This window comes from Coenobita brevimanus, chromosome 84 (genome assembly GCF_032717465.1).
Source record: "Coenobita brevimanus isolate Jiangsu-jjx chromosome 84, ASM3271746v2, whole genome shotgun sequence".
NCBI lineage: Eukaryota > Metazoa > Arthropoda > Malacostraca > Decapoda > Coenobitidae > Coenobita > Coenobita brevimanus.
In genome coordinates, this window is record NC_137037.1 from 42,677,190 (window position 1) to 42,743,447 (window position 66,258).

General features: G+C 40.7%; 1 protein-coding gene across 1 annotated transcript; it reads left to right on the plus strand.

Moving 5' to 3' along the window:
* Window positions 1-4,736: 4,736 nt before the first annotated feature.
* On the plus strand, window positions 4,737-46,170 carry LOC145410147 (trypsin V-A-like). The gene is made up of 7 exons (XM_080280345.1): window positions 4,737-4,764; window positions 16,164-16,241; window positions 17,473-17,612; window positions 28,641-28,732; window positions 33,093-33,208; window positions 37,774-37,955; window positions 45,833-46,170. Exons 1-7 carry the CDS (start codon window positions 4,737-4,739, stop codon window positions 46,052-46,054), a joined length of 858 nt encoding a protein of 285 aa, XP_080136471.1. The 3' UTR covers window positions 46,055-46,170.
* Window positions 46,171-66,258: the final 20,088 nt, after the last annotated feature.

Consider the following 66,258-nt stretch of genomic DNA (forward strand, 5'->3'; position numbering starts at 1 on the left):
ACAAGGTAGTTAAAGGAGGGGAGAACAGAAGACCAGATAATGAGATCAGATGGGATGGCTGAAAATAAATCTAGTGTTTAGTAGGAATGAACTATTGGTGGGGAAAGGGGTAGAGATCCTGTGTGCCGTACCTATAACTTCCAGTGCAGTAATGTCCTAGTCAGTTTAGTGGCTACAATACTATATAGTATTTTTCATAACAAGGCATTAAGAGAAAGGTGGGGAAAACACTTAGATGTAAACAAGTGCTGTATTATGTTTCTCTATTGGCAGTTTCATTTACAGAATGGATTAGTTAAATAATGAGTTTAAGTGAGAGCATTTTTATAAATCCTTAAAACAAAGTGAGAAGAAGAGTATCATTTTGAAATATTCATATCTCCAGTACTGTGCATGGCAGTTGGGCATGTGTGCCTCTGTGCATTATCAGACTCCTCTTTAAAAGCTGAATAGATATTTTTTATGAATCTTTGCATGCAAATCAAGTTGAAGAATCCACTTTAAGCTAAGATTTGTATCTTTCCCAGTACTCTCCTTTTCTTCCCCTTCCCCCCATCTTGTATACCCACATTTTCAATTTATGAACCACCAAAGATGCTGGAGAGGGACACCTTCACATGGTGGCACTCATATAACTGGGCAGCATTCCCCAGTTATCCAATCACCCCTCATCTTTCTCCCTATCCTCTGAAACAAGAATATTCACTGTAGTAGAAGAGCAGCTTCAGCCTGCAGTCCGATGGGTTCATGTACTAAAAGCATGAGTTTCAGACCACAACAACAACATGAGCCACTAAAGCTGCCATGAAACTTAATTAGTCTTTACCCCCAGTCAGTGGAGAGGTACTATAATTTTAATGGCCTGGCAACATAACAGCACACCTAGTGGAAACTGTATCTCATACATTTTTCTTTTCATCCCTTCTCACTGACTTCCCTCAGCCTTTCTCTTTGCATTGCAATGTTGCATCTCTTTTTCTCTCTTCTACCACTGCTATTCTGGTCACAGGTCTTTTAAACCATGCTTGCTTGGTTTCAATGAACTGTGACTGGTATATGCAGGTATTAGAACAGTATTTCCATGTAGTTTATGGCATTCGTATTTACAATATTTGATGGCAGGAGAACAGCCAAGACTTGATTCTAGCAGAAAATGCTTAATCATACATGAAACAGAACCTCAATTCTCAGGATACCTCATCTGCGCCCCAGCTAAGAAAAGACATGAAGATGAGGATACTAAAGAGTCAACTACTTTCAGAGTCTGTCTGATTCCATGCCAAATGATCATGCACAATGAAGTCTGGACCAGGACCACCAGACATTAACTGAATGGTTAGCAATACCTTATCATGTTTTTTCACCATAAAGTAATTGTGTGTCAAAAAATAGGAAAAGTAATTGCAATACTTTTTTTGCTGGGTATATACAGCTCTCTCTCTCTCTCTCTCTCTCTCTCTACACATACAGTATATATTTATATATTTATATTTATATTACAGTATTTGAATAGTAGGTCTTTTAAAATGTTAGTAATAATTATGGTGCTGTGTTTGAACTGTTTTCATAATCTATGAAATTAATGCATAGCACTGCTTTTATGTTGACATATTAAGGGCTGTACTCTTGGTACTGTGATTTGTGGTGGGTAAGCTTATGATGTAGCACCTGGGAATCTCCTCTTCGAGCATAAGCCAAGGGTTGGGTGACTGGAGTGGCTGATGTACTTTCATGAAGAGTTGTACCTTTCATCCCAGGTGCTCTTGAGGATCCTGTACGTGGTGGCACTGAGTACCCTGGGTGAAGTGAAGCAGCTTCAGCATCCACCCAAAAGCTAAATCTCATATTTTCCTGAACCTTGCTGTAGGGAAGGATCTTGGTCTGACCTGGTGAGGCACTGTTACCCACAAGATGGTGTCGATTCCCAACATGGTGTTGTGTATAGTACTGTACTGTATCTGTAGGATGGCTCCACAGAAGTAGCTGCTTACCTGTTGACAAGGACTAAACATTTAACTTTGCCTTGTGACTGTGGCCTATGTCCAGTTGCTCTCAAAGTCATAATTACCTTATTCTCACTTGACCGTTAGCCCTGCCGCCAACTCTGTAACTTTGACCATTCACCTAGTGTTCTCAAACTCAGATATGTTTCTCAGCTGACCCTTAATCACACATCTCCTTAGCCAGACAGACCAAGGTTAAGCAACAACTTTTTTCCTCTTTCTCTCAAGCTCCCCTACTCTCCTCATTGGCTTTTTTCCTTGCTGCAGCATTCTTCCTAATCTTGATCTAGTCTACTTTCCTTGATGTCCAAGAGCATGCCTCCTGTACTGTAAGCAGCAGTGAAAATGTGCGTGGGGGGAGGGAGGACGAGTCACTTAGCAACTCGGGAGAGATGGGGGTAGTGTGAGGGAATTAATCTAGATGGCACACCACTTCTTCAGCTGTTCAGGTAAACTGTGATGAGCTAACAGTACCTCACTGAGTGACTGCATTCACTCAGCTGCATTGGTATGAGATGCAGCACAGTCTGCCTTGGAGGCAATCCATGTACTGTACTAGGACTGCAGTGGTCTTTCTGTCTGCCCCCCTCCTCATTAAGGCCAAGCTGAGCAAAGTATTGCTTTACTTTGCAATGAGGTGTTTAGGGATGCCAAAGAACACTGTCATGCATCACCATAATCATCTACCTCACCTCTCCTACACTACTTCAGTTCTATAACACTGTTTGCACTCTTCTCACCTCCACATGATAATACACATCATAGAATAGACCTCTTGTACTAGAGGTGTCATATATAACCTTTGTTTACCCCTTCACTACTAGATGGTAGGTGGTGGCAATCATCATCCACTCGCTTGATATTGAGCTGCCTGCTTCTTCCTTCCCCTCTCTCTCTGCATCTCAGTATCTACCCTCCTCTCTTCCTACTCTTCCCTTTCCTTCCTGTCACTTTTAATTACTTTTCTTTCTACTTCAGGTAGTTCTACAGAGCAACAAATCTATTAGTTACCTGTATCCCAGGAAACCATTTACAGTGCTGGGTAGTAACCATGTAACCAGATTATGGGGTGAGGCAGAGCCTGTTATGATGCCCCTGTTAAATGGGTGGAGAGATGCAAAACTTCCATCCAGGAACTAAACTTCCACACTACTCCCGGTGTCTCACTGTGGTGAGGCACTGTTAGTCACAGAGAATATTGGTTCACTGCATGGGATGGCCTTGCAGGGTCAGTTGCTTGCTTGTGATTGATGGGTCTGCTCAGCTAGGTATACTGGGGTTGATCATCAATAACAACAACACCTTCACTACTAGACTTCTCCTCCCAAGTTGTGTAAAATTGTCAGCAGCAGGAACAAACTAAAAACTGCATTACTGTATCAGATTACAGATACTGAATTAAGACACGTGGTATGAGGACACAACCAAGCAATTCCACCATCACATCTAGTTTAACTCTTTCTCTCTACTCATTTATCAGATGGCAGGAGAGAGCTCCATATCATACACAGGTAAATGCATAGCCTGTCCTCCTGCTCCATCACCATAGAACATCACCTCTCAAAGAACTATAAATCATGAGCCTTACAGGGCAGCTAGTGGCAAAAAAAGCTCCCAAGATCTGCCAATAAAGAATGTTTTTTTTTATACTACTTGGCCACATGGGCCCTGTCTGCTTCAGACATGGAGCCTGATTCTTGGCAGATGACTTTCTTTGTTCCATACAGTATGATATATATATTTTTTATAGTTATTAGGATTTGGTTCAGCATCCATGTAGAGGTGTATGGTATGTAGGAGGACTGCTGGGCCTTGATAGCAGGCTTTGAAGCCTATGCCCAGAGTCAGACACATTTAAAAAAAAAAAAAAAAAAAAAAAAAATATCCATACTGATGGGATTAGAAAGTCACCACTATTCCATTTGTGTGCAGTGACAACATTTGTTTTATTCATGCTACAACCAAACAACTTTATTCATACTGTATTAGGAATGGGCAAGAAGTAAGGTGCCTCCAAAACTTCTAGTCAAAAGTGAGGAAAAGTATGTTTTTGTTTTCACAAAAGCCTGTTTCATTACTCCAAGCTAGAATCTCATGTCTGACTTATCCATGCTGCCATTGTAGTACCAGTTACAAATTTGTAGTGGTAATCATTCGCTTAATATTTTTTCTTTTTTTTGTGTATGTTCAGAGAGCGTAGCTTGTCTGTAATCTACAGTCATTTATCTGCAAAGTACAGTATGTTCTATCATTGCACAACAAAATTCCCCTAATATAGCAAACATATCTACCTGCTGTTCTTATTGCTGCAATATTCCTCTAAATTCAAGTGCTATACTGGTAAACATTTTACCATACACCATTCCTAATTATATAAGATATGAGATTATAATAATAATGGCTGAATTAGGCAGTGTCATTCAGGTACATTTTTTCTTTTTTTATAACTCTTTATCTCTATAACAGGTACCAAGATTATCTGTAATTCCATAAAATCCTTGATGTGGTAAGAGATTGGTCCCAGGCTTATCGGATTTGAGAAATCTCAGTCCACTAATGTGTCAACATGAGTGAGTCACATTCCAGTATGTCCTTGCTTCATCACTGTTGTAGGGAAGTAGGTGTGGGAGAGAACAGATGTGGCTGAAACTGCTGTCCACATTCTCATGGATTTCGTCTACTTATATTCCTTGCACTGTGTATTTCCATGCCAGTGATTGAGTGTTACACAAAATGACGACCAAGATATGTGTCTGCTTATGTAAGTATTTCACCGTACAAATGTAATTTGGGTAATCCTGAGTCAGAGCATAAAAATGGGTGCCTGAAAATGGTTGACCTCATTTCATGGTAGTATAACAAAACAACTGACTGAAGATGCTGGAAAACCTGAATAACAGGTAGGTTGAACTCTTCAGCTTTTTATTGGTATTTACGTTATGTGTTTCTGTGCACAAACTTAAGTATAGTATTTGAATTGTCAAAACAGTTGCCACCTGAGAAGTAAAGTGCATGGTAAGTCAATGATAAACATTTCTTGAGAGTATCTTGCCATACCCAAACATTTTACTGGACTGAATACAACTAGAAATAGGAGGTAATTTTAAATTCTAATGATATATTTCTACTTGAGCTCCACATGTGCTGTGGCAGACATCCAGCTGATAACCAATATCAGCCAAAACATGGCACTTTGTCTCTTGGTGTCTTGGTATTTTTGACCATGGTTCTTTGTTATTTCAGTTGGTTCATGTACAGCCATTTGCATTAAAAAAAAAAAAAATGTAAATAAGCACTACTGTGTAATTTTATTAAATCAAGGAATTTTTATGTACATGGTTAACAAGCAGTTAGCTATAATTTACAAAAGTCACGTGTGCTTTCAGTTGGAATATTGCTCACCCTTGTGGAATGGATGTAGAGAGGTTGTAATAAAACAGCTGGACAAAATTCAGAACAAAACTGTTAGAATAAATAATAACTCTGCTATTACAAATGAATTACCTCTCCTACGGGTAAGAAGGAATGTTGCCTCTCTTGCATCATTTTACAGATACTTTTATGACAAATGCTCAGACAAAGTTGCATCCATTGTGCCACCTCTCCACGCCTTCCCCCGTGCTACCATACATGGGCATCTGGTAGTGCTCCTGATTGGACTGTCACACTGCCATATTGCAGAACTTAAGTCTATCATCAGGAAGCATGGTACTGTTGTTGTTGTTGAAAGATTCCCTGCACATATAGTGCAGGCCGGGCCATACCTTAGCCCGGTCGGTGGTGCATGGGCTGATTAAAAAGCAGTAAGTGGGGAGTACAGGACCTGGGGATTGCCCAGCACACACGTCCTGTCTCCTGGCTGGCTTTGTGATGTGTGTGAGCATGGTACTATCATCACTATCCCCAAACCCAACAAAGACCCCACATTGCCTTCCTCACACTGCCCCATCACACTTTTCTGCACCCCCTTTAAAGTCACTGAATGACTAGTATTACAATTAGTAACACCTCACATCCCCTTAGCCCCATCACAACATGGTTTTAGGCTGCTACACTCCACAAACACTCCTCTTACAAACCTTACACAAAGAGTTTTTGATGATCATCAATTCAGCTAGGCCACCACACAGAAACACTCCTAGTTACACTAGACATTAGCAAAGCTTTTCGTGCCATACCCCGCCATAACCTCACAAACAAAATACAGGCATTCAACACAAACATGCACAATAACACAAAAAGATGGCTGGCAGACTACTTAGCAGGCAGATGTGCATGTGTAACAATTGCCAGTCAGTCATTGAATATCAGAAACTTCATAAATTGCATCCCTCAAGGATCTGTTTTGTCCCCTACACTCTTTAACATATACATGCATGACATACCCACACCCCAAACACCACAGATCCATATAGTTTCCTATGCAGATGACATAATCCTTACATGTACACACCAAAGCTCGCTGGTGCAGTGGTACACATCCTCGAACCTTACCATCTGGTAGACAGTTCGCGCCTCGCTCAGGTTGCGAAAGTTTCACTGACGAAGTGGGTGGTTAATGTAGCCCCAGCCAAATCTACAGTGGGTGTGTGAAGGTCACAAACTAGACAGATCGGACTATATGAGTCTCAGCTCCACTTCTGGGAGGGTAAAATGCTGACGATCTCTACCACACAGTGATCCAACACACACACACACACACACACACACACACACACACACACACACACACACACACACACACACACACACACACACACACACACACACACACACACACACACACACACACACACACACACACACACACACACACACACACACACACACACACACACACACACACACACACACACACACACACACACACACACACACACACACACACACACACACACACACACACACACACACACACACACACACACACACACACACACACACACACACACACACACACACACACACACACACACACACACACACACACACACACACACACACACACACACACACACACACACACACACACACACACACACACACACACACACACACACACACACACACACACACACACACACACACACACACACACACACACACACACACACACACACACACACACACACACACACACACACACACACACACACACACACACACACACACACACACACACACACACACACACACACACACACACACACACACACACACACACACACACACACACACACACACACACACACACACACACACACACACACACACACACACACACACACACACACACACACACACTCCTCTTACAAACCTTACACAAAGAGTTTTTGATGATCATCAATTCAGCTAGGCCACCACACAGAAACACTCCTAGTTACACTAGACATTAGCAAAGCTTTTCGTGCCATACCCCGCCATAACCTCACAAACAAAATACAGGCATTCAACACAAACATGCACAATAACACAAAAAGATGGCTGGCAGACTACTTAGCAGGCAGATGTGCATGTGTAACAATTGCCAGTCAGTCATTGAATATCAGAAACTTCATAAATTGCATCCCTCAAGGATCTGTTTTGTCCCCTACACTCTTTAACATATACATGCATGACATACCCACACCCCAAACACCACAGATCCATATAGTTTCCTATGCAGATGACATAATCCTTACATGTACACACCGCTCGCTGGTGCAGTGGTAACGTTCTCGATTGCCATCTGGTAGACGGGAGTTCGCGCCTCGCTCAGGTTGCGAAAAGTTTCACTGACGAAGTGGGTGGTTACTGTCTCCCTGGAGCAAGGGGACGGGTGTGTGGGTGTGTGAAGGTCACAGCCTTGCCCTTAGATCGGACTATATGAGCTCTCAGCTCCCTTCTGGGAGGGTAAAATGCTGACGATCACGACCATAAAGTGATCCTGACCGACCAGGTGAATTACACACACACACACACACACACACACCGCTCGCTGGTGCAGTGGTAACGTTCCCGCTTGCCAACTGGTGGACGGGAGTTCGCGCCTCGCTCAGGTTGCGAAAAGTTTCACTGACGAAGTGGGTGATTACTGTCCCCCTTGAGCAAGGGGACGGGTGTGTGTGTGTGTGTGAAGGTCATAGCCTTGCCCTTAGATCGGACTATATGAGCTCTCAGCTCCCTTCCGGGGGGGTAAAAGCTGACCATCACGACCATCAAGTGATCCTGACCGACCCGGTGAATTACACACACACACACACACACACACACACACACACACACACACACACACACATACACACACATTAACAAGACAGTTAGAGAGATGTATAAACTCTTGATTAACATAAGAGTGGCATTTCATTACATGGATGAGGAGATGATGAAAAAATTAATAGTGGCCATGATCTGCCCCAGATTGGAATATGCGGCAGTAGTGTGGTTCCCACACAAAAAGAAGGATATAAACAAGATTGAGAGAATACAAAGAACAGCAACCAAGTTGTTCCCTAGCCTGGCAAATCTGTCATACAGAGAGAGGCTGGAAAAACTGGATCTGCCTTCCTTGGAGGAAGAGAGAGAGAGAGGGACGACATGATTGCAGTGTTCAGGGCCATGATGGGAGTAGATAAAATTGACAGAGAAGATCTGTTTGTATGGGATAGGAAAGTAACAGGAGGACACAGAATGAAACTGAAAAAGCCAAGCTGGTTGATGGATATCAAGAAGTATAGTTTTCCTCATAGATGCATAGACGTGCAGAATAGCCTGGACAAAAAGATCGTCCAGTCTAAAAACTTAAACAAATTTAAAGCAGAATTTGACTTATTTAGAAACAGAGATGGGACCCCACGAGCGTAGCTTATTTCCTGTATATCACAACTAGGTAAATACAACTACCTGTAGGTAAATACACACACACACATTCACACACACACACACACACACACACCAGTGTAAAGCAACTTACTGTGCATTAACCCATTACTACATTAAGTAACTGTGTATGGGATTATATAAGAAAAGTACATAATGTCCTGCCCTTTGCTTACCCAACAATAGTCCTGAAGCTAATGGATGTAGATTTAGAGTTAAGGGCTCCCCCTTCAATTAAATTTGATCAATACTCAACACTGTCATCTGTGGAGAGTGGTGGACATTACAGGTTTTTAAAAAACTTATGGCTCTGCCTCTGTTTAGCCTATTACAGTACTATACAAAGTTGCTGCCAGGGGGATTATCCAGAGAAAATACTTAGCATAGCTACTGCCCCTTGTTCATCAGTTCATTCATAAATGTCAGGACTCCAAGGTTTTAGGTTCTCTCTCTAAGTAACTTTTATTTCCCAACAGCTTTCTCTCTGCAGTATATTACATTCATAAGAATTTAAAAATGCAGGTAAAACAGATGCCTTGGCATCTTGTGGTGTAAAGCACCAGTCAAGGCTAAGACCATGTTTTTGTGCATCAGTGCATATCACCTGGAGGTGGCTGGGGGGTTCCCAGTCATGTTATTTCATGAGAGATGAAAACTGGCAACTCACCCTTATAATGTTACAGACAGTGGTAACCTGATCTCAGGCTCCTGCAGTTTACATGGATAAAATGAGGGTGTGGATTTTTTTTCCCCTTGACAACAAGATGTACTCAGTACTTCCCAGTCATGGATCCAGAAGGGGAGGTTGTGGAAGATTTTTTTCAACTATCATAAATTTGTTTCAGACTATTTACATTTACACTTTTGAAGACCCTGACCATGCATAAATGTGTGCCAGAGTGAGAGACCAACAAGGAGAGTGTATGTGAGTGAGGTGGAGGGAGGGGGAGGCCAAGGATGAGATGGAGAGATAGAGTGGAGAAGTATATGAGAGAGGGGGATGTGAGCTGAGAGCAGGGCAGTGAAATGGTGGGGGACAGGGCAACATGGGGGCGATTTGTTTGTGGCCACTCCTTACGGGATTAAGGTGTCTGGGAATGGACAAATAGATAGATAAATAGACGGCAATTAATAGTGGTGCTGAGTGACATGTACAGCTAGCATCACTGGTGTGCTACCATACATTAATCAGGGCAAGCTTTTTTTTAATGGTCATGTACCTTTGCTGTCACCAGCACTTACATCGCATCTTGGGTTTTAATTCAAACCTTGGGAAGCACTACCATGGGAGGCCAAAAGCCTGACAGTTGACCTTTCACAAAATTCCTTGGTGGGGACTCAGTTACAAAGTCACAGTCTGGGCAGAGACTGCTACATAAATATATCTCTTCTACACATTTACAATCTGTTCCTTGAGGTAGGTTAAACATATTAGTCTTGGTTGGCAGCTGGCCGAGGAGAAAGAAAACTTTGACTTCAAACTTAAGGTTCACACACACACACACACACACACACACACACACACACACACACACACACACACACACACACACACACACACACACACACACACACACACACACACAGAGGGAGTCAATCGAGGCAGACTTGCGACATCAGCGCTCCGTACCGAACCAACACGGCTAGTGGCATTACCTAAATTAGTATCTTTGTATGAGTCAAGCTCTGTACCAGGTTAGACTAAATGATTTTTCATTATTAAAAGGAAAAAAATAATAAGTTTAAACAAGACTTGTTCAAAAAGAAAAGAGAACCAAGAAGAAAGAATGCGCTGAGTCAGCTGAGGTTTGTTTAGACTACAGCAACACAGGAGATGTAAGTACATACTCTGTACTTTTAGTATTGCAAAATGGATACATACTTTAGTAAAGCAAATTTGGAAAAGTAAAGGGATAAAGGTAAAAAGCAAAATGATGATTTCTACCAAGAACTGGTTGAAGTGGAGACTCACAGTAGACTGGTTGAATGTGTACACAAACTAGAAATGACTTTCAAAAATTTAATTGATGAAATAAAGAAGCAGATGCACTTGCAAAAGGAAGAAATAGAAAAACTAGGAAGGGAGGCCAACAAGAAAGACACAACCATCAGTGAACTAACAGTGGAACTGAGTACACTTAGGAAGAAAATGAGTGAAATGGCAAGTACAGTAGTCAATCATGAGAGTGTTATGGAAGAGTTCAAAAATGACACAGAGACAATTAGGCAAGTAAGCAGTCTTATAGACCAGAGCAGTGATACTGAGGAGAAGATAACTCTGGTGAATGAAGCTGTGCAAAGCTACAAAAATGATGTGGAAACCACGTATGCTGAAATGGTGAAAATAAAGAAAGACTTAGAAACAAGGGTGGAGGAAAAAAGCATTAAAAAGGAAGTGAAAAGAATAATCCAAAACAATTCAAAGTTAGTCAGAGATTCAGTAGATATAAACAAATCTATAGTAATCACTGGTATAGAAGAGGAAGAAGTAAAAAACAAGATCACAAGAGACAAAAAGGAGATGGCAAATGTAATGAGCTTACTGAAAGAAGTATCAGAGGAAATCTGTAGTAAAGACTTAGAGGAACACAAAAGGTTAGGGAAATACGAGAAAAGAAGGACAAAACCTCTAAAGGTGACTTTCCAGGTGTAAACACTGTGGAAGAGATACTAAAAAATGCAAAGAATCTTATGGAAAAAGAGGAGTTCAAAAATGTATGGATAAAAAGATGCCTAACACAAGAGGAACTGGAATTACTGAAAGAGAAAAGGGAGGAAGCAAAAACAAAAAATGAGGGAAGAATAGAAGAGGAGAAGAAGAAATTTTTTTACAAAGTAATAGGATTGCAGGTACGAAAGTGGTACACAAACAGGATGGAATAAAAAGGAGGAAGGTAGTAGAACCATGTCATGACAAGTATATAAACAAGATGATAAAGTTGATGTACTCAAATGTGAATGGAATGGTATCTAAATTACTAGAGATGAATGATTATGTCAGAGAAAATGAACCACAAATAATATGCCTAACTGAAACAAAATTAACACCAAGGATATCCAATGATATACTAAACTTAGAGGAATACAATATATGGAGAAGAGACAGAAATTTAAAAAAAGGAGGAGGAATTATAATATTAACTAAGAAAAATCTAAAAGTCAATGAAATAAAATTAGATATACCATCACAAGTAGAACTGATTGCAGTAGAGATCAACACATCTGAAGGTAAAGTAATTGTAGCCAATTTGTGCATGCCACCCAGATCAAACACATGGGAAAGAGATGAATATGAGGACCTGGCAGAGAGTACAATTTAGAGTTTAAGATCATTACTACATAAAATGGAAGAGAAATCGGAAAGAATTATACTAACTGGGGATTTTAATACAAATATAAATTGGAATACTCTAGATATAATTAGCCAAGAAAGCTGTTGGGACCAAAAGCTCCTGGATCTCGTGCAAGAGTTTTTCCTAGCGCAACATGTGAGGGAAACCACCAGAAAAAGAGGACTTGATGTGCCTTCAGTGCTAGATCTAATATTTACTAGGCAAGAAAATGATATTGACAATTTAATATATCACCCTCCACTCGGCAAAAGCGATCATGCAGTACTAAATTATAACTTCAGGATAGCATATGACATAGTAAACAGCAATGACAGTTACAAAAAGAGCCTAAACTATAAAAAGGGAAATTATCAAGGCCTAAAGAAGTATTTCTTAGAAGTTGATTAGGAAAATGAGCTTAGAGGACAAGATTTAAATGCTGTATATAAAAAATTCTGTGAATTTTAAAAAATAGGAGTCCAGAAGTACATCTCACAGTACAAAGAAGCAGATAAGAAAATACAGAAATGGTTCAATACAGAATGTAAAAAATCAAAAGAAAGAAGAGATTTGTTGTGGAATAGATACAGAAGACACAATAGTGGAAGGGCGTATAATAATTACAAACAGGCAAGAAACAATTATACAAGAATAAGGAGGGAAGCCCAAAAACAGTTTGAGGAGGATATAATAAATAAAAGTAGTGATCAACCAAAGCTGTTTTACAGCTATATCAGAAGCAAAACCAGAGTAAAAGATACAGGTATAATACAATCCATTACGGATGAGGGAATCACTTTTACACAAGAGAAAGATATTTGTGAAGCACTAAATAAGAATTTCCAATTAGTTTTTACAGAAGAAAAAAATTTTGAGAGGGACTATGTGGAACATGCATGTCCACACATACTACCAGATATACAAATAGCAGAAAAAGTAATACAGGAGGAGTTAAGTAGATTAGACAGAGGAAAAGCAAGTGGTCCTGATGAAATTTCATGTTGGGTACTACGAGAATGTGCAAAGGAGTTAAGTAAACCATTATTTTTAATTTTCAAGAAATCCTTGAGTCAAGGTAAACTACCTGATATTTGGAAAAAAGCAAATATTGTCCCCTTATTCAAGAAAGGAAATAGACAAAATCCACTCAACAACCGACCAGTATCACTGACCAGTGTTGTAAGCAAGGTATTAGAAAAGCTTTTAAGAAAAGCTTGGGTAAATCATCTAGAAGAACACAGTATGACAACAGAAAGACAGTTTGGTTTCAGAAAAGGAAAATCATGTGTTACTAATCTGTTGAGCTACTATGACAGAGTAACAAACACAATACAGGAAAGGGAAGGATGGGTGGACAGTATCTATTTAGATTTCAAGAAAGCTTTTGACACAGTACCACACCAAAGACTTTTATGGAAACTGTACCATCAAGGAGGAATTCGAGGCAAACTGTTTTGTTGGATGCAAGACTTTCTCATAAAAAGAGAAATGAGAAGAGTACTAAAAGGAAACTACTCATCATGGAAAGAAGTGACTAGTGGAGTACCACAGGGTTCAGTGCTGGCACCAATCATGTTTTTAGTGTATATAAATGATATAAACAGTAACACTGGAAATGAGAGCTATCTGAATATGTTTGCAGATGATGCAAAAATACAAAGGAGAATTACTAACACAGACTCTTGTAAAGAGCTACAAGAAGAATTAAATAAACTTCATGAATGGAGTAGTACATGGCAAATGGAATTCAATGTGGACAAGTGTCATGTAATCAAGTTTGGTAAAAGTGGAAAAAGACCTGATTGAGATTATAAGTTAGGAAATAAAACCCTATACACATCAGAAAGAGAGAAAGACCTAGGTGTGATTATCAATAACAGACTATCTCCGGCTGACCTCATCAGCGAGAAGGTACGGAACATGTATACACTGCTTGCAAATATGAGAATAGCATTCGCATACATAAATGAAGACATGCTAAGAAGGATAATAACATCATTCATTAGACCAACCCTGGAATATGCATCAGTAGTCTGGAGTCCTCATCTCAAAAAGCACATAGACAAGATTGAAAAAGTTCAAAGGGCCGCCACAAGATGGATACCAAGCTTAAGGGACCTAAGCTACAAAGAAAGACTAAATAAACTGAATCTACCAACACTACAGGAGAGAAGGAAAAGAGGTGACATGATAATGCTATATAAGTGCATATCAGGGAAGGAGAAAATAGACATAAATGATTACTTAACATATGGAGAAGCATCAGCAAGAGGACACTGCAAAAAACTGCATAAGAAGAGAGGTGATAAAGACGTAAGGAAATTCAGTTTCCCAAACAGAGCAATTGATCAATGGAATGCACTACCGAATGAAATAGTGTGTGCCAAAACAATTCACAAATTTAAGGATATGTACGATAAATATGGTTTAAGACACAGGACAGTACGAGCTTGACTCATTCCTGTAAAGAATTAGGTAAGAACACACACACACTTGTTGATGACACAGCAGTGGTAATGGAGCTGCATGGCATCTCGTATCACAGTTGATTGCCATCAATTGGTGAAAAGGGGATACATAGGCATTCATAGCAAAGGTCTTCAAAAATGCAAACATCCAAAGCTAATGAGCCCAACTGACCCCAGGAAACACTGTAGTTATGTAGAATTTGTGTGTGTGTGTGTGTGTGTGTGTGTGTGTGTGTGTGTGTGTGTGTGCGTTTCTTTCCTTCCCATCTTGAACTCTGACTAAGTAAATGTGACAAAGTAAATGTAACTGTGACAAAAATACTTTCAGTTCCCTGTCTGGGAGCACTGTGCAAGCACATCTACCAATCTTGTAGTTCCACACCACTCTGTCACTATCAGGTACCCAAATGAATGAGACAGGTCTGGAATGGTTACCAGCATGCATCTTCCCTACTTGACTGCTGTGACATAACAAAGGTTTGGAAATTCTGCATTTCTAAATTAGAGTAGCTAAAGACAAACAGGTAACTTGCTTCATGGAACACAAAGCCAAGAATGATAATGTAGATTTTGTCATATTTCACAGAGAAAATATGAATTTGGCAAATATTTATAACCATAATCAGAGGTATCTGTCAGGTGATGTCCAAAGTGGTTTGAAATAATCATGTCTGTCTCATCACTGTACATTTGAGAATTAAAGTTTTTATGATACCCAAGAGATTTACATTTCATAATGATTATTTTGAGGTAACATTTACTCTAACTATAGTATTGGAATAGGTGGAGGTGCCCATCATCTATTCACTTGATGTAGTGTTACCTACTTCTTTCTTCATGTCTATCATTCTTTTTCTGTGTCTGTGTTCCTCCTCTCCCATTTCTTCCATTCTTCCTGTCACCATTTATTACTGTTCTTTCCCCCTCAGGTAGCTATACACTAAGTGACAACCCAGATGATTTCCTGTAACTCAGGAAACCATTTAGAATGTGGGTACTATATTGCCAATAACTGGATGACATGGAGCCTCCTATTGTGCCCCTGTTAACTGAGTGGAGATGTAAATGGGGCATCCACCAAGGAAGCAAACCTCCACACTAATCCCTGTGCCTCGCTGTGACGAAGCTTGTCAGCCATATGGTGCATCAGTTCACTGCATGGGGTGGCCCTGCAGGGGCAGTTGCTCGCATGCAGGAGTTGGGTCTGCTTGAACTGGGGTAACACAACAACAGCAACTATAGTACGGTATTATACTAAACATTTTTTTTTAGTTTCGATCTTTGCTTATTGCAGACTTTGTTTATCCAGCAGAATCTATGAACAATATATATATAGTACAGTGAAAATAATGAAGTAATTATAATGAGAATTGAGTGTTCAGTTTTACTAGAAGATACGATCAAAGCTTAAAACTACAGTGCAGGTCAGGGTACCATTACAAAATTAAATCAAAATTCCACTACCTGTTAACTCAAAAAGATTAATCTTCAATTAATTCCAGATACAGTGGTAACTGTGGTGGCAGGTGCAGTGCACTCCAAGCAGCCTCGGATAGCAGGTGGACAGGATGCTACTAAAGGTGTGTCATGTTGTAACATGCCATGAAAAGCTTTGACCCACATCTTGAAACAAGATGCAGAGATAGGAATTTGGATAAGACAGGTTATTTTAAGTGTAGTGCACTTTACAACATAATTTTGCACTAGGCTGCCAGAGAAAGTCAGTACTGTAGGAATTCCTGAATACTTCGCCAACAAAAGCAACCTTAACTTTCTTTGACTCAGAAAGACATGATTTTTAAACACACCTGCATATCACTTTCTTGGTTGATTACTCCCCTTAAAAGCAAATCCCAGAATTCTTGGATGTTCAGTAGATAAACACATGACTCTTTCTTAACTCACAAGCAGTGCCAGTGAAACAACATCATGTAAACTTGATACTGTACTTTGAAATGCCTTGAAAACTCTCACAGTCACTGTCTTTGGATAACAGATGGAATCACTGAGAACAGTTTGTAGACAGTTTGTCCAGTAGCAACAAATTAAACAAGCCCAGTGGATCCCCAAATCAGCAGCTTTAAACATGGAGGAGCCTAAAAAGCACAGAATAAATCCTTAAGAAAACTAACAGGATGTAGAAAGAACAGAATTCATTGTACCACAGGCTTCTTTCTTTCCCTGTCTTTTTAAAATATATTGTCCTTCACCACAGAGAAACAAGAAGTTAATAACTTCCCACTCGATGCAGAATGCCTCAAAAACATCCCTCCTCCTCCACCCAACACTACTTTTCACTGACAGAGGTAGCCACCATAGCTATCCACAACTTTTAGCCAAGGAGCATTCTCAGTGAATCCTGACAAGACATTAATCCCACAGAAGCTGATTTTCCGAGAGAAAAACTAGTTCACCTAGCTAGACAGCCACATGGTCACCACCCTTCTCTACCTCATTATCAATAAAACATATTACTTACAAACTGTGCACTATGCCCTCATTATAATGCAGCTCTTAACATTACAACCACTTCAACTCATGCACCTCTCTCATAGAGCACACACTTATGGTAATTAAAACCACAACAAAAGACCTCTAGGAGCACTAAGCTTAAATGGCATTTTCTACAATCCACTTGATTCACAGTCAGATGAACCTGTGGCCACATGAACAAAAACTATTACAGTACATAGAAATTTTCTATACTGTGTCTGCACTTCTAGGATTTTTTTATGTTTAAAACTATGTTTTCTCCCATTGATACTTTAAATGAAATATTCAAGAATAATATAATACAGTATATGTACACAGGCCAGTTCCCATGGTTAGTCAGTATCCAGGCTACCAACTTTGTTGATGGATGGCATTTGTGTGGAGGGATCCTACTCACACCAGAATGGGTTCTTACTGCAGCCCATTGCCTTGATTCTGAAAAACCAGAGTGGCTTTGGGTAAGTACTGTTTGTGTATTTACCTGTTTGTATTTACCTATTTGTAGTATACAGGAATTGAGCAATGCTCGTGTTGTCCTGTCTCCATATCCACATTTATCAAGTCCACCTTTACACACATGAATGTTTTTCTTTCTCATGCACCACCTCTTTGTCTAAGTTGTTCCAAATATTTAAGTATTTACCTATCTATCTATCTATAGCCCGACGCCCTAATCCCGCAAAGGGTGGCCGCAGACAAAACGCCTCCAAGTCACTCTGTCACCCACCATTTGACTCCCCTCCCCCCAACTCACCCCCCCCTCCCTCATATACCTCTCAACTCCATCCCTCCACCTCATCCTCGGTCTACCCCTCCCTCTCCCTCCCTCCACCTCACCTACATACACCCTCTTAGTCAGTCTTTCATTCTCCATCCTCTCCACATGTCCAAACCACCTCAGTGTATTTCTCCTAATCTTTTCAACCACATCCACATCTACCCCACAACGTTCCTTCACTTCTTCATTCGTCAACCTGTCCCTCCATGTCACTCCACATGCTCCTCTCAAGTAACTCATTTCCACTGCTCTCACTCTTGACTTGTTCCCCTCTTGCAAGGTCCACGCCTCGCTTCCATACGTCAGGGTAGGGATCACAATACCATCATGCAGTGACTTCTTAACTTCCATACTCACCTCCCTATTTCTCATCACTGCTTTCAGTGTGCCAACAACCTTCCTTCCCTGCTGTACCCTTTCACGTACTTCATCCCCCAAAGTTCCATCCTTACTCATCACACTACCCAAGTACTTGAATGCACTCACATTCTCCATATCCTCACCATCCAACCTCACTGCACACTCTGTGACTTCATTCCTCTCAAACACCATAACTTTACTTTTGTTTACATTAACTTTCAGCTTCCTCCTCCTACACACTGTCCCAAATTCATTCACCAAACCTTGCAACTCCCATTCATCTTCACTCAACAATACTGTATCATCAGCAAACAGCAACACCGGAAGCTTCCAAATCTCACCCTCATTCATTAGGGCCACCCCCACATCCACTGCCCTACCTTGTACCTCCTTTACGACCCCATCCATATATATATTAAACAGCCATGGAGACATTACACACCCCTGTTTCAGTCCCACATTGAGATCAAAGAACTCACTCAACTCACCATCCACTCGCACCGTAGCCCTAGCTCCCTCGTACATACTCTTCACAGCACTCAACAATTTCCCCTCCACTCCATATATTCTTAGTACCTTCCACATACCTTTCCTATCTATTCTGTCATAAGCTTTCTCCAAGTCCATGAAGGCAGCGTACACTTTCCTTCCCTTCTCTAGATACTTCTCCACTAAACATCTTAGAACAAATATCTGATCTACACACCCTTTTCCCTTCCTAAATCCCCCTTGTTCTTCTCCAACTAGCTCCTCTGTCATATGCCTAACCCTATCAATGAGTATTCTACCATATATTTTACCAGTCACACTAAGAAGGCAAATACCCCTATGGTTACCACATACTTCTCTCTCCCCTTTTCCTTTGTACAGAGGAACAATTATACCTGATTTCCAGTCCTCTGGAACCCTTCCCTCTTCCCAAGCCAATCTACACAACTTCCATATCCACTCCACAACAATCTCACCCCCATACCTAAGCATTTCACCACACACTCCATCAATTCCTGGGGCCTTTCCCAGCTTAATCTTCTTCATCGCTTCCACTACTTCCGACCTACTGATCTCTTCCTCCCTCCTCTCATCTCTTCTTCTCCCAGCCATTCCCCAACCACTTATACTCACACTGCTCTCACTCTCTACATTCAACAAATCCTCAAAGTGCTCCTTCCATCTCCTCAATTTCTCTCTCTTCTCCACCAACAATCTGTTATTCCTATCTTTCACTCCCCTACTATTTCCCCTTTCACACTGCCTTACTTTCTTTACCTCCTTCCAAAACAATTTCTTACTCTCCCTCCATTTCACACTCAGATTCCTCCCAAACTCTTCATCCACTTTCTTCTTACTCTCCTTCACCAGTCTCTTAACGTCCCTTCTCCTGCTCACATATACCTCTCTCTTCTCTCTCTCATCTTCTCCCCTACCTCTACTCGCCAACCATTCACCATATGCCTTCTTCTTTTGTTCCACAGCTCGTTTCACCTCATCATTCCACCATGCTGTCCCTTGCACACCCTTGCATCTCCTCCTCACTCCACAAACCGCCTCACACGCTGCGCTTATCTCTTCCGTGATTATCTTACATACGTCTTCCACCCCTTCCATCTGCTCTAGCTCATACCTTCCCAATCTTTCTTCCACTATGCTCTTATACTCTGTCCTCTTCTCACTATCTTGCAATTTCTCCACTCTTCTCACAGGAGCTGCTTCCTCCTGTCTTCCCCTTCGCCTCCTCAACCACTTTCTTTGCAGCTCTACCTTGGCCATCACTAAGTGATGGTCCGAGACTCCATTCCCCCACCCTCTCCACACCCTTGCATCCAACACTTGTCTTCTCATTCGCTCATCCACACACACGTAGTCTATCATTGCCTTTCGTTCAACAAGTTCACCATCCATCCTCCTCATTACTCTCCATGTATACCGGTGGATCATCTTATGACGAAAGTAGGTGTTGGCTATTGCCAACCCCTTACCAGCACAGATGTCCACCAAAGCACTACCATTCCCATCTACTTCCGCTGGCACACCCCACTGACCAACCACTCCATCCACTCGTACATTCCCGACTTTGCCATTCATGTCTCCAATCAACAGCACTCTCTCGCTCCTCTCAAACTTGTCCATACATGCTTCTACTCTCGCCCAAAACTCATCTTTCACTCTTGCCACTCGATCCTCTGTTGGAGCATACACACATACAATCGCCCATGCTTGTATACCTACTTTCATCCTCACCCATACAATCCTTGCACCCACTGTTCCATACTCTCTTATATTCTCCTTCCTAATATACCTAATTGTGATATACATGGAATGTACTATGTTCGTGGGTTTCCATCGCTGTTTCTCAGTAAGTTGAATTTAGCTTTAAACTCGTTTAAGTTTTTAGACTGGACGATCTCTTTGTCCAGGCTATTCCATAAGTCTGTACTTCTGTAAGGAAAGCTATATTTCTTGATATCCTTCAAGCAGCTTGACTTTTTCAATTTCATTCTGTGTCCTCTTGTTGCTCTCTTATCCCATACAAACAGATTTTCTTTGTCAATTTTATCTACTCCCACCATGGTCCTGAACACTGCAATCATGTCTCCCCTCTTTCTCCTTTCCTCTAAGGAAGGCAAATCCAGTTTTTCCAGCCTCTCTCTGTATGACAGGTCTTTCAGACTGTGGACCATCTTGGTTGCTGTTCTTTGTATTCTCTCAATCTTGTTTATATCTTTCTTTTTGTGTGGGGACCACACTACTGCTGCATATTCTAACCTGGGGCGGATCATGGCCACTATCAGTTTTTTCATCATCTCCTCATCCATATAATGAAATGCTACTCTTATGTTAGTCAAGAGTTTATAAGTCTCTCCAACTATCTTGTTAATGTGCTTTTCTGGTGACAAACTATCTTGGACCAGCACTCCCAAATCTTTCTCTTCTCTCCTTTTTGTGATTAATTCATTACCCAACAAATAATTCAGTGATGGCCTCCTGGTACTTTTACCCATTTCCAATATTTTACATTTCTTTACGTTAAATTTCATTTCCCACGTCCGGCTCCAATTGTGTATCCTATCCAAATCCTCCTGCAGTATTTTACAATCCTCCTCAACCTCTACCCTCCTCAAGATCTTTACATCATCAGCAAACAGACTTGCAAAACTGTTCACTCCATCTACCATATCATTTACGTAAATCAGGAACATTACTGGCGCCAACACTGAGCCTTGAGGGACTCCACTTGTTACTTCCATCCATCCAGACATCCTATCCTTTATTACTGTCCTCATTTGTCTGTCTCTCAAAAAGTCTCTCATCCATTCCAGAAGTTTCCCCTTTAGTCCTCCTATATATTCTAGTTTCCACATTAGTCTCTTATGAGGTACCTTGTCAAAGGCCTTCTCTAAGTCTAAGTACACACAATCCACCCAACCATCTCTCTCCTGTACCACGTCAATTGCTCTTGAGTAAAAGCTCAACAAGTTAGAAACACATGACCTTCCACTTCTGAATCCAAACTGACATTCAGCCAAAATATTCATCTCTTCCAGATATTTTATCCATCTGTCTTTCAGGATTCTCTCACACAATTTTGCGACCATGCTGGTTAGAGACACTGGTCTATAATTCAGGGGTTCTTCCCTGTTTCCTCCCTTGTAAATTGGTACCACATTTGCCCTCTTCCATTCTTGTGGCACTTTCCCCTCTTCCAGTGAGCATACGATTAAACTGTGAATTTTATCCGCCAGTTGTTCTCTGCATTCCTTCAGTACCCAATTAGAAATTCCATCAGGTCCTGAGGCTTTCCTTACATCTTGAGTTTCCAGTAATTTATACACTTCCTGTACCTCCACTTTTATATCTTTCATCACCGGAACATTTCTAATCACTCCTTCCCCTTCCACAAGCTCCTTTTCTTTAGTGAAAACTGACTGGAAACGTTTGTTCATTATTTCTGCTTGCATTGCCGCATCCTTAAAGACCTCTCCTTCTACTTTCAGTTTGGTGATTCCTTCCTTTTGTTTCAGTTTGCCATTAACATATCTATAAAACAGTTTGGGTTCATCCTTGCATTTGTCTATTATACCTTTTTCAAAATTCCTTTCTTCTTCTCTACGTATTCTTGTGTATTCATTTCTTGTTCTTTTCTGTTCTTCCTTTGTTCTGTTGTTACCTCTCTTTCTCCAATTGTTCCACGCCTTATCTCTCTCTTTTTTTGCTATCATACACCTTCTATTAAACCACTCCTTTTTCCTGTTTCCTTTCCCTCTTACTCTTGGTACAAATTTTTCCACTCCCAAATTACAGAGGTCTAGAAAGATATCCCACTTCCTCTGTATCTCTCTTGTTTCTCTGAATTTTCTCCAATCCGCATTTTCAAAAAAGTTTCTCAATCCTGTAAAATTTGCTTTCCCAAAGTTGTATCTTCCCTGTCTATGAAGCTTGTCTCTTGGCTCGACGTTCCCTATTAACGTCTGGAACTCATTGACCACATGATCACTTTTTCCTAAAGGACAGAGATATTTCAATGATTCTATTACATCAGGTTCTTTGGTGAACAGTAAATCTAACCTTGCTGGTGTGTCCTCACCTCGAAACCGTGTCTCTTCTTTGACCCATTGCGTCATCACATTATTCATTATTATATTTAATAACATAGTGCCCCACGAATCCTTGCCGCCTCCCGTTTACCATTCCTCCCAGTTCACCTCTTTACAGTTAAAGTCACCCACCAAAATTATATTATTGCTTTTCTCAATTATTTTTTGCAAATAGCTAGCCATATCTGACAACATCTCATGGTATTCGTCATCCTTCCATGCTCTCGTCTTTGGGGGAACATACACTACCGCAATATCTCTCTTAACATTCTCTCCAGTTTCTAATTTCATATATATCACTTCAGCCCTGCCTTCTCCCATTTCCACAGTATCTACATTTATGTTGTTCTTCACTGCTATCATCACTCCTCCTCCCTTTTTTTCTTTTCTGTCTTTTCTCCACAGTTTGTATTTACCATCTCCCAAATGAACATCAGTATCTTCTCTTAATTTTGTCTCTACAAAGCACATGACATCAGGTTCATGTTCTCTCAAGAAATCGTTAATTTCGATCCTTGTCAATATGAAACCATCAACAATAGTATATATCACCTTCAAATTATTTTTGACGTTTTTAATACCCTCTTCTCTCCTACTCTCTGTCCGTACCACTTCCTCAACTTCTGATCTTTCACAACCATCCCCCTTAGTTTCCTTCACTTCTATTTCCTTTAATACCATTTCCTTACTTTCATATCCAATACTCTCCAAAAAAAAGTATTACATTCTTCCTCTGTCCTCTTGTCATTTTTTTCCTTTACTTCTTCCTTTAATGATTTTAAAACTTCTCTTTCTTCTTCATTCAGATCTTTTCTTATTATAATATTTTCCATCCCCACCTCTTTGCTTAATTTCCAGGTCACTTTAAGTATCTCATTTATTACACTTTCTGATGTAAACTTGACTCTCATTGGTCTTGATTCCCCTTTCTTATAAGGCCCTATCCTCCTTACTTCCTCAATTTCTTTTACCCACTTGTCTCCTTCGGGGTCAATCTTGCCTAATATTCATCTCACCAGGTTCGTGTCTCTCTCGAGTCTTACGAACCTAACCTTTTCTTACTCTTCCCCGTTTCCAAATACTACCACACATCTCTTCCTTTCTACAGTTTCTCTCACTATTTTCTCTTTTTTCTTCAGTATTTTCACTACATTTTCTTCCATTTTTTTCTTGTTCATTTCCGTTTCTTCCTGGATGATCTCTCTTAAGCTGACCACTTCTTTCTGTTCTTCTTCTATGTGTGCCCACTTTGCCTTATGCTCTTCTAATACGCTACTCACCTTCTCCGTTTTATTAGTACTCTCTTCTAGTTTCCTCCTCAATTCAACATTTTCACGCTTCAAATTTCTAATCTCTTCATTTGCTGTTTCATTGGATTGGATCAGACTCTGTATGGTAGTATCCGTATTTTCAGACACATCCTTTATCACTAGATTCTCTACTTTCTTTTCAAGTTCACTAATCCTCATAATTAATGTTTTAACCAGGTCCATGACATTGGTATTTGTATGAAATCCTTGAAATTCGAGTCCCTCATTGTTTACATTTTCGGCCATGTTTGATGTTGGTTAAGTACCAAAACAGCTGTGTGTGTGTGTGTGTGTGTGTGTGTGTGTGTGTGTGTGTGTGTGTGTGTGTGTGTGTGTGTGTGTGTGTGTGTTCCTACCTAATTGTTCTTACCTAATTGTATCTTTACAGGAATGAGTCAAGCTCGTACTGTCCTGTGTATTAAACATTTTTTATCATACCTGTCCTTAAATTTATTAATAGTTTTGGCACACACTATTTCATTCAGCAGTGCATTCCACTGATCAGTTGCCATATTTGGGAAGCTGAATTTCCTTACGTCTTTATCGCCTCTTTTTTTTTGTGTAGTTTTTCGCAGTGTCCTCTCGCTGATGCGTTCCCATAGGTTATATATTCATTTATGTCTATTTTCTCTTTCCCTGAGATGCATATATATAGTTTAATCATGTCTCTTCTTTCCCTTCTCTCCTGTAGTGTTAGTAGATTCAGTTTTTGTAGTCTTTCTTCATAGTACAGATCCCTTAAGCTTGGTACCCATCTTGTAGCTGCTCTTTGTACTTTTTCAGTCTTATCTATGTGTTTTTTGAGATGAGGATTCCAGGCTACTGATGCATACTCCAGGGTTGGTCTGATGAATGATGTTATTATTTTTCTCAGCATGTCTTCATTTATATATGTGAATGCTATTCTCGTACTAGCAAGCAGTGTACACTTGTTGCGTACCTTCTCACTGATGTGGTCAGCTGGAGATAGTCTGTTATTGATAATCACTCCTAGGTCCTTCTCCCTTTCTGATATGTGTAGGGTTGATCTTCCTAACTTATAATTATAATCTGGTCTTTTCTCACTGTTACCAAACGTAATTATGTGACACTTGTCCACATTAAATTCCACTTGCCATTTATTGCTCCATTTATGAAGTTTATTAATTCTTCTTGTAGCTCTTTGCAAGGATCTTTGTTAGTAAGTTTCCTTTGTATTTTTGCATCATCTGCAAACATATTCAGATAGCGTTGATTTCCAGTATTACTGTCTATGTCATTTATATACTGTACAGTACAGTACATCCCCACAGTACGTGAGTTCCAAGTACGCGATCCCCCTTGTACACGAGGACTTTTTTTTTTTGTAAGCGAGATGGGGGGCAAAGAGTGGCTCAAATCCGGGGTTACCCCGAGTACACGACATTGCCCCCCCCAAGAAGCGATAACGGTTACTTACACTCTGCCCACCTTGTGACATAGATGCTGCTCACTCATCACGTGATGCCCATATGCGCCGCATGGAGGGTGGTGAGGTGAGAGTTTCAGCAGAGGAAACACACATGCACAGAGGGTACACTAGCTGTTCCAGGTACCTCCCTGTGTACTCAGAGGCTATTTTTTCTGTGAGCCAAGATGTCTGCCCCCTCCTCCAAGAAGAAGTGCATCACCCATGCCATGAAGATGCAAGTCATTAGGAAGAAGGAGAGTGGGATGGGTAACACGGCCATTGACAAGGCTTGGGAGAATCTTCCGTGTGAACTATATGGACTAACAGGGAGGCCATAAAGAGGACTGTGAAAACATATGAGATGGCGGCATTGGACGGAAGAAGCAGGCTGACCAACCAGGCTATAATTTGTATGGAGCAGTACCTGGCTACATTTATCCTGAGGAAGGAGAAGGAAGGAATTCCTCTGAACGGGTGCTACATCAGGGACCAGGCCAAGATTTTCTACAAAGCTGCAGCTCTGAAGCTTGTTGTTAGCTTTCTGAAGAGGAAGGAGCTACGTCACATTTGGCTCACGGGGGAGCGTGCATCAGTGGATGAAATGGTGGCCAGGGATTATCCAGCCATCCTAAAGGGGATATTTGAAGAGGGCAGCTACACCAGGGACCAAATTTATAACACCGATGAAACAGCCGTATACTACAAGGCTATGCTGAAGTGTACTTATATTAGTAAGCACCAGCGCCAGGCCAGAGGCAGAAAAATCGACAAGAGCAGGATAACAGTCATGTTTGCCATGAACTTTTCAGGCTCACACAAGATGCGGCCTGTTGTGGTGCATACTGCAGCACATCCCATATGTTACAAGAATCTGCGCTGCATGGATGACAGAGGGGTATACTGGTACAGCAACTCCAATGGTTGGATGACAAGCAGCATCATTTCCGAGTGACTGTTGCGGCATTTCATCCCTGATGCAAAGGCAAAATCCTAGGAACTTGGCATCCCCTTCAAGGTGCTGCTCATCCTTGATAATGCCCCAAGTCATCCAACCTGGCTAGCAAACCTTAGCAAGGAATGCAAGATAGTTTTTCTACCCCCAAGAATAACCTCTCTCGTCTAACCACTAGACCAGGAGTTGATTGCAACGGTCAAGCAACTATACCACCAACGCCTCTACGATCACTTCCGCAACAAGACCGACAGCTGTGAGGGACTGCAGGTGAGTCTTGACTTGAACACGGTTGGGAGTGATGTCATGGACACCAAGGATGGTTTGGACTCGCCACTCACTTCACCCGCTTCATTTTCACCACTCACAGCACCCACACAACCAACTTCAGCTCCTGAGAAGACTATTATGGCTTTTTGGTGGTCATTCAACCTCAAGAATGCCATCACTCTCTTGTTGTCCTCTTGGGCAGATATAACCACTGCAACAATTAACCATGCTTGGCGCCTCCTTGTACCGCACCTGTGTGAAATCGCACCAGGAACTGGCTTTCAGTCCCTGGCCGCTGCCGAGGCAGCCATTCTCACAAGCGCACAAGCTGTGCCCGGGTTTCAGGCCGTCTCGCTGGAGGAGATAAGGGGTTTACATTCGGCAGTAGCAGAGCAGGATCCCCAGGAAATTGTGCAGCAAGTGGACAAGGCCGACACAGAGCAGGAGATTGCAGCAAAGCCAGCAACACCAGTGATGGAGAGTAAAGATTCGTCCATGATAGAGATCAGCAGGGTACTGTGTGCCCTTGATAAATTCAAGGAAGAATTCAAGGACATCAAACGCTCTCAGTTTCGAGTGGAGGAAGTGATGTCTTCACTGGACAAAACCTTTCACTTCAACACCGACAAGTACAACCAGGAAGTAAACAGACGCAAGCAAATACTCATCACCCGTTACCTTCGGCTTGAACAAAGTGAGGAACCGCTCCCTTCAACATAAGAAGAGCCATATCCTGAGGAGGATCAAGAGACTGATTCGATGTCTGAGGTGTCAGAAATAGACTTTGAAGGGTTTATGAATGAAGTGAGTGCATTAGCTGGTGCAAGTGTCAAAAGTGCTGGTGACGAAAGTGGTGAGGAAGGTGGTGTGTCGGATGGTGTGGTGGGAGATGCAGGAGATGCACGCTTGGTGCCTCATCCTGCCTTGGATCCTCTCCTTACCTCCATCATGCCTGTTGTCCTCTTGGGTAAATGTGAGCAGCCATATTCTTGTTGGTTTAGTTAGGCCATATCCTTGTTGATTTACCTAGTAAAGCCGTAATCTTGTTGGTTAACTTTATCTTTGGTAATATGTCTTAGATAGTTTCCCTGTATAGTACAATACTTAGGTCTGAAAGGGGTCTCGAGGGTTGCCCATGAAGGGGGGTGCCGCCCATATGTGATTTTTCCCATAGGTTTATGTATTCACAGTACGTGAATTCCTAGTACGCGACGTCCTCTGCCGCCCATATACTCGCGTACTGTGGGGATGCACTGTATACTAAAAACATAATTGGTGCCAGCACTGAACCCTGTGGAACTCTGCTAGTCACTTCCCTCCATGATGAGTAATAATGAGTGTGTGTGTGTGTGTGTGTGTATATGCAGTATTATTGGTCGAATTTAGAATAAACTTTTCTTTATGCTGGCAAAGAGAAATGGTAGTGCTTGCATTCTTGGCTAATAGGTCCATGCCTGGTCCTTGAAGGTAGTTTTAGGGTAACAGTTGATGAAATGGAGGAAACTTTCATTGGAAAATAAATCCAGCTAAGCATTGAGAATAGGGAATTCCTCCAGGGGATAACCTCTTACCAATAGTTGAAGGTCAGCTCTTGATGATGCCATGATTAGTTTTCTAAATTAAAGTTATACTGTACGTTACTGAGAAATGTTATGAGTAGGAAGTCAAATTAATATAAAAAAATGGTGAAATACACAAATTGCTTGGAATGTGACCCTGACACTAATGCATTAGAATAATCAGTAAGGGCCCTGATAATATATGATGATGGACTTGGTGTTATTGTGTTTTGCAGGTGGTTTCAGGAGAGCATGATTTAAATGTGGCTGAGGGCACTGAACAGCACCTGTTGGTTGATGATTTTATCCAACACCCAGAATACACATAGTAAGTGTTAATCAGTGCCAAATAATTTGTAAGGAAACTGGTGAGATTTTATTTTATGGCCAGATACCTGACCATAACTGAAACAAAATGGAGAGGAGAAAGTGTGAGAGAATGGGAGTATGGATGGGGTATATGTGCAGGAGTAGGTGAGAATGAGAGGGCAAAGGAAGGAGTATGTATAGTTGTGAGTAAAAGATGGAAGAGGAGCATAAGACAGTATGGATCAGTTGGATCAAGGATTGTGTGGGTAAAGTTGAAAGTTGGAATACAAATGTGGGCGATTGTGTGTGTGTATGTGCCAACGCAAGATCGTGCTAGAAGAGTGAGAGAAGAGTTCTGGACAAATGTACAAGTGTGCATGGAAAAGTTTGGAAGGAATGATAGAGTGTTTTTGATTGGTGATATGAATGGTAAAGTTGGGAATGTGAAGGTGGATGGAATAGTTGGTGAGTGGGGTGTGCCTGCTGAGATAGATGAGAATGGGAGTGCGTTAGTGGACATTTGTGCTGGGAGGGGGTTGGTGATAGCCAATACCCTCTTCAGGCATAAAATGATCCACAGGTATACATGGCGAGTGATGAGAAGGGTGGGTGGTGAATTGAGTGAAAGGAAGGCAGTGATTGATTATGTGTGTGTGGATGAAAGGATGCGAAGATGTATATTGGATGCAAGAGTTTATAGAGGTTGGGGGAGTGGACTTTCTGACCACTACTTGGTGGTGGCCAGAGTTAAAGTTCAAGTAAGATGGAGGAATAGAAGAAGGGAAAGACGAGAGGAAGGAGTAGTTGCAAGGAGAGTGGAAAGGTTACAAGAGGATGAGAAAAAGGCAGAGTATAAGAGAGAAGTGGAGGAACGATTGGGCAAATATGAGTTGGAGCAGATGGGGGACGTGGAAGGTGTGTGTAGAATATTTACAGAAGAAATATGTGCAGCATGTGATGTGGTGTGTGGAAGGAAGAGAAGACGGAGGGGGTGCAAGGAACAGCGTGGTGGACTGAAGAGGTGAAACGGGCTGTGGCACAAAAGAAGAAAGCATACAATGAATGGATGAGAAATAGGGGCGTGGAAGAAGTTGAGAGGCGGAAGAGAGAGTTATATGTAGAAAGAAAGAGAGAGGTGAAAAGATTAGTAAGAGAGAGTAAGAAGAGAGTGGATGAGGAATTTGGAAGGAATTTGAGTGTAAAGTGGAGGGACTGTAAGAAAATGTTCTGGAAAGAGGTGAAAAGAGTAAGACAGGGTGGAAGTGGAGTTAGAAGGGGAGTGAAAGATAAAAATGGTAGATTACTAGTGGAGAAGGGAGAAAAAGTGAGCAGATGGAGAGAACACTTTAAGGAATTGTTGAACGTGGAGGATGGAAGTAATGCGAGTATAAGTGGCTGGGGAATGGCTGGAAGAAGGAGGGAGGAGAGAAGACAGGAAGAAATCAGTAGGATAGAAGTTGTGGAAGCAATGAAGAAAGTTAAATCAGGGAAAGCCCCAGGAATTGATGGAGTGTGTGGTGAAATGCTGAAGCATGGGGGAGAGATAGTAGTAGAATGGATGTGGAAGATGTGCAGGTTGGCCTGGGAGGAAGGTAGTGTCCCGGAGGATTGAAAGTCAGGTATAATTATTCCCTTGTACAAAGGAAAAGGGGAAAAAGAAGTGTGTGGTAATCATAGGGGCATTTGTCTTCTTAGTATAATAGGAAAAGTATATGGTAGGATACTTATTGACAGAGTTAGAGAAAGAACAGAGAATTTAGTTGGAGAAGAACAGGGAGGCTTTAGGAAGGGAAGAGGTTGTGTAGATCAGATATTCATTCTCAGATCTTTAGTGGAAAAGTTTCTAGAGAAGGGAAAGAAGTTGTATGCGGCTTTCATGGATTTGGAGAAAGCATATGACAGGGTGGATAGACTAGGATTGTGGAAAGTGTTAAGAATATATGGAATAGATGGGAAGTTGTTGAATGCTGTGAAGAGTATGTACGATGGTGCGAAGGCTGCAGTGCGTGTGGATGGTGAATTAAGTGAATTTTTCTCTTTGAAAGTTGGGTTGAAACAGGGATGTGTCATGTCTCCATGGTTGTTCAATCTGTACATGGATGGGGTAATAAAGGAGGTACAAGGTAGGGTGGTGGATGTTGGAGTGGCCCTGGTGAGAGAGGATAGTGTTTGGAAACTCCCTGTACTGTTGTTTGCAGATGATACCGTGTTGTTGAGTGAAGACGAAGGGGAGCTGCAAGGCTTGGTGGATGAGTTTGAGAGAGTGTGTAAGAAACGGAATCTAAAGGTGAATGTAGGGAAGAGTAAAGTGATGGTCTTTGAGAGAGGTGAAGTCAGTGAATGTACTGCGAGGTTGGATGGTGAGGAATTGGAAAATGTGAGTACGTTTAAGTACTTGGGTAGTGTGATGAGTAAGGATGGAGGTTTGGAGGGTGAAGTGCTTGAAAGGGTACAGCAGGGAAGAAAGGTTGCTGGTTCTTTGAAAGCAGTGATAAGGAACAGGGAAGTGAGCATGGAAGTGAAAAAGTTACTACATGACAGTATTGTGATACCAACTCTAACGTACGGAAGTGAAGCTTGGACGTTGTTGGAAGGACACATGTCAAGAGTGAGAGCCGTGGAAATGAGTTATTTAAGAGGAGCCTGTGGAGTCACATGGAGAGACAGGCTGGCGAATGAGGATATAAAGGAGCGGTGTGGTGTTGATGTGGATGTGATAGGAAGCGTTATGAGGAACACACTGAGGTGGTTTGGCCATGTGGAGAGGATGGAGGGTGAAAGACTGACGAAGAGAGTGTATGTGAGTGAGGTGGAGGGGGAAAGAGGGAGGGGGAGGCCGAGGATGAGATGGAGAGATGGGGTGGAGAGGTATATGAGAGAGGGGGGTGTGAGTTGGGAGCAGGGGAGTGAAATGGCGGGGGACAGGGCGACTTGGAGGCAATTTGTTTGTGGCCACCCCAAACGGGATTGAGGCGTCTGGCAATAGATAGATAGATAGATACCTGACCACATAGATCACCCAGGTAACTGTGACAAAAATACTTTCAGGGCTTTACAGCATACCACAACTCATCTTCATGCCATCCTGCTACACCACTGATGTTGGAAATTGTGTATTCATACTGTAGTCAAAGTATATATGCAAACAATATTGCATTTACTGTTGCCATTCAGATTAATCGCTTTTCAGAACATCACGTTGAAGACAGTACAGAACAATGCTGTATGTATCATCACTGGCTGCACCAGTACCACTCCCACAGATCACTTAAACCCTCCCTGTTAGAAGAAATATTGACATGAAAGGCACAAAATTCCATGCAGCAGCCCATATAAACACAATACAGTACCTTTGTTGTTACAGTATATGTCAGAACTGTACAGTGCAGCCAGACATGCAAAACAACCACCACACAAGCATTACCAGACCTTCTTCAGCAACATTCCACCTCGAGACACTCCAGCACTAGCACTGAAGAGACACCTACATACTGTACTCATTTCATGCGCAGGGCAATACTACATCTATATCAAAACACCGTACTACAAACCCCTCCTTCTGACATCCACCTATCAGAAGTATCCTTAAACAGCACTGATTGAATTCATTTAGCTAGGCTTAGATCATGGCTGCATCCATCTCTCCTCAACTACCAGCTTAGATTTGGTTTGGGTGGAATCACAGATAACATGTGCTCCACTTGTGGAATAGGTCCATACAACATAACCCACATAGCGGAGCACAGCACAGTACATACCACACTAAGATGCAGACACAGTATCAGTGATGCAGAAAACCTATGGGATGACCCCATAGGGACAGTTGCATATCTGCAATCAGTAGGTGTACTGGGCCAGGCATGATGGGTTAAGCAACAACTTGTCAGAACATGACTTTATTTACCTTCCTCATTTCCAAAATGAGTGTGTGAAAAAGAGAGGTATAGAGGTCAGTGAGGGTAAGGAATTGAAAAGGAGTCAAGCTAGTTGGGTGAATTTTGTATGGAGGAGTACATGTCAAGGGTTTGGAATCCCTTTCTAAATCTGACAGTTGTTGGATTGACTGTGTCTGATAGGTAATTATAGAGCTACATATAAAAAGGTGTACCTATAAGGTGGAGCAGGATTCTGAGGGCTTGAATGGTGAATGAATGGATGTGTGGTTTGTTTCAATAGACGTGATGTCAAAAGTTCTGCCAATATCATATTCTTTCCTTCACATACTGTTATCTCACTGCACCTGCATGTGGGAAAAGAGGTGGGATGATGATGATGATGATGATGATATCCAGTAGACCATTCCTCTTACCACTGTATTACTAAAATCAAGAATCTGTCAGTACTGCAGCCAGGTTTATTGCCAGTAATGTATCCAACAGCTGGGAAAGGCCATACCATAATGATGTGGGTCTGGTGCACCTCTCTACCCCAGCCACCCTTGATGAGTACACCAGTATGGCTCCAATGCTTGCAGACTCTTCACAGCTTACAGAAGGTCAGTAGCACATACATCACAGTTATTTTCTTATTTGTACTGTACTTTAAGAACACTACTCTGATAAGTGCAAATCTCCTTCAGTTCCCTCTCTATTCCCTGAAAAGAGGATGGTGGACTGCACATGAAGAGCAGATTCAGCTTGCAGTCCACTGGGGTCATCTTCAACTGAGCCTGGGGTCACAGCAACAATAACAACATCAGATTATTTTAAAGGTGCAAGATACTGCATTTGGATTTTTAAACATATTTTCTGCTGGACGTGGTAGGTGGTGGTGACCATCATCCACTCACTTGATGTAGTGCTGCCTGCTTCTTCCTTCACCTTTATCATTGTTTTTCTGTGTCTGCCCTCCCCTTTTTCCTGTTTCTTCCAGCTTTCCTGTCACTTTTTATTACTCTTCTTTCCTTGTCAGGTGGCTTTACATAGGTGTCAAGTCAAATGGTTTTCTGTAAGCCAGGAAACCATTTACAACACTGGGTGGTAACCATATAATAAATCCACACTTGTTCCCTACATGCCAACAAGTAGGTTGGCGGAGGGTTGGTGCCCCTCCCTGTAAAACCATTAATTCAAAGATAGATGGCCATCCCTTATGAGATTGTGGTGTTTTGTTACAGACAGATAGTTAGATAGATAGATTTTCTGTAAGCAGTGAGCACCAGCTAGACATGCAACAAGATTCAAGCAGTGAGCACTGGCTAGATATGCAACAAGATTCAAGCAGTGAGCACCAGCTAGATATGCAGCAAGATTCAAGCAGTGAGCACCAGCTAGATATGCAACAGGATTCAAGCAGTGAGCACCAGCTAGATATGCAACAAGATTCAAGCAGTGAGCACCAGCTAGATATGCAACAGGATTCAAGCAGTGAGCACCAGAAAGATATGCAACAGGATTCAAGCAGTGAGCACCAGCTAGATATGCAACAGGATTCAAGCAGTGAGCACCAGCTAGATATGCAACAAGATTCAAGCAGTGAGCACCAGTTAGATATGCAACAAGATTCACATGCTTGAACTTCCAGACCACAGGGCATGACCTGCATGCTTGCTTCAGGCTGTTGAACATCACACAACTCTCCCTTACCTTGAGCTTAACCATTAATTAAATCTCCCATCATGTAACAATAAAACAACTACAGTATTAGTAAGACAAACAAATATAACAGAAGATAGAAGAGACTAAGTTGAATTAAAAATAGAGAAGGATATAAATGAATTGTAAGCAGATGTGCAGTCTGTCTATCTGTCTGTTTATATATACAGTATATCTATTTAAATCTGTCAATCTGTCCAGCTGTCAGTCTATCTGTTTATCTCTATCTATCTGTTGCGATATGCCTTAAACCCAGAAGGGGTGGCCACGAATAAATTGCCTCCATATCACCCTGCCCTCTGCCATCAGGCTGCCCTCCCTCCAATTCACACCACCCTCACCCAAATACTTCTTCACTCCATCCCTCCTCATCTTTGGCCTCCCTTCACCTTCCTGCTCTCCCCCTCCACCTTACTTACATGCACTCTCTTAGTCACTCTTTCATTCTTCATTCTCTCCACATGGCTGAACCATCTGAGTGCTTCTCCTAACAACTTTCAGCATATCTACATCAACACCACGATGTTCCTAACACACACACGCACGCACTCTCTCTCTCTCTCTCTCTCTCTTTCCCCACATGCTTTTCTCAAATAGCTCATTAGCACTGCTCTCACTCTTGACTTCTTTCCTCCCAACAGAGTCCAAGTCCAAGCGTTAATTGTGTGTGTCAAGGTGGGGATCGTAGTACTGCCATACAGTGAATTTTTATTTTTATGCTCACCTCCCTGGTCCGTATCACTTCTTTAAGTATACTTGTCACCTTCCTTCCTTACTGTGCTCTTCCTTGTACCAATACTTTATCCTAAACATGAAAACCTGTGGATCTTTTGGTATGTGATATGGAAATACTAAAGTAAAAAAAAAAAAAAAGTAAGAAGAGAGATACTGCATGGCTTAACAGTGACATATGAAAAAATTGAAGAAATATTTTAGTAATTTGGCAGTAGCAGGTAAGAAAAGTGCAATACTAATATGAGGATGAAAAAGTGAAATAATAGACGTACGTACTGGAACCAATAAACAAAGGAGAAATTAGAGAAGCATTTAACCCTCTTGTGATTTGGACACCTCAAGTATTCTCTTCCAGCAAACATCAGGTGATTTTTATTCAGTTTAACAAGTCATAGGGGCCTGAGAATCAATACTGTCATTAATCCTGTCATGGTTAGTATAGGCTAAGTTGCAGTTCTCTGGTTTATAATTACGGTATCACTTAAACTGAAAAGTGTAATGAGAGAGCTTGGTAGAATTCTGAGGCATAGAATAGCTCATTTGGAGATGAAGAGGCTGCTGTGTGAAAGGTGTTGCTTCTAGGTCTCATATAGGAATGATACATGGGTAGTGAATGATCGCAGCTCCGTGTTACAAGCTCTGAAACTGTGTATTCCAGAACAACAAAGAGCATACACAGAACATCAGAGCTGTTTTGGCATAGAGGTGGAAAAAAACTGACTTTGCTAGAGAGTCTCAGGAGTGCAAGGTATTTTGTTATTTGGGTGACATGATATATGCTGGAGGTGGGTCTGGAGCTAGCTCATTGGGTAACTAAAGAAGTTCAGGGAACTGTTGCCTTTCCTGGCAGTGAGAGGGCTTTACCTCCATCCTAAGGGGTCCTTCTGTGCAGCATGTGTTACGAGTGTAATGCTGAATGGTAGTGAGACTTGTGTAGTAAAGGAAGAGGATATTCATAAGCTCAAATGTACAGAGATGATAATGAGGAGATGCATGTGTAGTGCATCCCTGAATGACAGGATTGGGGAAGTGGGGTCAGAATTGTGCATGAAGTGTGGAGAGGAAGGATGGGACTTGAATCCATTAGTGTAGTGAAGAGAAGGTGTAGATTGAAATGGTTTGGGTATATGGAGAGGATGGAGGATGATTGTCTGGGTGCAGAGGGTGAGAAGTATGAACATTAAGGGTAGGACTGTGGGAGGCAGACTGAAAAATGCATGGAATGAAGTTATAGTATGACCTCGGGGATAAAGAACTGAATAGAGAGGCTGTTAGAGACTGAGTAATGTGGAGAGCTGCCATTAAGTGACCAAGGCCAATGCATGCAAGCATGTTGGAGCCTTTATAAATGAAATGAAAAAACAGTGCTGTAGGAGCAAGAAGTGACATTGTTTAATGGTTAAAGAGAACTACTTTGAGATGGTATGGGCTTATTTAGTGAAAGCACATTGAGAGGAGACTAGAGACTTTAAAAATGAGACTTGGATAACAGAGAATGAGGAAGACTGTATGTGATTTGGATGAATATAATGCACCAGTACAATAATGAAGGAGAAAGAGGTGTAATGGAGATTACTGAAAAGAGTGAGAGCAGCATGTAATAAAAAAAAGTAACTGGAAGCTGTTCATTCATGACCACAACTTGTAATTTTTCCAGAAAGAAGCAAAACATCAACCATCAAGGTACTATCTGTACCATGAGCATGATGTGTAACTCAAAGAGGAACTTGGTTACACCTAAGCAGAGTCCAGACTGACTCCAGTAAGTCTTGGTACACATCACTGATTAAAATTCCCAATGATTTCCAGCAATTCTTCAGAAGTAGTTAAGTGGTATGGTGTTGTGTTTTAAGCTTCCACCCCACTAGAAAACATCCAGTTGTACCATAGCCAGCCCAAGTACAGGGATTCCACAGGAAGAAGCATGACATTATTTTGATTTAATGAAGCAAAGCACTGGAGGTACAGAGGATGAGCATGAGGATAGTGTAGCCGTTACAGCATTTAGGTGTAGTAAGTTGTGTTTGATGCTGGAAAGGGACACCCCTTGTTTTCTGCCTGGTTATACAAACATCCCTCAGCTCACTGTCCTTTGAAAGGAGGATGGTGGATGGCAGGACAAGGACAGTATCAACCTTCAGTCCATTGGGTTTATGGCCATAAAAATCTGGGTCCACAACAACAACAACAAGAAGTTGTGCTTAGCACAATATACCGCACTGTATTTAAAGTGTTACAGTGAGAAAGTACAACAGCATAGATATCTTTCATCTTTTGGTGATAGAATAATGTAGCACATTTTCCAAAATGTTATTAGTTGTTCTCCAGTATAGCAGCAATCCCTTCACAATGAGAGGTTTACTTTAAGCTGAAAAACACTGGCAGTAGTAAGATTGGTAGCAGTAGTAATAGTTGTTACCCCAGATTAAACTGAAATATGAACTTGGTGGACTGCAGGAGGAAGTTGACCTTCTCTAGCAGGTTATCATCCTCCTTTCAAGGCATAGGTAGGAAATTGAGGGATGTTCATATAGTTAGGCAAAGGAGATGCTCAGTTATATTTGTGCCACTGCATGAGGACATCCCTCTCCAGCAACAGTAGTAAGATTAAATTACTGTTAAGGAAAAAAAAATCAGCAAACTGAAAGGGTCATACTTGGCTTAAACTGTCAGAGTTTATCAGTCATGGTGGGTCGTACATATCTGAGTGTTGTTTTGTGTGCTGATCCAGGTTATTGTGTGGAAGCTGGGTGGGGTGCATCACAGGATGGAGTTACAGCACCTAGCATCCTCCAGTGGGCACCTGTCCCTGTCCTCTTCCCAGACTATTGTGAGGCAGCGTACCCAAACTTCACCCCAGACTCCAACATACTCTGTGTAGGGGACCTAAATGGGGGCATAGGTTCCTGTGTCGTAAGTAGATGGCTCCAAGGTCTGATATAGTTTTGGCATTACATGCCTATGTTGTTAAGTAAATGGCTCCAAAGTTTTGTTTCTGGCATTCAATCAGCAGGAGGGAATATGACTGAATTTAGCACAGTAGAACTCTCATTATGCATAAGATATACAGTACTGAGTTACACATTATATCATCCCAACATGGCCTGATAGGCCAGAGAAGTAAATACACAGATTACCTTGAGTAACCAGTCAGGCATACTGTAAGTACAGGATGGCCACTCACTGAGTGTTGTGAGGTTTAGGGGGAAAAGTCTGGAAGATTAATGAAAAGTAGTGTCCACAGGGGGAGGGAGATTTCTGAGGCCTCTGCAAGCCCAGGAGGTTGGCAGATACATCACCAAGATGATGGCTTGTGTAGAAGCATACAAGTTGACTTTAAGGTGTAGGTAACTGTAGGAACAGAAGGGCTATAAGAGGTTCTCAGTGCAATAGTGAAAAGATTGGGGTGTGACATCCTCAGGCTCAGTGGGGATTAAAGAACACTGAGACTGAATCTGATACATCTGTCCAAACCAGGAGCTTGATTGTAAGAAACCAAAGAGAGAAGGATTTCCAGAAAGTGGAGAAACTTGCCACCAAATATGGCCTGAAGATGATCAGAATGAAGGACTGTCGTGTCCTAGACAGTAAGAGTACCGTCATCTCTCTGAAGAGCAGAAATCAGAGAGGAAGGCTGTTTACTGTGAATTGAGGACCTTGAAGGACACTTGGATGGATGCCATAAGACAGTCCAAATTGTAGGGATGTGAGAGGTGAATGATAGGGAGGTGGAGACATGTCTGAGAGAAAGCAAAGGAACCCACAGAGTGTTCCCTTGATTATGATGATTCTGATGCAGTATAGTCTGGTCTCGTTATGCAATAGGATTGCGTCAGGTGAAAGCCTATCACATAATGATTTATCGCATAGTGAGGTCGATATAACATGGGTTCAGTGGGGATAGGGAGAGTGACCTTGACAGCAAAGCCTAAAATGCCCTCAAAAGCCTCTGCCACCCAGCTGAAGTTTGTTCTATGCTGGCACAAACTGTCACAAAGGGTCCCCCCCCCCCCAACAAGGCTGGGGGATAGTTAGAGGGCCTGGACAATCACTGCACATAAAAAAGTACATATCACTTCACTTAATATCACACACTGCACTAGTTGTTAAGCACTTGCACTGTTATTTGGTGATAGCAGTGGTGTTTCAGTGGCCTTTCATGCACAGTTGTAATGAAAGGCAGATGATCACAATGAATATAAACACTGAGTGGCCATCTTGCCCTACTTAGCTGACTAGATGTTTGTCAGGGGAAAGATGGGTATGTACTGTAAAGTTGACATGATTTCCAAGGCACAAGATTCATCATTTCACACACAAAAAGATATCAGTTCACTCAATATCACACACTGCTATTAGGCAATGGGAATGGTATTTCAGTGGCCTTTCATGCACAAAATGTAAAAAAGGCAAACTATCCGTCTATTGCCAGATGCCTCAATCCCGTAAGGGGTGGCCATAAACAAATTGCCTCCATGTTTCCCTGTACCCCGCCATTTACTGCCTTCCTCCCAGCTCACACACTCCTCTCTCATATACCTCTCCACTCCATCCCTCCATCTCATCCTCAGCCTCCCCCTCCCTCTCCTCCTCCTCTCCACGTTACTCGCATACACTCTCCTCGTTAGTCTGTTGCCCTCTCCACATGGCCAAACCACCTCGGTGTATTCCTTCTAATGCTTTCTATCACATACACATCACAATGCTCCTTCTTTTCCTCATTTGTCAGTCTGTCTCTCCATGTAACTCCACATGCTCCTTTCAGATAACTCATATCCACAGCTCTCACTCTTGACTTGTGTCCTTCCAATAAGGCCCAAGCTTCACATCCATATGGTAGCGTTGGTATCACAATACTATCATGCAGTGACATTTCTTCCATACTTACTTCCCTATTTCTTATCATTCCTTTCAATGATCCAATCACCTTTCTTCCTTGTTGTACCTTTTCAAATACTTCATCCTCCAAATTTCCTTCCTTACTCATCACATTACCCAAGTACTTAAATGCACTCACATTTTCCAGTTCCTCACCATCCAACCTCACTCTGCATTCAGTGACTTCATTTATATCAAAGACCATAACTTTACTCTTCTCTACATTCACGTTTAGATCCGTTTCTTACACACTATCCCAAACTCATTCACCATGCCTTGTGGTTCCCCTTTGTCATCACCTAACAACACAGTATCATGTGCAAACAACAATACAGGAAGTTTTCAAATCCTGCCCTTTCTCATTAGGGCCACTCCAGCATCCACTGCTCTACCTTGTATCTCTTTTCTAACCTCATCCATATACAGATTGAACAACCATGGAGACATGACACATCCCTGTTTCAGTCCAACATTCAGATAGAAAAAATTCACACAGTTCACTATCCACACACAGTAGCACCCTCATACATGCTCTTCACAGCATTCAACAACTTCCCATTTACTCCTTATATTCTTAGTATTTTCCACATTCCTTGGCCATCCACTCTGTCATATGCTTTCTCCAAATCCATGAAGGCCACATATAATTTCTTTCCCTTCTACAGAAACTTTTCCCCCAAGGACCGAAGAATGAATATCTGATCTACACAATCTCCTCCCTTCCTAAAACCTCCCTGTTCTTCTCCAACTACTTCCTCTGTTATTTCCCTAACTCTGTCAGTAAGTATCCTACTATATACTGTGCCTATTACACTAAGAAGACAAATGCCCCTGTGATTACCACACACTTCTTTTTCCCTTTTTCCTTTGTACAGAGGAATAATTATACCTGACTGCCAATCCTCTTGGACTCTACCTTCCCTCCAGGCCAGTCTGCACATCTTTCATATCCATTCTATTACTATCTCTCCCCCAATCTTCATCATTTCACCACACACTTTATCAGTGCCTGGGGCTTTCCCCATTTTGACTTTCTTCATTGCTTCCACTACTTCCATCCTGCTGATCTCTTCCTCCCTTCTCACCACCCAGCCACTTATACTCACATTACTTTCATTCTCTACATAAGCCCCTTAAATTGTTCTCTCCATCTGCTCACTTTTTCTCCCTTCTCCACTTGCAATATACCATTTTTGTCTTTCACTTCCCTACTAAATTTTTTACCACCCTATCTAATACTCTATACCTCCTTCCAGTACATTTTCTTACATTCCCTCCTCTTTACACTCATATTCCTTCCAAATTCCTCATCCTCTGTTTTCTTACTCTTTCTTACTAATCTTTTCACCTCTCTTTTCCCCACTACATATAGCTCTCTCTTCTTTCTCTCAGCTTCATACCTCTGCTTCCCATCCACTGACTATATGCTTTCTTCTGTTTTATCACAGCTTGCCTCATTTCTTCATTCCACCATGCTGCTCCTTGCACCCTCTTTTGTCTTCTCTTCACCCCACACACCACCTCATATGCTGCACAGGTTTCTTCAGTGAAAATCTTGCACACACCTACCTCCTCTCCCATCTGCTCTAAATCATTTTTGCTGAATTGCTCTTCCACTTCTCTCTAATATTCTACCTTTTTTCTATCCTCTTGCAACCTTTCTACCCTCCTTGTATGGACTACTTTCTCCTGTCTTTCCCTCCTTCAATTCCTCCACTGCACTTGAACCTTGACACTCACCACCACCAAGTGGGGGTCATAAAGTCTGCTTTTCCAATCTTTGTATGCTTTTGCATCCATAACATACCTTCTCATTCTGTCATCCACTCACACATAATCAGTCTTTGCCTTCTGTTAATTCAGTTGACCACCCACCCTTCTCATCACTCACCACATATACCTGTGGATCATTTTGTGCCTAAAGAGAGTATTGGCTATCTCCAACCCCTTCTGTGCACAATGTCCACTAGAGCACTGCCTTTCTCATCCACTTCTGCAGGCACATCCCACTCACCAACTACTCCATCCACCTTCACATTCTCCACTTTTCCATTCATATCTCCAGTCAAAAATGCTTTCTTATTCCCCTCAAACTTTTCTGTGCATCCTTCCACATTTGTTCAGAACTCTTCTTTCACTCTGCTTGCATGATCATGCATTGGCACATACACACACACAGTCGCCCATGTTTGTATTCCCACTTTCAGCCAAACCCACACAATCCTTGAACCAACTGATCCATACTCTCTTATATTCTCCTTCCATCACTTTCACATAACAATAAATACACCCTCTTTTGCCCTCTCATTCTCTCCTACTCATGTGCATATATCCCATCCATACTCCCACTTTGTCACACTCTCACCTCTCTGTAGTCTCAGCTAAACCATATATGTCCACTTTTGCACCCTCAAGCACATTCCATGTCACAATCCATATCATGTCTTTTGTCTGATCCTTGGTCATCACCTGTTGGTCCATCCTGATCCGAGGCTTCTTGTTTGTATTTTTAGTTGTTTTCCAGGGAGGAGGACTAACCCTCTGCCAACCCACCTGTTGGCACGTAGGGAACACATGTTGGTTGGTTATAAGGTTACCACCCAGTGTATTAAATGATTTCCTGGTTTAATATTTGGTTTGTTGCTCAGTGTAGAATTCCTTGAAACCAAGGTTGCCAAGGTCATGGTTTTCCTGCCAAATTGGGCTGGTTTTGAAGCTCTTTCACAGGCAAATTTTACCGGTCATGGGTTGCATTTTTTTGGGCTGGTTTGAAAACTGTCACAGTTTTTTGGGCTAGTTTGGAGTTAAACCACATCACGACAAAATACTGAGAGAGAGAGAGAGAGAGATTGTTTAAACATACAGCGGAGAGAGAGAGAGACCCTTTAATACTCTCAGAGGGACCAGTGGGTGCAACCCACGAGAGATCCAGAGCAGTTCTGGATAACTATATAACCATACAAAATCGTGCGGAGAGATGGACTTCCAAAAATTAGGCAGTTTTGTTTTATCCCTGCTATCATTGCCAGTTAGCAATGCCGCAGTAGAGAGGGTTTTAGAAACAGACTGCAGCATGAAACAGTTGAAAACACTCTTCATGTCAGAGCATAATTATATGCAAAGACAAAATGTGTTGTAATGATTTCACATTAAACAAAATTATGTTAGCAAATTTCACATATGACGTAGTGTACACAACAGAGAACACAGTGATGATGATCATGAATTATTTATATATAACGCTAATTTCACATAAGACGATTTTAAAAATAATTATTGGTGTTGGGCTACTTTTGGGCTGGTTTTCATTTGGGTTTCCACGGGTAGAGCTGGGTGCGACTTGGCAACCCTGCTTGAAATAGAGTACAATTACACTGTGTGAGTGAATGATGGGCACCCCCATTGACCACAATTACAGCAAGTGTAAACACTGGGGGTCATCTTGTCTCACTCAGCTGACTGGAGGCCCGTCAAGGGGAAGGTGTTTATATAAGGATGACACTATTTCCAAGTCATAAGTTTTGGTATTTCACACACAAAAAGGCATCACTTTACATAACATTGCACACTGTGCTGTTTGTTAAACACTTACATGTTATTTGGAAATGGCAGTGGTATTTCAGTGGCCTTTCATGCACAAAAATAGAACGAAAGGCAGATGATCACGGTGAATCTAAACACTGGGTGGCCATCTTGGCTTGCATGCATCACCGCCTCCACATGAAATTATTGGAGTTGACCATCAAAAATATCAGTCTAGCAAAATTGCCACCAATTTTTTTACAGTATACCAAAAAAGGATGTAACTTTTTAATTATCATTTTAGCAGTTTATCACATAGCGAAATCATATAATGAGACTGGACTGCTTCAGGCAAAGCCTCTGTTTGCATATCCATAGCCAGATGCCATGATCCTGTAAAGGGTGGGAGTTTGTCTTTGATTTAGTTATATAACAGGGAGGGGCACTAACCCTCTGCCAACCCAGTTATTGACACACCATGAACATGTATGGGTTGGGTTGGCTAATTCGTTACCGTTCAGTGTTATATATGATTTAGGGGGAGTTATTGTTCTTTAGAGACTAGAGATGGAGTTTATGCTGGAGGTCTTGGTGGCGGCAGCAGTGTTGGTGATGGGACTCAGGGAATGTCCTCTTACTGAGCAGTGATAAGTGAGTGAAAAATACAAAACTTGGAGACCAAGTCAAAGTGGTTTAGTTTAATCTTTTGCTTTTTTTAGTGGTATTTCCTACTAGTTGAGATATTGTTTAAATTTTTTTTTTTTTTTTTTCTGCATCATGGAGCTGAGAGAACTGTATTTTTTGAGGACTGTCATATGTGCTTCCTTGTGCATTTCATTGACCTGTGGAATGTGTGTTTTTATCCACCTTGGCAACCATCTCAGTGGTCAAAAAATGACCCAAAATGAATTTTTTAAATTCTATTTTTGTGTCTGTATATACACCCTCGCGTCCAGGATGGGTTTGTCCAAAACGTTTTGTGTCCAAGATGGAGACCATAAATAATAATCCAAAATATTGCTGTAATACAGTTGCATACATCTAATATGGAACCAACGTTTCATAACGGCCCAAATCCGAGGAGAATACAGCTATGACTGTCTCACCCAGTCCAACATGGTTCCCATGCTCGAGAGAGCGGCGTGGTTGAGATGTTGTCCAATAAAATATTGGCATCTGGTCACATGATGAGCAAGCGGGGCTTGTTTTTGTCTCTCGCAAGAGCATTGTGGACACACTTACTGCATGTTACACTCAGTGTTTGCTCCTAGGCTATTGTCTCTCTCTTACTTAACCATGCCTAGGAATCCGTCTGCTAACCCCTTGAAGCGCCACCATCTACCACAGGATACCAAGCTGGAGATAATTGAGCTACTAAGCTGGAGATAAGCTCAGAAACACACACTCTCAAGGTGAGGAAATTTGTTTTAGTGCCAAAATAGGCCTAGGTTGATGTTTTTAGGGGCATATTTCAAAGGTTTTGAGACAATATTAATTTTTTCCATAAGGTCTTGTGTTGATCCAAAACGTTTTTCGTCCTAGACAGGATCCTCAGGTGACAATATTACCGTCTTGGATGCAGGGGTACTGTGTATATACAGTATATATATATATATATATATATATATATATATATGCCGGGCATGTGATAGTTAAGAATAAATACTAATGTCAGTTTTCATTTGGACTCCTGTACAAGTCATACTTTTCTTGGCTGTAGCAAGAAAATGTGAAGTGCAGTTGCCAAAGGCATAGCCTAAGCTATCACTCACACTCCCCCATTGACACAGCTGGAACAGAGACTTTCACACCATGGTTAACTTTTTGCTGTTATATAATTAATGATTGCACTATAATGCAGGTGCAGTAAACCCTTGATATACCAAACCTTCTTTTAACAAGCTTTGGTTTTTGCAACCACCTTGAGCTGGCCAAAAGTTATGTTCATTTAACGAAGTTTGTTCAGTAAAAGAATGGATGCACGGGAAACACTGACCAGCGTGGCATCCCTACACACACACACACACACAATCATGCAGAATGCTGCACTAGTCTCTGGGTGACCAGCATTGTGAGAGGAGTCATAAATAGAGCATTTACTGAGAAAACGAGCCCTTTAAACCTAGCTGAATGTTATTGTGTATGACTGTATGGCCAAACATGGCTCTGTATTTAATGATCTTTGTTCAGTAACAGCCATGACGCCTGGGAAATTACCAAACAGCATGGTGTTTGGCTTTAATGTCAAGGGTCAGGTACCAAATGGTTCTTTATGACGAGGGTGTACTGCACTGATATTTATGTGTATGTTCCAAAAGTTGTTTAGGTCATCTATCCCACAACTTTATCTCAGCACCCACCTAACTTAACCCTCATCTACTTGTGGCTAGGGTGACAATGGTGGTGGTTTGGCTTGCTGGGACTCTCTGAGCAGTTTGTACCTAGTAAGCGGTGTGATGTCATGGCGGGAGGGGTGTGCTCAGCCTGGCCTCCCTGCTGTTTACATGGATACAACCAAGTACAAAGACTGGATCATCTCGATCATCTCAAAGTCAGTCCACAAGAAAACCCAGAAGACTGAGGGAAATTCCCGTCCATTCATCTCACAATAAATTCAACAAGTGATCGAAATGAATTTCTGATGCAGCAGGACCAGACCAAATTACATATTTTCAATTAAAACATCAAGACATCATTCAGTCCTCTACAGTCCTAGCTCCGTCTTACAAATGTCACCATTTTCAGTTTTTTTCCTTTACAGATGCAGTTAACATACTGTAATTCAGCCAGACAGAGCCACTTTGATGACTGTAAAGTTAATAAAGGGGTGTCAAGCCCTTGTCATGTGTTTCTCTGTACATGCCTCATCTAACCAACTCAGTCCTCTGCCAATTCCCTAGTCCTCTTAAGTTCCATACCTCATTGCTTGTACCCATTTACATCTCTGCATGCTTTCTTCATAGTCTACCACATCTCATACCACTTCAGACTCACTCATATATTCCCTGTTCACCATCCTATCTACGTGTATTCTCTCCATGTCCATACCTTCTAAGCCTACTCTCTTTAGCCCCATTATGAACAGACCTCTTCCATGAATCACTGCATTTCTTATCCTCTCCACTCTAGAGAAAAATAAGATAATAATCTCCAGGCAATTTTGTTTCAGAGAATGTATTACAAACTTGCTGAGTTTTCATAACAGAATTATTAATGTGCTACAGGAGAGAGAGGGATGGATGAATTGTATTTGAATTTCAGGAAAGTGTTAGATAGAGTACGACATGAGAGGTTGATTTGGAAAGCTTAAAATAATGGTGGCATAGATGGTGTTTTATTGAAATGGATAAGAAGTTACCTCACTGGCAGACAGATAAGAACTATGATTAGAGACTTTTCAGCATGGAAGGAAATGATAAGTGGAGTGCCCCAAGGAGCAGTTGTAGCCCCCATTATGTTCCTGGTATATGTAAATGATATACCCAATGATGTTCGTTCATATATGAATATTTTTGCTGATGATGCAAAAATCATGAAGAAAAGTATAAATGAAAATAGTTGTAGTGTTGCAGAAAGATCTAGATCAGCTACATAAATGGAGTCAGTTATGGAAGATTGGTGTTAACACTAGTAAGTGTAATGTAACTGAGATGGACAAAAGTAAGAGAAGACCAAATTGGGATTACAAAATGAAAAGCAGAGATATCAACAAAGCTACTCAGGAGAAAGATTTTGGTGTAATAATACAGTAGGGATTATCAACAAAGAAACATATAAATAAGAAAACTAGGGGAGAATATAATCTGATGAACATGAGAACAACATGTAATTATATGAGCGAGGAGATGCTTGGTAAATTGATAATGACAGTGGTAAGACCTAGACTGGAATATGCTGCCATGGTGTGGTCTTCCCACTTAAAGAAACACACAAATAAATTAGGAATGGTGCAAAGAGTGGCTACAAAAATGATACCAAGGATTTGCAGAATGAAGAGAGACTGGAAAGGTTGAAATTGACTACATTACAGGAATGAAGAGAAAGAGGAGCTATAGTAATGATGTGTAAATGTACTCATGGTATAGAGAACATTGATACTGAGGACTATATCTTAAGGGATGAGGAGAAAGCAAGAGGACAGTCAAAGACAAGGGAGATTGGCCATGTGCAGTTTGCCACAAGGGCGTGGGAAGTAATTCCATCTTGTGCGATGTGTGTGATAAATAGGTGCATAAGAGATGTAGTGGTATCAGAGGTAGACTGCGAGATAATGCTGATTTTATGTGTACGGCGTGCCGGGGTGAGCAGGTGGAGATTGTCAGACATGAAAGGATTGAACTTGCTGGTGAATCTCTTGAGTGTGTGGAAGAGTTTTGTTATTTGGGAGACATGTTGTGTGCTGGAGGTGGGGCTGGAGCTAGCTCTGTGGCTAGGGTGAGAAGTGGTTGGAAGAAGTTCAGGGAGCTCTTGCCTCTCCTGATATTGAGAGGGCTCTCCCTACTTGCTAAGGGGTCTTTGTATGCAGCATGTGTTAGGAGTGTAATGCTGTATGGCAGTGAGACCTGGGCAGTGAAGGAGGAAGATATTCGCCGGCTCAGACGTACAGAAATGACAACGATTAGGTGGATGTGCAGTGCATCCCTGCGTCCAAGGCCTGGAGGGGCTGCGTTTACAATGGAAGAGTTGAGAGGTAGGATGGGACTGGAGTGTATTGTTGTTGTGATGAGGAGAGGTAGATTGAGGTGGTTTGGACATGTGGAGAGGATGGGGGATGATAATTGGGTGAGGAAGGTGAGAAGTGTTAATATTGGGGGTAGGGTTATGAGGGGTAGACTGAGAAAGACATGGGACGAGGTCATTAAGTGTGACCTTAGGGTTAAGGGACTGAACAGGGAGGCTGCAATGGATCGTGCAGCGTGGAGAGCCGCCATTAGGTGACCAAGGCCGACACATGCAAGCATGTTGGAGCCTTTAAAAACGAAACGAAACGAAACGAACTACCTTTGGTGATTTAAGGAAATATAGCATTCCAAATGGAAGTATAACCAAATGGAACAATTTGGATGAAAATGTGGTTTGTGCAAAGAATATTCATGCTTTCAAAGCAGTGATGAGTGATTATATCCATATACAATGGGTGTGTTGTGGAATTCCCTCAGTCAGCTGGAGTGGGGAATGCAGGTATTTTGACTCTTGTACAGTACTTTAACAAACAGCTATTCAACTATGCCCTGTTCAGTTTAACTAGGCATTAAATTACCATCTTTCCTTTTCAAATGCTGAGTTGAAACATTTCTGAAATATGGTGCTAGTCATGAAGAAAATCTATGGGAAGGATGTTGAGGAACTGTGTTAAAGGGGTATCACATGGTACCTGAAATCATGGTTTGCTGACAGAACACATTCCTGGTTTGCTGGAACCAGGCACAAACCCTATCACACACGTTCCTCAAACGCTGATGACGGTTGGCAAAAATGTAAGCAAAGCATACCGGAGTCTGTCCCATCATCTCACACGAGTCACGTGTATCAGACGCAACATGGCTTTTCTTGAATTTGCTGAGGGGAGAGTGATTGCTGCATTGGCTCTTGCAGTGGTGGCACTTGAGAAGAAAGAAGCAGCAGCGGCCAAAACCACAAGAAGGCGGCTGTGGAGCCGCTCCTTGTGGGGCGACTTAGGATTGGATGCTGGATGGATGGATTATTATTATTATTATTATTATTAAAACTTCCCATACCCTTGTGGAAAGGTGTCTTGTTTTTGTCAATATTATTGTTATTATTATTATTATTGTTATTATTATTAGGGCGTCGGGCTATAGATAGATAGATAGATAGATAGATAATTATTATTATTATTGTCATTATCATTATTATTATTTCTACTAATTTTAAAATCGCCATATTTCAAAAGTCACTTGGCCTAGAGCCTTCAAACTTGGTCAGCTTAAGAGGGTATCACATGGTACCTGAAGTCATGGTTTGCCGAAGAAATCGTGGTAACCGCCCACAAAACCATGGTAAAAGGATTTCATGGGCAAAACTGGATTCGGTTCAAATCCATTCCTGCTGACGATTTCTGGTACAAAATGTTTTCTCCAATGCCAGAGCAAGCTGAATGGAGAACTTGGAGGCTGTACTGCAATATTTTGTTTATTTTTTAAAAGTTATAATTCCCTCCTAAAGTGCCTATTACTCTCCATTATATATATTATTAATTATGAAAGCTTAAATAACTTTTGTATCATGCATGGGTGAAACAAGTGTCGATAATTGTAGTTTATGTTGGGGAGCAGATACAGCACACCACGCTGGGTGAAGGAGTATTGTATGTATCTCGCCGTTCATTCAACACTGCAGATATGATGGCATCTGGGCAGATAGTATGGAAGAGGGCTGCTGAAATCGCTCTTATTAAAAAAATAAGGCCATTCCCTTGTCATGAGAAGGCGGCTGCGGAGCCGCCTTCTCATTGTTTTGGCCGCCGCTGCTCCTTTCTTCTCAAGTGTCACCACAGCAAGAACTAACGCAGTAATCACTCTCCCCTCAGCAAATTCAAGAAAAGCCCTGTTGCGTCTGATACATGTGACTCGTGTAAAAAGGTGAGACAGACTCTGGTGTGTTTTGTTTACATTTTTGCCGACCATCGGCGGCGTTCAAAGAACGTGTGTGATAGGGTTTATGCCTGGTTCCATCAAACCAGGAACACGTTCCATCGGCAAACCACGATTTCAGGTACCGTGTGATACCCCCTTTAGTTGGACAGCTGTCCACTTCTTTTGGCCCAATATTGTGTCAAGATGTCAACCGGATCTCTGGATATAATGCAGAACACAGAAAAGTGAGTCTGTCACACTGTCTCAAGGATTGCTTAAGCTAGGAAGATGAAAATTTACTACAAAGTAACCTTAAAGCAGTTGCAGGTTGGAAAAGAGTATGGTTCCAATTGTTTGATTATAATCCAGGAAACCATTTTCAGCACTGGGTGATAACCATATAACCAACCCACATGTGTTCCCTATGTGTCACCAAGTGGGTTGACGGAGGGTTAATGCCCCTTCCTGTAAAACAACTAACTCAGAGACTAGCGGCCACCTCTTACGGGTTTATGGAATTTGGCAATAGATAGATAGATCACCTTGGGTCAAAAATTGGGACTTTTACAGATATTCTGGATGTCACCTAATTTTTCATGAAGGATTTAAGGTAGAGCCACCAAACTTAGTGGACTTATAGACTGTAATGGCCTAAGTTGACATGCACAAGATCAGTGACCTTGACCTTGCCTGGGATAAAAATTTTGGACTTTTATGGATATTCCAAATGTCACCTAATTTTCCATGAAGGATTAAAGCTAGAGCCACCAAACTTGGTGGGCTTATAGACTGTGATGACCTAAAGTGACATGCACAAGATCAGTGACCTTGACCTCAAGGTACCTTTATAGCTCGGCTTCTAGTGGGCAGTGGCTGTGGGAAGTTTTTAACAAAATTGCCCTTGAACAATTTCATGGTGTTCTAGTAATTATTATTATTATTATTAGTGAGTAGTAGTATATTAATGCTAGTATTATTATGAGTTTGTAGAAGTAGTAGTAATGGTAGTAGCTGCAGCAGCAGTAATTAGTAGTAGTAGTAGCAGCAGCAGAAGTAATAGTAGTAGTAGTTGCATTACTGTTATTATTATTATTATTATATATTGTGGTAGGTGGGGGCACTCACCATCCACTCACTCGATGTAGTGCTGCTCTTGGGGTGTCTGTCCTTTCCTCTCCTTCATCCTTCTTTCCTTCCATCCTCTTCTGTCTTTCTTTCATCTTCCTTTTGCCTATGGGTGACTCTTCATTGAGTGACAAGCCAAATGGTTTCCTGTACACCAGGAAACCATTTACTATGCTGGGTGGTAACCATATAACCAAATTTTTGCACCTGGTGGTTTAGTGGGTAATTAAGGCGTTCCAGTTTGAGCCGGTGAAGGTTTATATCCAAGGGATGGTTGGGGTTGATTGTTCATGTAATGCCACTCAGGGATGAGTGAAATGTCGGGACCAACTGCCTAGCCCCGGGCTATACTCCTCATGGAGCAATGTAGGATTGGATGATGGATGGATGGATTATTACACCTCTACTACTACTACAACTACTACTACTACTACTGCTGCTGCTGCTACCACTGCTATTACTACTAAGTAGTTGTGGTAGTAATTGTAGTATGGTAGTCATAGCATAGAAGTCATAGTAATGATAGCATCATCATCATTATCAACAACAATAGAAATAACAGGAGGAGGAGGAGCTGGAGCAAGAGCAGCAGCAGCAGAAGTAGTAGTAGTAGTACTAGTAATAGTAGTAGTAGTAGTAAGAGCAGCAGCAGCAGCAAAAGAAGTGGTAGCAGCAGTGACAACAACAGTAGTAGTAGTAGTTGTGGTAGTAGTAGTAGTAATAGTAGAAGCAGCAGCAGCAGCAGTAGTAGTAGTAGCAGAAGCAGCAGCAAGAACAACAGCAGCAGTAGTAGTAGAAGAAACAGTAGTAGTAGTAGTAAGACCTAGTGTATAATTTCAATCTATCACACCTCTTATGATTTTATTCAGTTACTGAATTTTCGAATGTGTGAGGATATAGCCTTAATAAATCGCCTAAATATGTTCTTCCTGAGTTCACTACGATCGTTATTACCTATGAGAATTAACCTAAATAAATGTATGCCACCCACCGGGCTAATGAATGTATGGCCCGGCCTCCACTATAGGTGGAGGAAATCTTAAAACGAACGAACATATGCCACCCGAAATAGCGGTTGTTTTATTTTATTATATATATATATAGTATATCGAATGTTGTAGAACCCTGAGGGTGGAAGGAAGTGGAGGGATGGTTGCGGGGAATGGAGATGGAGGGAGGGAGGTAAAAGAGATAAAGGAATTTCTGCCGGCTTTTTGTGGAGGGAAAGAAGGAGGGAGGGAGCGGGATTGAGGAAATGAGAGACGGAGGAGGGGGAAGGAGGGAAAGAGGTGGGGGATGGAGAGGTGGAGGAGGAGGGGGGATAGAGGAAAGGAGGTGAAGAACGGAGAGGAGGAGGAGAGAAAGCAGTGGAGGAGGGAGAGAAAGGAGGGAAGAAAATGGGGGACGGAGAGGAGGGGGTTTGGAGGAAACTACAAATTGAAACAATCTTTTACCTATATATGCACACACCTATTATTCATAAATATGTACGTATTCATCGAAAACTACATAATGGAGTAGAACGGAGGGCCGAAGAACAGGAGGAAGGAGAGCAGGAGGGAATTGTTAGGGGGGAGGGGGGGGAGGAAAGGTACCGACTACTACCGACACCAGCTCATTTCGAGTCGGGCACAGCTAAAGTGAGGGTGTTGCCGACATTGGGTAAGCATTGCTATTATTATTATTTTTTTTTTTTACGCCTATTTACTTTTTTTTTAGTTGACCTCCGTAGATTATGTTAAACTCTTCAACCACTGACTTGCTGTGAGGTTAATTATAGTCTATTAAGCTTATTATTAACCGGCAGTGTAGTTTGGAGTTTTGCAAGGTTTTTGTTCCATATGGTAAGGCGCGGTTTTGTGAGGCCGAGGCTTGAGCCCGGCTCGAGCCAGACTTAAGCCAAACGTCCATTTCCGTTTTTGCGGTGTCCAGGCTCAAGCCGGACTCGAGCCGCGCTTGAGCCAGACTCAAGCCAAGTCGATCCACACCTGGAGCTGGCTTGAGGTAGCTCGAGCCCGGGAGTGTGACGTTATATGTACCCTGAGGAGGTGTGCTCGTGTGTAGCTAACGGGTTAGATTTAACAAAAAATAAGAGGGAAAGCTAGAACAAAATCCCAAAAACAACAGAAAATATGGCAGGGAACGAGAAAAGAGTACCGGGAAGAAAGAAATGCAAAGATTGTGGCTACTTTGCAGAAGTAAATGGAGAACAAAGATGCGAAGACTGCGAAAGCATGAGGGACGACGAAGGCTGTGGCAAGTGTAAAAAGATGGTTAGGAACACAGATAATGGAGTGAAGTGCGAAGTTTGTAAGGTCTGGTACCATGCAGGATGTGGCAAGGTAAGCAGAGACTATTATAAAGTTCTACAACAAGAAGAGGGAACAACATGGATTTGCACAAGATGCAAACCTCAAGTTCTGAAGAACTTTGAGGAAGTGAAAAAACTCAGGGAAGAAAACAGAAAGATCAAAAGAGAGATGGAAGAGGTGAAAGAAGAAAATGAAAGATTGAGTGACAGGATAGAAGACCTAGAGCAGAAATGGGAGAGAAAAGAAGACAGAATGGTAGAGCAGCCAGTAGAAAAGATGAAGGGAATGGGAGAGAAAAGAAGACAGGCTAGTAGATATGGCAGTGAAAAGAATGATGAATAAAATGGAGGAAAAGAAAGAGGAGGAAAAAAGAAAGAAAAATGTAATGTTCAATATCCCTGAATCAGAAAAAGACACAGGCAAAGAGAGAGAAAAAGATGATGACAAAAGCTGTGCAGATATAATTGTGGAAGAAATGGGATTACAGAATATAGAAGTAGTAAAGACAATCCGACTGGGGAAGAAAACTGAGGGTAAGGTTAGACCAGTTCTAGTAACAATAGGAAGCGAAAAGATGAAATGGGCAGTTATAGCCAAAGCAAAGACGCTGAAAGATAGCACTAAACCAGAAATAAAGAAAATAGGAGTGGCATTAGATATGACCAAAGAGGAAAGGGAAGAAAACAAGAAACTTAGAGATGAGCTGGCGGAAAAACGGAGGAACATGGAAAATAAAGAAGGGGAAAATTGTTAGGCTAGAGGGTGAAGAGTGAAAGAAAAAGAGTATAAAAAGGGAGAAGGATGAGAATGAGAACGTACTTATAAAACTTATAAACATACAAGGTTTAACAAAAGCAAAAATGAGTGAACTAAGAGAAATAATTGATGGAAACACCATAATGTGCTTAACAGAAACACAGTTAAAAGTAAGAAACATTTTCATAGATGATATGAAAGTATATGAAAGCATGAGAGAAAAAGAAGAGAAGAAAGGAGGAGGTATAATGTTACTACATAAAGAAAATAAAAAGATTACACTGGAAAAGGTAGAAGGTATAAATAAAGATTATTTATATGTGAAAAGAGAAGTGTATGGGAAAGAGATACATATAATAACAGTATACTTCACAGTAAGTGATGATAACAAGAATAAAGCATTACAGCAAGAAATTGAAACACACTTAAATAAATTAGAAGACAAAGCAATAATTCTATTAGGAGATTATAATGGACATGTAGGATTCAAAGGCAAACAATGTATAAATAAAAATGGACAAAGGATACTGGAATGGATGGAGAAGTACAACTTGATAATGTTAAATGATGATCTAGACTGTATAGGGGAAGTGACGAGGAGCAAGAACGAACAACAAAGTGTAATTGATTTTGCGCTAGTGACAGCTAAGTTTTATGATGTATACCAGGAAATGATTATAGATGAGGAAAAAGAAATATTTGATCTATCAGACCATAATTTAATACAAATAAAACTTAAGATTAAGGGGAGATCGAATAAAAATCATAAGAAAAAAGGGTGGGAAGATAGTACCTACTACAAAACAGAGGGAGGAAAAGTTATGGAGTATATAAAGGAAATAGAACAGAATACAAACAGAGGTCATAAGTAATATGGAAAAGTTGAATAAAATAATCAAAGGCAGTGCTGACAAAAACCTTACAGGAAAATATAGAAGGAAGATAAATAAGACTGGACAAATAAAAGAAGAACCTTGGATGAATAAAAGTATTAGAGAGGGAATAAAAAAGAGAAAGTACTATAATAGACTTACGAGGAATGCTAAAACACAAGAAGAAAAAGAGAGGAATAAAGTTTTATATAATGAACAAAAGAAAAAGGTCCAGCTAGAAATAAAAGAGGCCATAACCATTCATGAAGTAAAAATAACAAAAGAAATAACCCATGGAGAAAATAGAAGAAAAAAATTATGGGAAAATATAAATAAATTAAGAAAGAAAAAAGGAAAAGAAGAAAGGGAATTAAAGATATATAACGAAAATGGAGAAGAGTTAGAAAAAGAAAATATCAAAACAGAAATAGAGAGATATTGGTCAAAAATATACAACAGACAACAAAATGGAATAGATATGGTGTGGAATGAGGAGAAAAAAAATGAATACAAATGGATAGCCAGCAGAAACAACACTGGAAAAATTGAGATAAAAAGACAAAATAATGAAAATACAGATGAACAAATAATAACAATCCCGCAACAATTAGGGGAACATATGGACATGGCATTACCAATAACCAAGAATACATCATACATGGAAAAACCAGTAGTAACAACAATACAACTGAGAGAAAATATAAAGAAACTAAAAAATAAGAAAGTGCCGGGACCTGACATGCTAAAACCAGAATTATATAAAATCCTAATAAAAAGTGACAAGATAATGGACACAATGACAGTGTGTTTTAACGAAATAATAGATAAAGGAAAGGTGCCAAAAGAATGGAAAGAATCAAGAACTATGATGGTGCCAAAAGTAAACAGACCAAAAGCAAATGAATTAAGACCAATAGCGTTAACTAACATCTCATATAAATTATTCATGTCAACTGTCATAAAAGATAGAATAGAAGAGCATCTAAGGAATAATAATGAAATAAAGGAAACACAAAATGGATTTACTGAAGGAGGAAGAATAGAAAATAACCTTTTCATTTTAAAATATTGTATAGACAAAATTTATGAGCAGAAAAAAGAGTCTAGTAGTAATATCAGTAGACTTTGCAAAAGCTTATGACTCAGTAAAAAGGAAGAAAATGATTGAAATACTAAAAGAATACAAGGTACAAGAAGATATAATAGAGGTAATAGCAGACACTTATACGGGGGACAGAACAACAATAGAATATGGCAAAGAAAATAAAACAGAAATAAAGATTAATAGTGGCATAAGGCAAGGATGCACAAGCTCAACCATAATATTTAAAATGATAACGTACTATATAATAAACAGGTTGGAAAAAGAAAGCACAGGGTATAACGATGAAATATTTAAAATAGCAGCACTGTTCTTTGCAGATGACGGGCTGCTACTAGCTCATACAATAGAAGAGGCAGAAAAAATAGTAGACAGTTTGATTACAGTAGGAGAAGAGTGTGGGCTAAATATAAATAAAACAAAAAGTAAAATCCTGATCTTTAACATGAAAAACAAACCCGAAAAAATAAGAGAGATAGAGGTAACAAATGAAACCAAATATTTAGGAATTACAATAAACGACCAGAGAAGATGCTTTAGAGTGCACAAGAGACGGATAATTGAAAAAGCTAAAAAGATGGCAAACATCACATACACAATTATAGCCCAAAGTGTAAATAAGGTACTAATAGGCAAAACTTACTGGAAAAGTGTGGTACTCCCAACTATACTATACGGGGCAAATGTACTAGAATTTACAAAAAAACGAAATAGAGGAACTACAAAGAATTGAAAACAGTGTTTACGGAACTACAAAGAATTGAAAACAGTGTTTACCGATACATCTTAGGGGCACCAAGATATGCTCAGATACCAACACTAAGAGGAGAAATAGGGGCATCATGTATGCAGAGCAGAATAATGGAAGGTTATATCAAGTACTTAAAATATGGACTAGAAGAAGGTAAAAATGACTTAATTAAAAGAATAATGCAAGAAAAGATGGAAAGTAGAAAAGACCAGTGGATATGTACAGTAAAAACATACATGAGAGAAATAGGATTAGAAAATAAATCAGTAAAAAATATTAGTATTAAAGACATCAAAGAAAAAGTAAAGAACTGGGACTCATCTCAATGGAAGAAAGAAATAAATGAAAAAAAGAGTCTGGAAATTTATAAAAATTATAAATCAAATATAAAAGAAGAAAAAATATATGATAATACCATAGCATCCATAATATTATATAAAAGTAGAACAAATAATTTACCACTAAATGATAGGAAGAGATTTTCAGGGGGCAATATTAAATGTGATTTGTGCGGGGCAGCAGAAGAGAACATCAAACACTTTTTATTATGGTGCCCATTGTACCAGGAAGACAGGAATAAGGAAGAACACCTACAACAGCCATATATAGAAAATGAAAACAATTTAATAGGACAGTTACTGTTTAGTGAAGAAAATATAGGAAGAACAAAAGACTATTTATATAATATATGGAGGAAAAGAGAGAAATTAAGGAAAAAAAAAGGAATACGTTAACAAATAGCAAAGAATAGAAAAAAATACAAAACAAAACAAAACAAAAGACACACGAGCAAAACACGAGTTAAATACAAGAAAAATAATAAACTAGAAAAATGAATTGACAAGAGGAGTGCCGATGAAAAGGCAATACTCCTCACCTATCAACTGAACTATCAACTGAACTGATGTAGACAAAGATGGCGTCTTCCATTGTGTTGTATGTGCTGTTCTCATTTTTTTTTTTTTTTCAATATGCCACGAGTATGTGGCTTGCACCGATTGATTTTGATATACAGATATGCTAGAATTTACAGTTGATGCACGTGAGAGAACATGTGTAGCTAGAGTGAATTGGACAGCTCGTTTGTGGTGCAGATCAGATCAGATGGTGTTCACTCAGTATTGCTTTTGAATCAGCACAGGGCTGTTCGTTGTTTTTTTTTTTTTTTTTATGTTTTAAAATATGTTTACTAGTGTTCCATACTTTACAGAGGTATTTCTTGTAGTGGTAGAATTTTTTATCTGCATGTTTTGCATATGTTAATAACAGTATGTTCTCTAAATTGCCTTCTTCTACCTCATATTTACTTCTTATATCTTTTAATGCATAAGAAATGTTCAAGAGTTTCTTCTTGTTTTGTTACATAATTCACAATACGTATTTCCACCAATATACCTTGTTTTCCAGTTTAATTTTAAAGTGTTCGAGCAACATCTGTGCAGCAGTATAGAACCTTGTGTGTTTTCATAAAGTTTTTCTTCCTTAATGTCTAATTTTTTCTCTTTATAAAATATAATTGAGGATTTGTTTGTCAGTTCTTCTCTCCAACATTTTCTTTTTTTTCGTGTTCATTTACCTCCTCCTTTATTTCATCTTTTTAAATTGTCCAGTTGGTTAGTATTTCTTATGCTGATTTCCTTCATATATTCCTGAATATTTTTAATCCATGCATCTTTTTTTTTTTTTTTTTTTCCCCATACAGTTCTAAGAACACTTTTAATGCTAATGAATTATTTTCTTGCAGAAGAAAGCAAATAATGAGTGGATGAGGAACAGGGGCGTTGAAGAAGCTGAGAGGAGGACGAGAGAGTTATATGTAGAGAGGAGGAGAGAGGTGAAAAGATTAGTAAGAGGAGAGTGGATGAGGAATTTGGAAGGAATTTGAGTGCAAAGTGGAGGGAATGTAACAAAATGTTCTGGAAAGAGGTAAAGAGAGCTACACAGGGTGCCAGCAAAGTTAGTTGGGGTGTGAAAGATAAAAATGGTAGATTACTAGTGGAGAAGGGAGAAAAAGTGAACAGATGGAGAGAACACTTTAATGAACAGGTGGAATCCCTCCACGGAACACTGGTCTGTACTGCTCCTGTACAAAATAAAGGAGAAGAGTAAAGGTTTCCTTGGTGACTCGCATATTTCTGAAGAAATCAGGATCTTCTTTCTGATCAAGGTGATCACTGAAGCCTTTCTGCTTTCCATGTGATTCTCTGCACCAACCCAAAGGAACATAATGTAATTATAAAGTATGATTTTGCTAATATTCTTAATATATATGTATATTTTTTTTGAGGGGGTGGGGGGACACATTGACTAACAGCAAAATAGCTCACTGAAGGGAACACCTGAATGGTAATGAGGGTCAATTTTTAGTTTCACACAACCACTGATCTTTGCATCAAATCTGAGTGTTTCCATGGTTTTTGGGGTGATTCATTTGATTTTGCCCTTCAAATCTATTGCCAATCAATGGTTTCAAAGGAATGAATATTTTTGCAATCACCTTAGAATCCACTATTTCTTTTTAGAAATAAAGGTCAGAATGAACAGAATCACACCCAAAACCATAGGAAACAGTCAGGTTTGATGAAAAAATATGTACTGTGGGCCTACTACTTACCCCAACCCAACCCAACCTAATGTAACCTAACCACCTAACCTAACCTAACCTAACCCAACCCAACTCAACCTAATGCAAGTATTATTCATTTGCGATCAAAGTGCCTAGAATGAAAAATGGTCTATATTGGCCCAGAACTTATTGGTAAACTTATGTTTCTAAGAATCTCTGGTTGTGCGAATCTAAAAATTGTCCGAATTGAGCACTACCGGATACCCAAAAATCACAAGGCAATGTGACCCTATGGCAGAAATTCCCCACACATTCAATATGGTATGTTGTTATCACAAATGAATATCATCTTGATAATTCCTTTCCCCTGAAAGTATGCACTGATAAAAGAGTTCATAATGCAGGTACAGTTCATGCAACATATAGAGAGTGCTGCACACCTGAATGAACCAGACATGCACTCATACAGCTTGTTGGCCAACTTAATACTTAAATGGCCAATCATCTGCACCCAAAAGAAAAAAATAGATATAAAAATATATAAATCTGGCAGGCACAACATCTGCATGATGAAGTTAGCTCAACTTCTACCAAACTGAATAAGGCACGCCAAACTCTTGTCTGGATGATTCTACATTCAAATTTTATCCAACCAACATATAGTCAGCTGCCTAGGCTCATCATCGTCGTTACCAAAATATTTGACAAACTCATTACCTGCTGCCAAGAAAACTATTGGCCTATGAAGCCTCTTCTCAGCTACCTAGTCACAAACAGACACTTATCAAAAACCGCCTTAAACTCATACTCCTGACATGATTTAACCAGTAATACAACCAGATTTTTTTTTTTTTTTTAATGTGTAGATGGGAAGTGGGAGGTACAAATGTGGAGATACTTGTGTTGGGGTATGTTCACCTTATACAATCAGCTTCAGACAATTGTGGAAGTTTGATTTTCCTTAATAGTAAATCAATGGCTGTAAATATACTGGTGCTGCCAAGCCTAATAAGTACGTAAAATGAAGCAATAACCTATTATCAGACTTTCACTCACCAAACTTTTGATGTGTTAGGTCTTACGAATATCAAAACCTAACCAGTCCATGATTCCAGTTGTTTCTTACCGTCAACAACATAACTTTTTGACCACATTACAAACATGATGGTCACAAATGTGTTGTCTCCAGCATTATTATTAAGCTTGCTACCACTACACCATAATATCAATAAGAGTTCTGTCTACACTCCCATACACTGTCATTGAGAGTACCTTGTTCCTAGGGTTCTCAACAAGCACCCCAAGTTTGTAAATTAAAAGCTTTCATTATATAATGCCATTCATATTTCCAGTGGTTAACACAGCTGCTTTATGTACCTAGTGCCTGTTGCCATTAAAGACGACAACACAGTGACCTGGCTCATGTATTCCTCTACAAGAGTGGACACAACAGTCGCAGACTCTTGTGTCTCTGCAAACAACGGAAAAGTTCCCATCTGGAGGGAAGAACTACTGCTTAGATCGAAAATATATGATTCTCCAATATCTGCCATGCTGCTTTGCGTCGTCAGCTGACCGGGGTGTTTGTTTACATTCGTCAGTACGGCTCGAGTACTGTTTTTGCGGGGCCACTTTGGCTTAAGCCAAAGAGCGAAGCCAGGCTTGAGCCTCAGGCCTCACAAAAACGCGCCTTAGTTTTTTGGTGATATTTGAGAATTTTAATGGTGTGTATATATATATATATATATATATATATATATATATATATATACAAAATAAGGCGGTTTTCATTTTAAGGTATGGTCCTATGGTGTATGGTATGGAATGTGCCTCTGAACTGACACTGCAGCTCACCATCCACTTCCTGGGGCAGGGGGGATGGGGAGAGTCTAGAGCTGTTGGCAGGCCCAGGTGGATTCTTCATTCCGGCTCCGATGATTGTTTGGGCTCCTATGTTTCTTCATTTGGGCTCTGATGACTCTTTGTCCAGGCCCTGATGATTCCTTGTCCGGGCAGGTCCTACAGCCAGGCTCGTCGATTCCTCCGAAGGGAAGATGCGTACTCCAGTGTCGACTGCTATGGCAGGTAAATATAAAGATGATAATTTGAATTGTTGTGAGCAGGTGGAGATTGTCAGACGTGAAAGGATTGAACTTGCTGGTGAATCTCTTGAGTGTATGGAAGAGTTTTGTTATTTGGGAGACATGTTGTGTGCTGGAGGTGGAGCTGGAGCTAGCTCTGTGGCTAGGGTGAGAAGTGGTTGGAAGAAGTTCAGGGAGCTCTTGCCTCTCCTGACATTGCGAGGGCTCTCCCTACGTGCTAAGGGGTCTTTGTATGCAGCATGTGTTAGGAGTGTAATGCTGTATGGTAGTGAGACCTGGGCACTGAAGGAGGAAGATATTCGCCGGCTCAGATGTACAGAAATGACAATGAGTAGGTGGATGTGCAGTGCGTCCCTGCGTCCAAGGCCTGGAGGGGCTGGGTTTACGATGGAAGAGTTGAGAGGTAGGATGTTACTGGAGTGTATTGGTGTTGTGATGAGGAGAGGTAGATTGAGGTGGTTTGGACATGTGGAGAGGATGGGGGTGATAATTGGGTGAAGAAGGTGAGAAGTGTTAAAATTGGGGGTGGGGTTATGAGGGGTAGATCGAGAAAGACATGGGACGAGGTCATTAAGTGTGGCCTTAGGGTTAAGGGACTGAACAGGGAGGCTGCAATGGATCGTGCAGCGTGGAGAGCCGCCATTAGGTGACCAAGGCCGACACATGCAAGCATGTTGGAGCCTTTAAAAATGAAATGAAACGAACGAAAACCTCTGTTGTCTGTAGGGGTTAGGTTGTCCACTCAGGAATTTTTTTTAATTGAGGGCATCATATCTGCATAAAAACTCCCAGTGTATGAGTATTTTTTTTTTTTTTTAAATCAGGCACATCATATCTGCATAAAAACTCATGAGTATTTTTTTTAAATCGAGCACATCATATCAGATTATTATCTTCATGTGAGTATTTTGTTTAATGGAGCGCTTCTTATCGGCATAAAAACTCCTTCATATGAGTATTTGTTTTTTTAATCGAGCACTTCATGGCAGCATAAAAGCTCTAGTGTATGAGTATTTTTAATAGAGGGCATCATATCAACATAAAAGCTATCTGTGAGTATTTTTTTTTTAATCGAGCACTTCATATCAGCATAAAAACTCCTGTACAGTACTGTATATGAGTACAGGTATTTCTTTTAATCGAGCACTTTATATCAGCATAAAAACTGAGTATGAGTACTGTATTTTTTTTTTTTTTTTTTTTTTTTTTTTTTGAGTGCCTTGTATGAGCAGGAAGACTAGTACTAATGGGTACTTTTTCATATCAAGCACCACATTTGCACAGGAAAACTCTGAACATATATTTACTGTATTTATACTGGGGACTTTGTGTAAGTGGAATAGCTTATATATGGGTATTTTTTTCATACTGGGTATGTCATGTGAACAGGAAAATAATTAGAAATCGCTATTTTTTCACATCGAACATCTTGCATGCACAGGAAAGCTTTTGCATGTGGATATTTGTTTGTATTGAGCACTTCGTATAAGTGGGAAAGCACCTATGTATGGGCATTGGCATTTTTTCATATTGAGCACCTCATATTAGCAGAAAGACTTTTACATATGGGTATTTTTTCATATTAAGACCTTGTATAAATAGAAAGAGTTTTACGTATGGGTAGTTTTTCATATCAAGCACCTCGTATAAGCAGAACAACTCTTGCGTATGGGTATTATTTCACATCGAGGTCTTGTATTGCCGGAAGACTCTTATGTATGGGTATTTTTTCATATCCAGTGCCTCATATCAACAGGAAAACCATTACATACAGGTATTTCTTTGCACTGAGCGCTGCCGATAAGAGGGAAAGCTTACATACAGACATATTTCATATCGACCACATTGTATAAGCAGGAAGACTCGTACGCGTGGGTATTTTTTTTTCATTGAGTGCTGATACAAGGCACTCAGTGGGAAAAAAAAAAAAAAATGTAAGAGTCATCCTGCTTAAATGAAGTGGCCACTTCTTATGGTATTAGGGCATCTGACGATAGATAGATAGTCTCGTGTCAACAGGAAGGCTACAGGCAGACCCTGAGATAAGATATGCCTAGATGCGATTCACCCACATAGCGATGGGGGTAGAAATACCATCCTACCCCACTGAACGATGGCCAAACCCCGGTATGACTTTTTTTTTTTTTGGATTGATTTATAAACTGCTTTTAGACCTAGAATAATGTGTTTTAGTCACAGTTGGAGTGAACAGTGTCATTTTGGGGTACAGTTTACTAAGTTTGATTTTTTCCAGACATATTTAATGAATTTCAGATTTTATTTTTGGGTTTAGGTGAGGTCTGTCTACCTATCTATCTATTACCAGATGCCTCGATCCCATTCGGGGTGGCCACAAACAAATCACCACGTCGCCCTGTTCCCCGCCATTTCACTGCCCTGCTCCCAACTCACACCCTATGTTTTTAGGCTTAGTTAGCTTGTTTTAAAGTTATTTAGGGTTAAGGTTAGCTAGAAACTTGTTTTTGGACTCATTTGAGTGGGTTTAGGACTTGGTTGAGTGGAAACCCAAGGCACCAAAATGCATCACTATACTGTACTTTACATGTTAAATCTACCCTGAGTTACAATATGCCACGTAGTGATGGGTTTTTACTTAAACAATTTTATCATTAAACCGGGGTTTGCCTGTACTACATATGGATAATTTTTAAACAGGGCACATCTTATAAGTGGGCAGCACTTATGTATGAGTGAAGCCAACAGGTCTGTACATTGGCAGCTCTTATGTGTGGGTGAAGCCAACAGGTCTGTAAGTGGGCAGCTCTTATGTATGGGTATTTTTACCTGTGGTGAAGCTGACAGGTCTGTATATCTGGGGATCTTTTTCATATTTCTCCTCCTGGAATATCTGCTTTTGGAGAGCTCAGAGCAAAATTCTTATGAAATACAAAGTTGTTCAGGTTGAAATTTTGAATCGATTATATCATGTATGTCAGCTGTTCCGTCGGCCGACACATTAGCTGACTGTTATGCGACTTTCTGTTTGGATTATAAAGAGGCATTTTAGTGACTTATGAAATGCAGAGTTCCTTGGCTTGAAATTTTGAGTTGAATTGACATGTTAGCTGTTGCATCAGCTGATTATTTAGCAGTTTTCAGTTTTCTCCATAAGAAGGGCTTTTAATAAAACAGTTTCACATTCTACGAGTTTCAAAGAAACTTTTTAAATTGGCTGCAATAGTTTCCCTGCAGGTTTATGAAGATAGTTTCTTATTTCATATTGAGCACCTCGCATAGAGAGGAGGAGTTGCATATGGGTAGTTTTTCATATCCACTACCTCATCAGCAGGAAAACCTCTCTCTCTCTCTCTCTCTAAATCTATCTGCAGTATATCTAACAACAGTATAACCAGACGCCGTAATCCCATAAGGAGTGGCCATTTGTCTTTTGAGTTAGTTGTTTTTCCATATGAATATTTTTGTGAATGGAGGGCCTTTTATAAGCAGGCAAACCAGCCTATAGATATTTTTCCACAAAGCAGATTATATAACCTGGATAATTTATCTATCTATCTATTGGCATACTCCATAATCCCATACGGGATGGCCACAAACAAATCGCCTCCATGTCACCCTGTCCCCCACCATTTCCCTTCCCTGCTCCAAATTCACACACCCCTCTCTCATATACCTCTCCACTCCATCCCTTCATCTTATCTTTGGCCTCCCCCTCCCTGATGTATGAAAATATCTTAGCAGGGGGAAGTCCACATATCGCTTTTTCGGAATGGCTTGGGCTCCAGATACTCTGTTCTAGTGAGGTTTTATTGTATGTAGAATTGTTTTAAAAAAAGGAAATATTGGGTAGGGAAATGTGGTGGTGGTGGTGGTGGTGATGATGGTAGGGGGGGATGGTGGTGATGGTAGGGTGTGATGGTGGTGGTGGTGATGATGATGGCAGGTGGTGGTGATGGTGGTGTGGTGATGATAGATGGTGGTTGTGATGATGGTAGTGGTGGTTTGTGGTAGTAATTATGGTGGTGATTATCCTGTGTGAAATCAGTCATTATCATTGGTGTAACTATCATCATCATCATCATCCTATAGATAATGTGTGTATGTGTGTGCATGTGTGTGTTCTTACCTAATTGTATCTTTACAGGAATGAGTCAGGCTCATACTGTCCCGTGTTTTAAACCATATTTATCGTACATATCCTTAAATTTGTGAATTGTTTTGGCACACTATTTCATTCGGTAGTCCATTCTACTGATCAGTTGCTCTATTTGGGAAACTAAATTTCCTTACGTCTTTATCACTTCTCTATGCAGTTTTTTTTGCAGTGTCCTCTTGCTGATGCATCCCCATAGGTTAAGTAATCATTTATGTCTATTTTCTCCTTCCCTGATATGCATTTATATAGCATAATCATGTCATCTCTCTTCCTTCTCTCCTGTAGTGTTGGTAGATTCAGCTTTTTTAGTCTTTCTTCGTAGCTTAGATCCCTTAAGCTTGGTACCCATCTTGTAGCGGCCCTTTGAACTTTTTCAATCTTGTCTGTGTGTTTTTTTGAGATGAGGACTCCAGACTACTGATGCATACTCCAGGGTTGGTCTGATGAATGATGTTATTATCTTTCTTAGTATGTCTTGATTTATGTATGTGAATGCTAT

What these genes read in the sequence shown, in the direction of transcription:
- LOC145410147 (XM_080280345.1), top strand. Translation starts at nt 4,737, where the DNA reads ATGACGACCAAGATATGTGTCTGCTTAT. An exon ending in CAACACCCAGAATACACATA is followed by an intron (nt 28,733 to 33,092) that starts GTAAGTGTTAAT and finishes TGTATCCAACAG; the next exon opens with CTGGGAAAGGCCATACCATA. An exon ending in CTCTTCACAGCTTACAGAAG is followed by an intron (nt 33,209 to 37,773) that starts GTCAGTAGCACA and finishes GTGCTGATCCAG; the next exon opens with GTTATTGTGTGGAAGCTGGG.